A 72,089-nucleotide genomic window follows, 5' to 3' on the forward strand; every position below is an offset into this window, starting at 1 on the left:
CAGTTGTACAGTATTGACAATGATCTGTTGGCCTCATGTACAGTAGTACAGTATTGACAGTGATCTTTCGGCCTCATGTACTGTTGTACAGTATTGACAATGGGCTGTCGGCCTCATGTACAGTAGTACAGTATTGACAATGGGCTGTCGGCCTCATGTACAGTTGTACAGTATTGGCAATGGGCGGTTGGTGGATTTTAATATAACCTTAAGATCTGTCCCAGTGCATTCTGCAGGTTCTGCGCAATCTGAATATACTGTTTTGACATTATACATAGATGAATAAAATATTTGAACAATTCTATAGTTGATAATGATAATAATTATTTGCTGGAGTGAAACAGCCTGGGGTGAACGTGTTTGGGGTGAAATAACCCGTTACCCTTCTGGTTCTATACCGGATGTTCAAGATGGAATCCCTGTGACCATCTGGAGGAAACCTTTTGGGAGGATCACCAAATACTGTTTCCTATCTTCTACCAAAGAAATGTGACAGTATAAACAAAGCTGTAAGAGTTATCTCCCCTGAAGCTTTGAGGTGATTTTATGGTGCAGCCGACACTTTCAAGTACATGAGTGACATTCCTCTCCTACTTTGACTTGTTCAGCCTGTGTGTCTGTGCTTAGTTACTCTTTGTTTGAGCCTAGAGCGACATTTCAGCTTGTGTATGTGTTTGGTTTTGATGTTTTCATCTTCAAGCCGATATGTACACCTGTTACTAGTTTGTTGACCCGTGAAGGTCTGGGTTAGAATGAAGCTTCAGTCACCCATGCTTGTCGTAAGAGGCGACTAACGGGATCGGGTGGTCAGGCTCACTGGCTTGGCTGACACATGTCATCGGTTCCCAATTGCGCAGATCGATGCTCCTGCTGTTGATCACTGGATTGTCAGGTCCTGACTTGATTATTTACAGACTGCCGCCATATAGCTGGAATATTGAGTGCGGTGTAAAACTAAACTAACTCACTCACTACTAGTTTGTTTATTATGTTTCCAGGGCAGTGGGGTAGCCTAATGGTTAAAGCATCTGATTCCCCACATCGGTACATTGTGTGAAGTCCATTTCTTGTCTCCCCCGCCATGATATTGTTTGAATATTGCTAAAAGCGGCGTAAAACTAAACTCACTCACTCACAATTTTTGTTTCAGCTTTGAGAGATGTTTCAGCGTGTGTGTGTGTCAGATCTGTGGCTACAGGAGGTTGCTGCAGCAGGTAGAGGATCACAGGAAGACCAAGTACAGCACCGCAGACAGACAGCACGAAGACAAACTCATGCTGGTAACTGACTCCGTGGCTGTTTGTGCACGTGGTGTTTGTTTAGTGGTATTCCTTGAGTAATACTGTAGAGTGCATCTTCAGGTAATAAAATCATCAGGCCAAGCCGTGGATGCATCCAGGGTATAGTGGAGAGGGATCGTAACGTATACCCTGGAGATTATCGAGGATGGTCCGTGCCTGGCGCTCGGCATTAATGGGTACTACAAGGACTAGTCGGCTCGGAATCAGTATAATGTGTCTGAGTGGGATATTCATGCTTCACAGCGGCATGGTATCTCAGTGGGCTAGCACTATAAAACCAGCTTAAGTCTGGGCTAGTACAAGCAGCCGCACATACGCATACACATGCATGCACGTCGTCATATGAGCGAAATATTCTCAAGCACGACGTTAAACCCAATTTCACCTCATCTCACCTCCATCGGACCAAGTGGAAGTCAACTGTTTCAATTGTGACACAGCTGTTTCATACCATTATTTACAATTTTCCAGCTGTAATATTGCTGACACTAAGTAATTGAAACTCATTAGCATCATCCATACACCCATGGAATCTATGCTTCTTAATATTTATAGGGTGTCATCATTAAGCTAAAATATTGCTGAATATTGCATAAAACAACAATTAGTTATGTTTTCAACGGGCAGCTGTGGACATTGCTAATGCCGACCACCAAGCTTGAGTCCCGGGTCAGCAAACAGTGGACATATATCGGCTTCCAGGGGGATGATCCCGCCACCGACTTCAGGGGGATGGGGCTGCTGGGCCTGGACCAGCTTCTGTGAGTAGCAGGCTGTCTTGGGTGGTCACATCCACTGGCACTGAGTCACCAATATTGTTTAACAAATTGGAGTGTGTTCCTTAAATATTGTTCCATCTGAGGCTGTGACTGTGTTTTTCCCTCTGACCACATTTGACCAGCCTTGTGTGTATTCAGATACTTATGTGTTATGTGTGTTTTTATCGTTTTTATATTATTGTTGATTGGGCCTTGTACCAGTGAAGGTCCAGGTCAGAATATTGGTCTTCAGTAACCCATGCTTGTCGTAAGACGCAACTAACTGGATCGGGTGGTCAGGCTCGCTGGCTTGGTTGACACATGTCATCAGTTGACAATTGTGCAGATCGATGCTCCTGCTGTTGATCACTGGATTGTCTGGATTATTTGCAGATTGCCACCATATAGCTGGAATATTGCTGAGTGCGGCGTAAAAAACTAAACTCACTCATTGGTTGGGCCTTGAAAAGGCCTCAATGTTTATGGCTTATAATCTGTGTGAACCCTGAGGTGTCACGCTTATTGTCAATGAGCCAAAGTGTTGACTGCTTTCTTCTGTCCAAGGATATTTAGTTGTTCCTTATCAAACAGTGATGTGATGTAGCTGGACTGCCAAGACTTTGTACTGCAAGGGGTGATAGGAATTTTTGTATTGGGGATGTTTTCATATCTTTCTAGTTCTTTGCCTTCTGCTTGTTCATGTGCTTGATCATGTACTTTACTTGCAGGTATTTCATCAAGGAATATCCCGAAATCACACACAGTCTTCTCTCTCAATCCCACCATCCACAGTATGGGTAGGTTGTCTCCTCTGTCTGTCCCACCGATTATTTACAGACTGCTGCCATATAGCTGGAATATAGCTGACTGTGGTGTTTAACAACAAAACAAAACAAATCTCTGTAACACCATGTATAGTATGGATAGGGTATCTCTCCTTTATGTCTCATCATCCTAAGCATGGGAAAGTTGTCTCCCCTCTCTGCCCCACCCTCCTCAGTATAGATAAGTTGTCTCCTCTCTGCCCCCATCTTCTGCAGTATATGGTTAGTTGTCTCCCTCTCTGCCCCATCTTCTGCAGCATCTGTAAGGTTGTCTCCTCTCTGTACCATCTTCTGCAGTATGGGTAAGTTGTCTCCCCTCTGTACCATCTTCTGCAGCATGGTTAGGTTGTCTCCTCTCTGCCCCCATCTTCCACAGCATGGTTAAGTTGTCTCCCTCTCTGCCCCACCCTCCACAGTATGGTTAAGTTGTCTCCTCTCTGCCCCATCCTCCACAGGTTAGGTAGTCTTCCTCCTCAGTACCATCTTCTGCAGCATGGTTAGGGTTCTTCTGCAGCATGGTTAGGTTGTCTCCTCTCTGTACCATCTTCTGCAGCATGGTTAGGTTGTCTCCCCTCTCTGTACCATCTTCTGCAGCATGGTTAGGTTGTCTCCCCTCTCTGTACCATCTTCTGCAGCATGGTTAGGTTGTCTCCCCTCTCTGGACCATCTTCTGCAGCATGGTTAAGTTGTCTCCCCTCTCAGTACCATCTTCTGCAGCATGGTTAAGTTGTCTCCCCTCTCAGTACCATCTTCTGCAGCATGGTTAAGTTGTCTCCCCTCTCAGTACCATCTTCTGCAGCATGGTTAAGTTGTCTCCCCTCTCAGTACCATCTTCTGCAGCATGGTTAAGTTGTCTCCCCTCTCTGTACCATCTTCTGCAGCATGGTTAGTTGTTGTCTCAGTACCCTCTCAGTTAACCATCTTCTGCAGCATGGTTAAGTTGTCTCCCCTCTCTGTACCATCTTCTGCAGCATGGTTAGGTTGTCTCCCCTCTCTGTACCATATTCTGCAGCATGGTTAGGTTGTCTCCCCTCTCTGCCCCACCCTCCACAGTATATGTAAGTTGTCTCCTCTCTGCCCCACCCTCCACAGTATAGGTAAGTTGTCTCCCCTCTGCCCCACCCTCCACAGTATAGGTAAGTTGTCTCCCCTCTGCCCCACCCTCCACAGTATAGGTAAGTTGTCTCCTCTGCCCCACCCTCCACAGTATAGGTAAGTTGTCTCCTCTCTGCCCCACCCTCCACAGTATAGGTAAGTTGTCTCCCCTCTGCCCCACCCTCCACAGTATGTGTAAGTTGTCTCCTCTCTGCCCCACCCTCCACAGTATAGGTGAGTTGTCTCCCCACTGCCCCACGATCACAGTTTAGGTAAGTTGTCTCCTCTCTGCCCCTTCCTCCACAGTATAGGTAAGTTGTCTCCCCTCTGCCCCACCCTCCACAGTATAGGTAAGTTGTCTCCTCTCTGCCCCACCCTCCACAGTATAGGTGAGTTGTCTCCCTCTGCCCCACCCTCCACAGTATAGGTAAGTTGTCTCCCCTCTGCCCCACCCTCCACAGTATCTGTAAGTTGTCTCCTCTCTGCCCCACCCTCCACAGTATAGGTAAGTTTCTCCTCTCTGCCCCACCCTCCACAGTATCTGTAAGTTGTCTCCTCTCTGCCCCACCCTCCACAGTATAGGTAAGTTGTCTCCCCTCTTTGTCCCATCACCCAAAGTCTGAAACCTGAGTCTGAAGTCCATGTTCACCTCGTCATGGTTACTGCCACTTTAACAGTTGAAACTCTAAATGCAAGACACAATCATGTTAGTCCAGGTGCCCAGGTGTCTTTGTTCCAAATGGCTTTGCGTATCCATGGGGAGAAGGAATATTATCCCTCACCAAGCAACCAGTGAAATTTGATGAAATACATACAATGTATAACTGACGTCTACTCAACACAGCACTGAACTCAACGTCCTGCATGTAGTAACACTTGTGCTGTGTGTTCCAGCTTCTCATACGCAATACTGGGCATCAACTTCACGGGGATGTGTTATGACCTGCTTAAGTCTCGGAAACTGAGAACTCATTTCTACAACCTGACCGTGGAGGCCCCTACCATGAAACAGTTTAATGAAGTCTACTGTAAGTCTGTCTGTCTGTTAGATGGGCAGCTGTAAGTCTGTCTGTCTGTTAGATGGGCAGCTGTAAGTCTGTTGGGGGTTAGCTTTAAATTTGTTGTACTGGGCAGCTGTGTGCAGATTCAGTAGGTGTTCCTGCTCCAAGGTCTGTCTTGAGTTTCAGTTCTAGATAGAAGTAATTAATGACTCTGTGTCAGGCTGAGAAACTGACGTCAAACCAGACTGATCATTGTCTGAATAACACATACTCATCTCCCCTTTGGGGGCTCCTGTTTGATTAGAATCACTGCAAATTGACCTGAGACTGGCCTCTTGATTTGAACTTTTTTCACATTCTTCTTACAAGTTGGGCATGAGATATGAAAGAACCATAACTCAGTTAACTGATCTGTAAATCTGGATGTTCTACTCTGATTTGTTGAGAGGAATTACATGGACTCCATCCTTCGCAGGTTGCCTGTTCTTCGACTTCATCCAGTTCTGGTTCAAGGAGAAGCCCAGGGACATCATGGAATTCGGTCGGCTTCGTGACAAGTTCCAGAAGCTGATTGTCAAACAACTGAAGGACAAACATTTTGTTTTGAAGGCCAAGTTTCAGACAGCGGGGGAGGGGGGCATCATGATAGAACTCTTTATGTACCTGGAACCTTTTTCATATCTTCAGATTTACTGGAAATATTTACTTGAATTAAACATTTGATAAGAATATATTGAAGTAGATTTGGTATTTGTGAATGACCCGTTTTGTCTTTTAGGATTTGTTCCATGTTTGTGAACTAAGATATATGCCACCTTGACAAGGTGCACAACGCTGTGTATGAAGGCATGTCCCGACGGCATCTGTTGATTGTATTGAGAACATGTCATTATGTAGCCATATTGTCGGTAGTTGGCCAACAGGGTTATGTTTGTCTGGTGCTATAGTGTTCCAGTATGATTTAGAGAGTATGCCACATTTTGTCAGAGTAATTATATGAATTATGCAGAGATGATTTCTGCTTGAACTCTGCCCCGGAGTGAAGTAGAGGCAATGTATGTGCAATATACCTATGATTGATTTACTACACTGAGCTGAGTTTACCAGTAAGTGGAGAAAAGAGAGCAGTGCTGTAATACTCCTGAATATACATTGTGTTTCCATGTTACAACTCTCAAAGGTCTACAGATTTTATTATATTTCTTCATTTTCGTGATTGCTGAAAGAAAGTTTGAAGTTGTTATTATTTCAGGATTGTAGTTGTCGGGACAGTAATGATTACTTGAGTTCATACAAACTCAGAAAGATTGAAAGCCTTAAACCATGTCATATCTCCTTGTGAACCACATCTGTCTAGAAGGGAAGGTAATCTTTGTGAATATGGTCATATTGTCCTGTCTGGGAGGGGAGGTAATCCTTGTGAATATGGTCATATTGTCCTGTCTGGGAGGGGAGGTAATCCTTGTGAATATGGTCATATTGTCCTGTCTGGGATGGGAGGTAATCCTTGTGAATATGGTCATATTGTCCTGTCTGGGAGGGGAGGAAATCTATGTGAACATGTGACCTGGTCAGTTCTGAATGCCACAATGCAATATTGGTGGGAAAAGGTTAAACATATGACAACAATTTGATGGTTACATTATCAACTTCAAATGGAATGTAAAGCGGACGCATAGGAATGTTCTTGTGTTGGGAGGCAGCACATCACAGGACACCTGTCATCATCGATGTCAATTCTACGGGTGTGCGAGAATGTGATGACTTGTCCACCCTCATGTCCACCCTCATGTCCATCCATCCATCCTCCTGCTCCTTCTGACATCATTGACATTCATTGGACAACAGAACATCTTCATACTCCCTTGACCTGCTGTATTGTTAGATATGGCACCCATCGAACATGTGGCATGAAATGTAAACACCTTCCACACCTACCAGGCATTTGATCCAGCTGTGACAGACCATGGTCCGAAAAGCCTTCAAACTTTCGTGTGTCGTCAGTGAGACTCAGTGTCCAGACTGTGGCCATATACTGACCCCACACCACCTTCAGTGGTAGATGACCTTCATCGAGGATATATTCATGTCCAGACACATCAGTATATTGTTCTGGTAGAGTGATGTCACATCTCTGCTCCATCTCTCTCAGCAGCCATCTTCCACGTGAAGGTAACTTGTTTCGGGGGCCGTGTGAACTCCAAGTGCAGCTGTGTGAGTGAGTGGGTCAAGGTCAAGGAGGGCATTCCTCTTGAAGATCAGATCCAGAAGTGATCATTCCACAAGTCCTGTTGCCTGTTTAATGTGTGTGTCTATTACGTGTGCTTTTGTGAAGTTTAATGTTACTTCATGTAAACATTACCTAGGAGGTATAACACAGACTCAGGTGACAGAGTTCTTGTCTGTGTGGCCCAGTAATATGTAAACTGCTTCTCAAGGAATTTTGAAACCTTTTTTTGTCAGCAGACACAGGGCAATGAGGTTATGTGTCTGAGGTAACATCACTTTCAGCTGTGCCTGACCTTGAATGATGAACTTGAAAGTGGCAGAAGACTTCATTTTTCTCATTCCACACTGTGTTTGACATTCCCTCAACATTGCTTACTTGGCCCCAGAGTCCGCAGTATCACTCCACAGTAGACTCCATGTTGGCCCTCAAATCCGCAGTATCACTCCACAGTAGACTCCAGGTTGATTCAAAGTTTATATTGTCACCATCTGATACTGTAAGGTGTAAACATCATACAGTCTTTCAATAAAAACATTTATCGTTTACTGGTGTTATTTATTTTATGTTTCGTCAACGAATATATACAGAAAAGATTTAAAAGAAGAGTCATTGGTAAGGGAGGAAGTGGCCAGCCTGATGGCATATTTCACGCAGTGAGTGCCGAAAATGTGAAAGAGGACCACCCTCAGTTCTGACTTTATAACTCATTCTAACCTGAAATACCCGTTAGCAACAGCTTGAATAGGTCACTTTTGGAAAGATCTTCACAACTGTGACATCACTACACAACTGTGACATCACTACGCAACTGTGACATCACTACGCAACTGTTCTCTCTACACAACTGTGACATCACTACTGTGACATCACTACGCAACTGTTATCTCTACACAACTGTGACATCACTACACAACTGTTATCTCTACACAACTGTGACATCACCAGTAAGATGTGACCTCACTACACAACTGTGACATCACTACATAACTGTGACATCCCTACACATCTGTGACATCACTAAACATCTGTGACATCAGTAAGACATCACTTACACAATTTGACTGTGACATCACTACACAACTGTGTTATCTCTACACAACTGTGACACAACTGTGACATCACTACACACTGACATCACATCTCTACACAACTGTGACATCACATACATCATTATACAATGTGACATCACACATAAGCTGTGACATCCCTACACATCACCAGTAAGATGTGACCTTTGACATCTCTACAGTTACGACATCACTATACAACTCTGACATTAATACACAGCTGTGACATCACAACACAACCATTACATCACTACACAACTGTGACATCAGTAAGATTTGACCTCACTGCACAACTGTGACATCACTACATAAGTGTGACATCATTACACAGCTGTGACATCATTACACAGCTGTGACATCACTTAACAGCTGTGACATCACTTTTCAAGTATGACATCACCAGTCACCTGTGCTGTGACATCACTACACAACTGTTACATCACTACACATCTCTGACATCACTACACAGCTGTGACATCACAACACAACTGTGACATCATTACACAGCTGTGACATCACAACACAACTGTGACATCACTGCACAACTGTGATGATGTAAAGAAAGGGCTAATTCTGTACCACTTCCATAATATCATGATTACCTGGAGTTTAGGTGAAGTCGGTCACTGTCAAATGTTGACTCGTATGTGTGTCCTACAGCTTGTTCAGCTTGACCTGATCAAGTGAATACTGATGAATTGCGTGACCGTGTCACAACTGGCTGGGTCTATTATTGTGAAGGGGTGCACATTTGTCAGTTGATTGGTGTAAACGAGTGGACTGATTGCTGTGTTGAAAATCTGGAAAGCGGCTACTGGGACAGAAATATTGAAGTTGAACATGAAATAGATAAAGTGATAATTGAACTGTGTGAAGAGAGTGATATCGAGAGTGAATCGGGTTGTGAAAGTAACTTACGTTTGTTAGTTGTAAAGTTAGCCAACCAAACTAGATAGCATATGACTGTATAAACAATTAAATTAAAACATGAAATGATTGTTTTTTTCGGAAGTGTTGTTTTCCGGAACACGTTCTGTAACAAATCCATGTATGCATGCTTCGCACGAACGCAACATTGTTTTTGTAATAACATTCTCTGCTCCCCTATTTAATGAAGATAACCCGACCTGCCGTTAGTGCCATTTGACCGCCCGGGTCATGCATTTGTAGAGTAGCTCAGATCAAGCTGAACAAGCTGTAATACGCCACAAAAGGGCCAGAGTGAGTGAGTGAGAAGTAATTTCATCCACTGTCAGCAGTGTTGCAGCTACATGGCGGTTTCAGGTGTACCCATGTCGGGGATCGAACTCGGACCACCACACGCCAACCAGTGAGACACATGACGCCCGAGTAGAGGCGTGTTGCTACATGGCGGTTCCAGGTGTACCCATGTCGGGGATCGAACTCGGACCACCACACGCCAGCCAGTGAGACACATGACGCCCGAGTAGAGGCGTGTTGCTACCACCAGCCATCCAGTGAGACACATGACGCCCGAGTAGAGGCGTGTTGCAGCTACATGGCGGATCCAGGTGTACCCATGTCGGGGATCGAACTCGGACCACCACCAGCCATCCAGTGAGACACATGACGCCCGAGTAGAGGCGTGTTGCAGCTACATGGCGGTTCCAGGTGTACCCATGTCGGGGATCGAACTCGGACCACCACACGCCAGCCAGTGAGACACATGACGCCCGAGTAGAGGCGTGTTGCAGCTACATGGCGGTTCCAGGTGTACTCATGTCGGGGATCGAACTCGGACCACCACACGCCAGCCAGTGAGACACATGACGCGCGTGTAGAGGCATGTTCTGTAGTCAGTCATGGCGTAGGTCCACATGACGCGCGTGTAGAGGCATATTCTGTAGAGTCAGTCATGGCGTAGGTCCAGTCGCGTTCATTGCCTCTCAATTAGTCTGTCTCACAGTCCCTGAACCACATTATTTTCCCTACAGCCTAGCCTTCCCTGTAGTGCTAAAGCCCTAAACGAAGCAAGTCTAGATTTCCCCAGGTTCTGAATCTCTGGTCTCCCTAGGGCTCCTTTTCAATTTAAATAGGCTTGTTTGTTACTATCAAAATTATATATATTCAGAGACTAAGCCTTAGTCTACCTCTCAATGTATGAACTTCCACGTAATGTCCTCATTCAAATCTATTACTAGTTTGTATATCCTTCCATGTGGAAGATACTGCGCAATACCAGTTAGGAGAGAGCATCATCACATGACCACTCGACCAAGAGATGTTAGAGTTTTGTAATTAACTGTTTTAGTGGACAAGATTCCGACCACTGTAATGCCATGTCTCATGTCTGTGTCAGGCCATTCTTGAGCTCGCGGACGGAACAATATCATGAATATTGAAGTATGGACCTACTTGTGAAGGAAGTGACTCCTTGCAATGGGATAGGTTATACCACTCACGAAGGTGAAGGCCGGTCAATAAGCTGTCACAAGTTACAACCAGGTAGTAATACTACACTGAAAACCATTGGGTAAGTTTATACTTTGTGTAACTCTCTCTCTCTCTCTCTCTGGCTCTCTCTCTCTCTCTCCTCTCTGTCTTGTCTATCTGGCTCTTTTGTGCCTGTCTGTCTGACTAAGAGTCTGTCTGCACTGTCGCAGTTGATTTCTACCTTAACGTTGTTTACAGCTGTTGTTTAGTAATCGTTGTGAGTCATCGATCAGCGTTACTTCAAATATTGATCTGCTCTGTTACACTTGTGTGAATGTAAACATACAACACACTGGGGATACAATAGTCGCAGTGTGTTCAGTGTGCCTAGGAATAGAGATCATCTACACTGGCATTAACAGTCGCAGCGTAGGAACTCGGGATTCCCTAACGTAAGAATGTAGGTCATGCTTACTTCAAGTAATTACGTAATCCCCAACCCCACAAGCGCACGCACACGCACGCACGCACACACAAACACGAACATTCATACTCAGTCAGAACATTGATATACAACAATAACACAAATCAACACGCTACGCAACAGTGTCACAAACCAACGCTCTGCACAACAGTGTCACAAACCAACACGCTGCACAACAGTGTCACAAACCAACACTCTGCACAACAGTGTCACAAACCAACACTCTGCACATCAGTGTCACAAACCAACACTCTGCACAACGGTGTCACAAACCAACACTCTGCACAACGGTGTCACAAACCAACACTGCACAATAGTGTCACAAACCAACACTCTGCACAACAGTGTCACAAACCAACACTCTGCACAACAGTGTCACAAACCAACTCTGCACAACAGTGTCACAAACCAACACTCTGCACAACAGTTAGACTATATGACACATCTCTCCACAGAAACCATGTCACATACCAATACGCTCAGCAATATACCAACACGTAGCACAACCGTTACACGTCGTCTCCGTACTGTCAGACCCAAGCAGAAAGTGTTTCAAGTTACTTTACTGTTAGGATTTTAATTATTTGTGGGTTTCTTTACATCAGTACACATGATCTATGAAAGGTTCTATAAATTATATCATTAACTATTGTTACAATGTTCAGACAGTATACATGGACAAACACACTGGCAACCATTGTAGTTACCTCCACATAAGTACATTGTTTTACAAATTCTTCACATACCCTCCACACAGGTACCCAGCTAGGCAGACCCAGCACTCAGGGCACTGAGCGGAGGGGAGGTCGGAGATGAACACAGGTTGTATACAATTATTGATAGCATATATGCGTGAGTGTAAAGATATAAGCATCTTCTGACATAATTACTTCCCTGTTCAAAACCATGCATTCATTGAACTATAAATATACGAACCATTCAGTTTGTTGACACGGCTGGGTCAGTTGTCTCCCTTCCGATTGACTGGATTACTGACTTCCAGTCACCCATTCATATCATTTCACCACTAAGTTACAGTCTCAAAGAATCGGTTTCGTCTGATAACCGAGGCTGGTTAATCTCTGGCTTTGACATTTCATGTGTATATTTCTGTGGCAGGTACATGCCGAGCCTGTTCCTCTGCTGAGAAGAAATACAAGGAGAGGGGCGGCGACCCCAACTGCTTCGTGTTGCACGGTGAGCGAGACGTCATCACTGCGCCCAGGTCGGACAAGGAGAAGCGGAAACAGAAGAAGGTGTTACAGGACAAGCTGGAGAAGAGAGCAGCAGCCTTGAGGAACACCCGAGGAGGAGTTGTCATTGTCCACCTTCACGGTCAGCTCCAGACTGACCGATATCTTGAATACTTTGATGAGTTCATTGGCAACCCGCTCTCTGAACTTACTGAGGATGGCCGACTTTTTGTAGACACATATGTGCGTGAGTGGCTGTCCAGTCTGCCAGGATTGGAGGATTTCAGTGATTTCGTTCTCATAAACGTGCGCAAGACAGCGGGCGTTGCTACAGTGGATTTCTGCACCAAGACTTGTAACGATTTTGAAAAAAAGAATCCATCAATTTTAAACGTCTTATCGATTCTCTCGCGAACATTTTACACGAAAACCCGCAAGCCCCAAATCCGAGGTATTCCACTTTCAGAGAATATACAGAAACTGCACGAGAACAGGGCAGTAGAGCTGAAAACCTTTATAAACCCAGACGCTGAAAATGATGTTGTACTGTTTGTTGATCATGTCTGGTTCGACCTGAAACTGAGAGAAAACCTGACATCCCTGACGAAGGTGGACCACGGGGTTCATTCTACGTTGGTATTACAGAGGAGAAGAAGCAGAGTGGTTTGTACAAAACAAAAAACCCTAAAATACTTGGCTTTCGTGTCAGTTTTCCACATGAGGACATTACAGAACTCCTACAAAAGAAAATAGCAGAACATGTCACAGTTTTACAGTTGAATGGACGATTTGAAGATGCTCCTTCTGATCTGATTGAGATTGCTTTTCATGAAGTTCGTGAGAGTCACCCCCAGAAGTATGTGCTTGAGATTGCAGTGAGGCACGTTGACGGTATTGTGTTCTATGACAAGGAGGGGCCCCGAACCTACCTCATAGACCACGGGAACATCGTCAGGATGACGCGAGTAGAGTGGCTGCACAGGATCACCTGTCGCCTGCCGCCATGGATCATATAAGCAATTCTCACTGTGACTGGTAGCTATATATTACCTCAATTAACAAACACTATTATCACGCTTTTCTCCAAGTGTTTTAAGTATGTAGCAGGACTGCGTCAGTCAAACACAGACAACAGACGCTACTTTTTGTTCTTCAATGGCCGATGGTTTATTAGAGATGTGGGTAGTGAAAGCAACAACCCTGAAACAATCAGGTGTACAATATAATAAATGCAGCAATATACACATATCCTAAATACAGACATACACATATAATTCGTACATATGCTATAACATTACAAAATAGTTGCTTCAGTAAACAATTACTGTGTACAAACTGTATTTCATTTTCATCACGAACAAGAATCTCGGACGTCTAATGTACGAATGATGCAGGTAGTGGACCGGACGTCTAATGTACGAATGATGCAGGTAGTGGACCATAACTGAAATCAAAAAAGCTACTGAGCTACAAATCTACAAACCTACCAAGCCCAAAGATGTCGACCACGACTGAGAGCTCGGGGAGTCCGTATCAGTCTGACGGAGAGGTCTCCTGCTGCTTCACCAAGCATTATGACTCCACCTGTTCTGAGGACAGTGAGAAGGACACGCCAGGTGAGCTGATGGAACTGGAGGAATATTTCTCAGTGGTATTTAGTACTGTGAAGTTAGTAGTTTCCATCATGTTTTAGCTTGAACCGACAACCGGCAATATGGAGGAATGCAAGAAGCAATGAACACTGCGCCGTATATAATAATGATAAAAAGGAAGTAAAACGTCGTGTACAAGAATGAACAAACCTTGTTGTTATGTCTACAACACTTTCTGTGCATTTTGTTTACCTATTACCTAGAAGCAATAAGACGTCTGCTTTCGTTGGTGTAAACTAGTTCTAAAGTGAATGGTTAATCGACCATTGTTTAATTGGTATGGACATAATCAGTGTTCCTGATAATGATGCATTGTTGATTTGGTTCAGATTCGAGAGATGCCGAGGAGCCTGCACACTTCTGGACTGGGATGGGCATCAGTCGTTTCATCAACCAGCTCCACAACAGTGACGAACCTGAAGGTATGAGGTGGCAACATAGATAAAAGTCCACATTTGTTGGCTGTCATCAAATCAGTGTCAGTTTATTTTATGGTCGAGATGCAAATATGTGAAGTGAAAGGGGATTACACATCTAGTTCAAGATGACTGCTCTTGCATAACGACGTGCCTGTTTGTGTCCCACGCAGGACTAAAGTCGGTTTCAATAATGGGGGCGTTGCGTGAAAGGATGTTATCAAAACTGCATTGTTGTGAATGTAACTTACTACTTGAAATGTCAGTTGATTTGCCAGTATGTACATAATCTTCATTCAGTATTCAGAGAAACCGGATCCTGTATCCATGAAACAACGCCTCTGTGTTTCAGACCGACTACATGTTTATCCAGTTGGATCTGAGCAGTACCTGGAACCATTGATATTCAACAACATTAAAAGCCTAGCACGAGGTAAAGGGAGTTTTGTGTTCGTCAGTTCTGGTTTGATGAAAGATTTGAAGATGCTGCACAAGACCCGAGTCCCGCCATGCGTCATATGTGACATCTGTATCTTCACACCAGAGAAACCAGTAACTTTGCTGACATTTGTTGCCACGGACAACAGACTGAGTCAAATCTACAGCTACACTTCCTGCCTTCGCGAGGGCGATGACGTCAGCAGTGAGGAGAAGTTTGGCGTCCTTCCAGCTAGTCCACGGCGTGGTGACCCCGGACACGTGGCGGTCAAGCAGCGCATTCAGTGAGAAGATGGAGGAACTGGTGGCAGCCACCTCAAGGACAGCCATTCCACACTCCATGGACAACTGTCAGTCAGACTGCATCACTGCACTGACGCACTTCCTGAAACTGATCAAAGACAACCCAGATATAATCCTGGGGAGCAGTCCAACAGTGGCTCCGGCGGAGAATGGTGCGTTTGTAATTGTCAATGATGTTTGTATGCCAAAGTGAGTGAGTGAATTTGGTTTGACGCTGATTTGAACAGTGTATTATTCATTTAACAGTGTGTCAGCTTGTTTTCAAAGTGTAATCTGTAGTCAGTCCGGGTAAGATTAAAGAATGTGGCAAGAAACCAGGTATAGATCGGGTGACCTGGTTATTTGAGTGTTGTCGTACGTTGGTCGTTGCTTATAATATCAATCACAGGTTTGTCCGCCCAGCATTAATCAAACAAGCAAAAGCAACATCATCATCATCAGCAACAACAACAACAAAAAGCCCCAAACTGCCAAAGCCTAACGTGGCAAGCATCATCAATGGTCTTTTTTCATTTTGTCAAATCCCAGAAACACAGTTGTGATGCCCCGAGACGTTAACGTACACGACTATTCCAAGTCTGGGATTCGAAACAAATCATAATTGATCCTACAAAGTATTCGACTTAGACCAACTGGCCAGGCTTGTAACTGATCCTGTAAAACATTTAGAAACATTTACATTGTTGTAACTTGTTTGTATGCATATTGCTATATCGTGTCGCCCTATCGCTTCGTCGCGATATCGCCTAGTTTTTTCAGGGCGATGGCCCGAATCAGCCACCATACATTTGAGATCAGAAGGAGATTACACATAACTTGATATTTACTAAGAAGCCAATTTCCAAAGGCTTGTGTTTCTTCCACTTAGTAAACTTCACGCTTGCCAGTTATATAATATTTCTAGTTCTCCATAATTATATTATATATTCTTTTATACACAGCATCTTCGTGTATCAGCCCAGTCGTAACCAGGGCCTTCGAGATGACCATCGATGTCCTCCGCCAACAGCGCCATGCTGTTGTGACAGGTGGACCAGGAGAGGGCAAGACAACAGTAGCACACATGCTCTGCAGACTGTACCAACAACGAGGATACCAAACTGTTTTCTTCAAGGACTTTGAGGAAGCTGATTTGACTATTATATCTGAAGTAAAAGTGCCATTTCTGTTGGTAATTGATGATATGTTCAAAAGTGAAAATACAGTTGAACATCAGAGCTTTCTGAAAAGTTTTGAGAAGCATATTGAAGAAAATGACGTTATTCTAGTGATGGTGTGTCAATTGTACCACTTTAAGAAAGCACAGAAGTTGTTTCAGACTTACTTGCTGGGAAACTGCTCAACCATTGACATCACATCTATAAACTCAAGCGACCACAGAAATACTTGTGTTGAACGTTACCACCTCTTGCAATGTATGGGTATCAATGTTACGTCCTCGGAGCTGATAAAAATTTCAAATATCGAACCCTACACTCCTGGATTTGCCGCTGTCTGCAACGATTTTCCAAAACAGACAGTAATGGACCCAGTTGATTACTTTTCATATCCCCACAGATACCTTAGACGCCAGGTCTGCTGTCTTCTACACCAGTCGCCTTCAGCAGCAGCAGCCTTGATATTACTTCTCATTAATGGAGGAACACTTAGAAGAAACACATCGATTCGTGAAGACCTTGAAGCCGTGAAGACAGTATGCCCTGTTGAATCTGAAGAAACTATCTTTGATGAACTGCAGTATCTGTCAGGTTCATTCCTCGCCACAGACGAGAGGTGCATCACCTTCCAGAGCAGGGTTGTATATGATGCTTGTGTATTTGCTGTAGCTAAGCGCTACCCTGACGTCTTGTGGAACCGTTTCAGCATACGATATTTGTCCACAGATGACTGGCCTATATCTGAGTCAAGTACTGATATTCTGATGTCAAAGCAGAACCGACACCATTTTATTAAAGATTTAGTTGACAGATTACAGAAACGACAGTTTGAAAAGGTATCAAAAAGTCCATTTCTCTTATCAAAAGAAAATGTTGATTTTCTCATTGCTAGCATTGGGACAAACGTAGAAGAAATTCTCAACACGGTCGATGTGAGTGAGAAAGGAAACCTCCTCTACTGGACTGGCCACGCGCGGAATCTTTACATGACACAACTGCTTCTGCAACGTCCTGAGATGTCATCAGACGTTGTACGTCGTGCTCTGTCCACGTGTATTTGTTTAAAGAAAGCACATGTCTTCTCATATCTCTTGACTGTGTTAAATGATAAGTTCAAAACGTTTGGCCAAAGTGACATTAATAGTCAAGACAGCGATGGTCAAACCCTGCTCTTATCCTCTGTAAGGTCAGCTGATAACGATATGGTCAAGGTAATATTAAAGGAAGGTGCAAACCCTATGGTGCAAGATCACATGGGCAACAACTCTCTCCACGAGGCATGTAGACTTGGTAACTCTGATATCTTAAGAAGTCTAATTGCTGTCAAAGGTATTAACATTAATTTCAAAGACAGTCACTCAAGAACACCGATAATGATCGCAGCCGTGAATGGACACGAAGTGATCTTCCGGATTCTTTCAGGCATGGAGGGTTGTGACCAAACATGGGTTGATGATGACGGAAACCAGGCCCTACATTTGGCTTGTTTGTCTGGGAATATAGACATTGTTCAATGTATTGTAACCTCAGGTGACGTGGATCTCAACCGGAGAGGGCAATATGGGAAAACACCGCTTATGATTGCAACGTGTAAAGGGCATGGTGATATATTTGATGTCCTGATGAGCGCCGGTTGTGAGATAGATGTTGACATAGACATGTTTTCAGTGCCAACTGAACAAAGATTTACAAACATTAGGAACACCATATTCTCAGTGGATGAAGAGAATGATTGTTCAGCCGTCAGCAATGTTTCTGATGAAAATCATGCTCACAGGATATTGCACAAGTTAGCAAGCAATGGACACTATCAACTTCTGCAATTTCTGTTAACAAAAATACAGTCAACCTGAATTGTTCAAACTCCTTCGGAAGAACACCAGTCATGGCAGCAGCAATGGCCGGCCACCACGCCGTATACGACCTCTTTGTTAGCAAGGGTGCTCTCTGGATGTGACGGACAAGGATGGTTGCAATATTCTTCATCTAGCGTGCAAGACAGGGAGAACACTCCTTATTGAGAACCTTCTCAAGCAACGTGACATTGATATAAATTCCAAGGATAAGACTAACAAGAGTGCAGTAATGCATGCAGTTGAAGGAGGACATCTGGAAGCCTTCATGGTATTAAGAGACAAATGTGACCTTCTTTGTAAAGATGATGATGGCAACAATTTGCTACACCTCGCCTGCATTGGTGGGTGTGTAGATATTGTTGAACTTTTCATCAGCTCAGGTTCCTTTGACTTAGACTCTAGGAATCTTTACGGCAGGACTCCAGCAATGGTTGCTGCCAGTGCTGGCCATAGGGACATACATCTTGTCTTGAGGAAGCGAGGATTCGACTTCGATGCAATAGATACCAAGGGTCGTTCGTGTTTCTGCTGTGCTTGCATAGGTGGTAACATTGACATTGTTTCCGATTTGCTGCAGCACAACAGACAGTTTCTGTATCACCGCGATGCTCGAGGACGCACGCCAACTATGCAGGCTGCAGAGCACGGACACATGAAGGTGCTGGTCTTCCTGCTGGATAATGGGGGAGACATTTCAGAACAAGATGATAACGGCAACACCCTCCTCCACGTTGCTTGTTGTGCAGGTAATGAGGGGATCGTGAGAGCCTTTCTAAGTGGGAATACTGACGTCAACCAACGTGGTCATCTGGGGAGGACACCGATAATGATGGCGGCTATGAGTGGCCACAAGCGAGTGTTCAACCTCTGTCTGACACAGCCGTGTCTTTTGTCGACAAAGGATTACCATGGCAACAACTTCTTACACGCGGCATGCATCGGAGGAAATGTTCAGATTGTTCAGTGGCTTTTGTTGCAAAACCTGTTTGACATAAATTCGAGAGGTGAATCAGGAAAGACACCCATAATGATGGCTGCTGAACATGGCTGGCTAGAAGCCTTCAATCTGCTGGTCAAGGAAGGAAGTGATCCCGACATTTTGGATGAAAGAGGCAACACTATTCTTCATGTGGCATGTATAGGCGGTAATGTTGCAATAGTGAGACACCTCTTGTCGCAGTGTAGTCTTGGTGTGGACTGCAGAGGGGAGACAGGCAGAACGGCTGTCATGTGGTCAGCGATTGGTGGTCACATGGAGTTGTTGACACATCTCGTACAAACAGGAGCTGACCTGTCCCTTAAAGATGATGACAATAATAACATCTTTCATCTTGCATGTCTAGGAGGAAGCGTGGAGGTCTGTAATCTTCTTCTGAATCTAGCCGCGGATGTGTGTGACCTTGCGTCAAGAGGAAGAAATGGTAGAACACCTATAATGATGGCAGCAATCAAAGGTCATTTAAAAGTGTTCGAGCTACTTATAAGTAAAGGATGCAGTCTTTCAGAACTGGATGATAATCGTGACAGCACCCTCCATCTGGCGTGCCTGGGGGGCAATGAAGCAATTGTCCAATACCTTCTGCTGCAAGATGTAGACCTAAACAGGAAAGGACGCCATGGAAGGACCCAAGTGATGCTTGCGGCCTGGAAGGGCCATGTCCAAGTGTACTTCCTGCTTGCGAAGCAGGGGTGTCATCTTACGGGTGAAGACGCTTACGGGGACAACATCCTGCATCTCGCATGTCGGGGCGGCAGACCAGATATAGTGGAACATCTGATCTCTCGCGGATACGGAAACACCGAGAGCAGGGGCCAGTATGGAAGGACGCCCGTTATGATGGCTGCTGGGAAGGGATGCAAACAGGTCGTGGATTTACTCATCGACAACAGATGTGATCTGACTGCCGTGGATAGTAATGGAAACACTGTCCTTCACCTTGCTTGTCTCAGTGGTAAAGCCTGGTTTGTCAAATATCTCCTCTCTAAGACCACAGTGGATGCTTTACAGGAAAATGATTCCAAACTGTCCCCAGACAGCGTGGCGAGGTACTGTGGACAGAGGGAGGTGTTCAAACTGCTACAGCGGGGCTCCCGGTAAGCCTAGTGAAACATGCGCTGTAAACTGACCAGACAGCGTGGCGAGGTACTGTGGACAGAGGGAGGTGTTCAAACTGCTACAGCGGGGCTCCTGGTAAGCTTAGTGAAACATGCGCTGTAAACTGACCAGACAGCGTGGCGAGGTACTGTGGACAGAGGGAGGTGTTCAAACTGCTACAGCGGGGCTCCCGGTAAGCCTAGTGAAACATGCGCTGTAAACTGACCAGACAGCTTGGCGAGGTACTGTGGACAGAGGGAGGTGTTCAAACTGCTACAGTGGGGCTCCCAGTCGGCCTAGTCAAACATGCGCTGTAATCTGACAACATTATGTAGAAAAGAATTCAAACAAAGCCGGTTTAGGTGGTTCTATAGTGCACTGTGTAAGAACATAGTGGTAACTGGTCTGTGATTTGTCACAAATATGCTATATCCTTCTGACAGTTGGTGTTACCACTTTAGTTCGCATCATTGCAGGATGGTTTTCTTCTCTGCTTAATAAGCCCTGTCGAGCGTAATTTGAAGGTACTGTGCGTTACAACGTTCATGGGCTCTGCCACTGTGACGTCATAACTGCGACGTCAATATGCACATTTATATTGAACACAATACAATGGTGCCTTCATCTTTATTGAATAATAGTTATTATGCACTAGTATTACTTTGGTGGGAGTTAAATACCGCAGTGAGGACAACTCAAGTGATGCGAACGGGGTAATTGTTGCAAGCCAACGACGGAGTGAGTGAGTGATCATAAATACGACGATGTGTCAGCTTGATGTTGGAGGAAAACCGGAAGTGATGAGTACACTAGTTTGTCACTGAACGGGCACGGGCTAACATACTCAGGGCGAATATAAGGTACGAAATTGAGTGATTGTGGAGTAGTCAACCGTAACATGATTCGTGACAATCAATGTGTCATGCAACAGATTGGTATCGGGATATCAGAGTGTCTATACAACGAGAAGGACATACATTGACTGGAAGTCACTCATGAAAACAGTGATAGGAAGACACACATCGAAGCATGTACAGTGATTAGGAGTAGCATGGCAAACATGTACAGTGAACTGGAAGGTTATGTGTCTATGCGCCATGCATTCGGCAGGAAAACACCCTAATCCCTGTTAATTTCAGGTTTTGCGCGGTGGATCCAGATGGTCTCCATCAATTTTCTTTTCCGCCAATCACTGCTGTTGAAAAAATGTCAGTGTCACCCAAATTGATGGTATGGCTGGGATTTCTGACCACGTGTTCTGATAAGACTGGTTTCATGTCAGAATTTCTTTGCATAAACATACCGTTATCTCAATCAAAACATATCACTTAATCTCCTTGATCTCTGTACATCCTAATCTTTAATTCCATCTCACCGGCCTCCTGTACGTACTAGATATTTTGCTCGTAATCATATTCTGTCATTCGCCTGATGACGAAAGGGCAAGGAGTAGCCCAGAAACGTCGTGTTGTAAATTATAAAGAAGTTGTAAATCCATGCCATACATTGTTATGTTACTTCTACATACCCACCAAGCATCTTCTCGTCACGATATGGTTGAAACAAAGCCCATGTGAATTTTAATTGCATGTAAGTAGAGTGAAATTGGCTGTGTGTTTTAATCCCAATCTAACTATATATATCTAACTGACTGTATACCTGTGTACTGTAAACGTGTGTATGTAATCCTAATAGGACATTATCTTCATAAATGTTGAATCACATATGTTCAATAAAGACTTTGACTTGTATTCACATTTTAGATCTTTAGTATTCTTTAAATGTCACGATTACTTAATGCTGTACTATTGTATTTGCCGTTAATGTAATGACATATTTTGCTTACATGTAAACTTTTCAAACAAGGTTTAACCCTCAAAGCCATTTATAACCATTATTATATTTCTGTAGACATCCAGAGGACGTCACTGACTATGAACTAACCGTTGTAAGTACGATTGATGATTTTATGCTATGCAATGACCTATCACACTTCCTTGCTCACAGGCACTTACCTTGCAGGGTCGTTTGGGCAGGTGTGTTCTTCATATCAAGCACTGAATTGTCTCGTCCGGCTTTGATTGTTTACAGGCAGCCGTCGTGTGACAGGAGTACTGCTGAGGGCGGCGTAAGACAACAAATAAACATTGAGTTCTTGTGTGAAACTAGTTTGACCCACGGGTCCTACCGCCAGAGCAACCATGTTCGCTAACACCTGGTGTCATCACTGATTTTTATTTATCATTTCGTATAGCTTTTTATTTCTATGACTTTTGCGCCCCAGACACTGATTATTCTCCGCAGTTAACGTTTTGGCATTACAGAATATACCGTGTCACAACGTTAGTGTCACGTGTCATTATATCGCTCGCGTGTATCTCGTGCCTGTGTATTACTATACCACTCGCGTGTAACGCTACTCTCCACAGGTGCACCAAGTGTTTAGAAACACTCTGCAACATGGTGTTGATGCAACCACGATAATGATAATGTCTGTGTCAATGTCTAAAATTGAAACCTCACTTATAAAAGAACCAATGCTCACAACCCAGGAAACTCCATGGAATTATCTAGTAGCTTACAGGTTTACCGCTGGTAAGATATCAAGTAGTCTTCAGATGTATACTTTATGTATTATAAGAATAATCAACAGATCATAACAAATTGTAGAAATCTGGCACAAGTCATGGTCTCTTACCGAGGTTCCAGAAGGTCCACATGAAACAATCGAATCTGAATGTGAGGGTGAAGGTCATCTGTTCTCAATAATAGTATCTTGTATGGCCCCATGAGAGCTGCATTGCATACGGAGTTCAGGGCACTCTTGAGCAGTCTTCTCAAGACTGGATATCGTAGCGCTACTGACAGTCGTTAAGTCTATGGTAAAGCCCCATGGGAGTTGACGATCTGTTCTGTCGTAGCGCTACGATCGCTTTGAGTGAAAGGTCATCTGTTCTCAATACTAGTATCACTGAACTGTCTAGCATCGTCGCCTTATTGAACCAATCAGAGTACGAATTGTGGCCTGGGAAATGTTGATCCGGTCTTCCTTCAGTGCTTGTACCAACGGTCGGAGGCGCTGTGCCTGTTGCTGACATGATCGCAGATGTTGATCAAGAACACATACGATAAATGTTCAATGGGGTTCAGATCTGGAGCCCTTGAGGGTCATGACGCAGTATTTGGATGTTGTAGTTCCTCAAGAAGGCAGTTTTCCGACTTTCCATATGAGGTTGGGCGTTGTCGTGTTGAAAAATGACGCATGGCTGAAGAATTTTATCAGTGTAACGTTGTGCCGTTATACAATATGGCCCTTTACGTGTACTGAGACTATTCTATAGTTCTGGGAGATGGTGGCACCGATCAATACACTCTCGCAACCAAATCTGTTCACTTCCTATATGCAGTTTCCAGAATATAACGTCCCCTGTGACGGCTCTTTAACACGACGTCTTCCGTCTGTGAAGCTTAACACACGTCACCTTCGAGAACCAAACCTGTCTCCATCGCTGTGTTTGGCCATACTCAGTGTCTTTGACACCACTGATGTCACATCCGAAGAAGCTGATCAGTCAGAATGACCCCTCGAACTGGTCGTCTCGGGCGAAAACGTGCGGTGCGTAGTTCCTCACTGTCTGGGCTGAACTCCTTCGCAACCCTCGTATTGTTCTAGCTGTGGAGGTGGCCCTAGACGTCATACAGATCCTGAAACAAACATACCAAATGCAACCGATGCAAATCAAGAAGATCTGGTAAGTCTAGATGTCTGAAAATGAGGAAAGCCACGACCACTGGCCTCCACGGTTTATTTTATTTTAGTAACATAATATCGGAGAAACCATCTGATTTCTGTAACAACATGTCTTGTATTTATGAGACTAGATGTAAGTCTAAGGTGGCCGTGGTGAGACGATCACATCAGGTGTCCTTGTGACGACTTGTAACCGGTTTGAACCTCATTAGTTCATCGGATATGATAACATGTGTCTTGTAATGGTGATAACAGGTGTCTTGTAACGGAGATAACAGGTGTCTTGTAACGGTGATATCAGGTGTCTTGTAATGGTAATAACAGTTGTCTTGTAATGGTGATAACAGTTTTGTAATGGTGTCTTGTAATGGTGATAACAGTGTCGTCTTGTAATGGTGATATCAGGTGTCTTGTAACGGTGATATCTTGTAACGGTGATAACAGGTGTCTTGTAATGGTGATAACAGTCGTCTTGTAATGGTGATAACAGTTGTCTTGTAATGGCGATAACAGGTGTCTTGTAATGGTGATATCAGTTGTCTTGTAATGGTGATAACAGTTGTCTTGTAATGGTGATAACAGTTGTCTTGTAATGTTGATAACAGTTGTAACGGTGATAACAGTTGTCTTGTAATGGTGATAACAGGTGTCTTGTAATGGTGATAACAGTTGTCTTGTAATCCTTGTAATGGTGATAACAGGTGTCTTGTAATGGTGATAACAGGTATCTTGTAATGGTGGTAACGGGTGTCGTCTAATGGTGATAACAGTTGTCTTGTAATGGTGATAACATGTGTCTTGTAATGGTGATAACAGGTGTCTTGTAACGGTGATAAGAGTTGTCTTGTAATGGTGATAACAGTTGTTTTGTAACGGTGATAACAGTTGTCTTGTAATGGTGATAACAGTTGTAACGGAGATAACAGGTGTCTTGTAATGGTGATAACAGGTGTCTTGTAATGGTGATAACAGTTGTCTTGTAATGGTGATAACAGTTGTCTTGTAATGGTGATAACAGGTGTCTTGTAATGGTGATAACAGGTGTCTTGTAATGGTGATAACAGTTGTCTTGTAATGGTGATAACAGTTAACTTGTAATGGTGATAACAGTTGTCTTGTAATGCTGATAACAGTTGTAACGGAGATAACAGGTGTCTTGTAATGGTGATAACAGGTGTCTTGTAATGGTGATAACAGTTGTCTTGTAACGGTGATAACAGTTGTCTTGTAACGGTGATAACAGTTGTCTTGTAATGGTGATAACAGGTGTCTTGTAATGGTGATAACAGTTGTCTTGTAATGGTGATAACAGTTGTCTTGTAATGTTGATAACAGTTGTAACGGAGATAACAGGTGTCTTGTAATGGTGATAACAGGTGTCTTGTAATGGTGATAACAGGTGTCTTGTAATGGTGATAACAGTTGTCTTGTAATGGCGATAACAGTTAACTTGTAATGGTGATAACAGTTGTCTTGTAATGTTGATAACAGTTGTAACGGAGATAACAGGTGTCTTGTAATGGTGATAACAGGTGTCTTGTAATGGTGATAACAGTTGTCTTGTAACGGTGATAACAGTTGTCTTGTAACGGTGATAACAGTTGTCTTGTAACGGTGATAACAGTTGTCTTGTAATGGTGATAACAGGTATCTTGTAATGGTGATAACAGTTGTCTTGTAACGGTGATAACAGTTGTCTTGTAATGGTGATAACAGGTGTCTTGTAACGGTGATAACAGTTGTCTTGTAATGGTGATAACAGTTGTCTTGTAATGGTGATAACAGGTGTCTTGTAATGGTGATAACAGGTGTCTTGTAACGGTGATAACAGTTGTCTTGTAACGGTGATAACAGTTGTCTTGTAACGGTGATAACAGTTGTCTTGTAATGGTGATAACAGGTGTCTTGTAATGGTGATAACAGTTGTCTTGTAACGGTGATAGCAGTTGTCTTGTAATGGTGATAACAGGTGTCTTGTAATGGTGATAACAGTTGTCTTGTAATGATGATAACAGTTGTCTTGTAACGGTGATAACAGTTGTCTTGTAATGGTGATATCAGTTGTCTTGTAACGGTGATAACAGTTGTCTTGTAATGGTGATAACAGGTATCTTGTAATGGTGATAACAGGTATCTTGTAAGGGTGATAACAGTTGTATTGTAACGGTGATAACAGTTGTCTTGTAATGGTACTGTGATAACAGGTATCTTGTAATGGTGATAACAGTTATCTTGTAAGGGTGATAACAGTTGTATTGTAACGGTGATAACAGTTGTCTTGTAATGGTGATAACAGGTGTCTTGTAATGGTGATAACTGGTGTCTTGTAACGGTGATAACAGTTGTCTTGTAATTGTGATAACAGCTATCTTGTAATGGTGATAACAGGTGTCTTGTAATGGTGATAACAGGTGTCATGTACGGTGATAACAGGTGTCTTGCAATGGTGATAACAGGTATCTAAGGCCGGGTGGGACAACTTGGGAATGGCCAGCGAGTCCTAACTTGACACATAGAAGGAAGCGAGCTACAAAGACATATTTTATATCATTGGAAAGATCTCGAGGAGATGAACCCAAAAAGTCCATGTGCCAGTGCGCGCACGTGTTCATAAGCTCACAAATGGGCTCTGAAAATGCATTTCTGCAGAAATTACTGGCAGAATTAATTTTTTCCGCAGAAATTTCTGGCAGATGTTTTTTTACCGCAGAAATTTCTGGCAGAATTGTGCAGAAATTTCTGGCAGAATTTTTTATTTCACTACCAGAATTATCTTAATTGAAAAATATTAGACACCATTTTAGGATAATTCAATATGGACTTTATTTAAATGATGTTACTTTCTCCTGTAAACAACTTCAAGTTGGAGGGGATAATGGTTCCCAGAAGTAGATCGCCGCACAAATCTTACAAGGCATATTTTAACATCTTATCAAGACGAAATGAAAATAAAAATAATATGGTGATTTTTTTATACATCTTTTATTCACGTTCTGTATAACATGAGTTTCACTGGACGAAGTTACAGTCATTTCATGTTAGACATGAGCCCTGTTGCCAAATGTTTCAGAGATAGATCCTCTCGGAGAAATATGTGTCCTATATATATATATAAATATTTGTCAGGGTTGAGATTGCGATCTGATGGGAGATTCTACCAGTAGAGACTTCGCAGTCTTTACCAGTATCCTACTAGTAGAGATTGAAATCGGATCCTACCTGTCAGATCCGATTCTACCAGTACAATTTCCAATTCAACTGGTAGAAACCCTGATTGTTCTGTAGGCAAACAACACTTTATTTGCTGAACAATAATATTCATTTGTTATGCATGTTATTTTAATATGTGAAAAATGTAAAGAAATTCAAATAATTCCATATCAATGTATCTCACTTTAATACAAATTGCATTAATTGATAATGTCCTAATCATGACCATTTTGTTGATACAAACTATGGTTTCACATATGAAAAAATCATATGTAGGATCAGAATGGAGCTTCCACTGGTAGAGATTGCAATTGCATAGGTTATTCTATATAATAAGTTTCTACCAGTACAGACTCCGCTTGCAATCTCTACCCTGGCATATATATCATCTCTCTATATATACATTGTATATAGTTTAGGTGAATTAATTCATGTATTCAAATCATTGAACGCTTATTATTAGCATATATTCTGAACAACATGAAAAACCCTCAGTCTTTTCCTATAAATATAAATGCATTCAATATGTTTGGACACATACTAGATACATAATAACAATATTTGATCATTTACATATTCCTAGAAATGCCTCCATCAACACGCTCAACATGACCAGCGTACCGAACTGAGATGATAAACAATACCTAAGCGACAATGTATCACTGTTCAAAGTGACAATACCCGAGAAAATCTAATTGTTTTCACACCTGATAATTTGTTGTTTATGGGGCTGTCCCTACAAGCGGCCACCGTCCCGGTTCGGTTGTCCCTGGTGGCCACAGCAATTAACAATTGCGTAATCCAGAGAGCGGCCACTCAGGGGAAAACACCAAAACAATGTCGGGTGGTGCCGCATGGACAATACACGTCTTTTGGGTTCTATCCAGTAGGTTTTATCGGTTCAGTTAAACACCAGATGATGATATTTTGTTGATTGTAGGAAGACATTAACAGAGAACTTTGTAATGAAACATACATTGGGTCCGCACAATTAAATTTCACAAGATATAACTTTATAAATATTCTCTTTCATGTATTCAAAATACTTTTTTTTCTAAACGATGCATAGTTTGATAGTTTATGCATGTATATTGTGGTATTACACAAATATGATATTAAGCAGCATGCGCAAACATATTTAAGTCATATGTCTGCACCCCCAAGTACTTACAATGTCGTATCGGAAATATTCATTGTCCTGCAGCAACAACAGGTGTGCATTGTCTGCCGATTTCAAATAACAATATCAACCGGCATACCATGCAGATTTTATGTGGTACAGGAAAAGGTAGGCAACGGCTCAGTGTCCAAGCAAACATATGTTGCTGGGTAATCTACGATAAGGGTTACTATAATTCATTGCAAATGACAAAACTCTATTAGAGAGGGGGTAATCATAATTATCAAAAGGAGCAGGTGCCCACTCTTTGCACAGATCAGACTTTACAGGGAATAAGTAAAACAACATGTAGGCGTGCATCAAAGGGATTAACAGCAACAACTATAGGATAGGGTAATAAAGCAGTGACAACAGGGGGAAGTCAAATGTCCAAGAGGTAGAAAATATACATGGCTGGAATGCTCTGCTAAGTTGTTGCTATCAGTTCATTGTATGCAGATGGGATGAGATATCCTTCATCTCTGTTGATGGAGGGCTTGTGTCCGCGGATTTGAACTGCTTAATCCATGTTGATGTATATATAAGTCTGCTACAGCACCTCAGTCTCGCTTGACAACGGTATAATAATCTATACTGAAACGCCGCATCCTATATAATATAGACGTTGTCATCCATGAAGCGAAAATGTGTTGAAGGAATGATATGAATGTAAGTCACTAACGTGAGGCTCTAAAATCATATGGTGGTGTGCAAATCATATGCGTTTAATTCGTGATTGGTATATTTTCTCATGATATCATTGTATGAATAATCGTTTCCTTTCACACTCGTATTACAACACAAATCATAAAATAGATAAGATCTATATATTATGATCTCGGTAGCAACAGCATGGAGCGTGTTGTTCAGTGACAAAACAATGTGAAAATTCATCGAGGAGATACTTTGTCCTTAACCACCTCAGCATATATACTATACTTCACAGCAATGACGATTTATCTCCTTTAGACAATGAAAACCTTATAAAATCCGTTCAGAATTACATAACTGAAACTAATCGCTTTACGGAATTCAAGTAACAACCTATAAACATAAAATGCACTTGGTGTCTTGTTCTTTATTTTATTTTCTTTATTTTCGTTTGTTTTGATTCATTCATTAATGTCCTAATGTCTGCTCCATAGAATTAAGTCAAGATAATAACGAACTATATGCGGAGAAGCATTGACATAGGCCATATGGCCTGTTTGCTAATCCTATTTTCATTTTGTTATGTCGTGTATTATGAAAAATGTAAACATTAATGGAAATTTTAAAAAATACTGTAATCACAATACTGTATAAATCTCGAACAACCTCTGCGTTTTGCAGGTATATATCGTAGCTCTTTCCAAACGTATTCATCAAGTTTCATTCACCATTTTATCCAAGAAAATTTTGACACCTTTTCGATAGAACGTAGACATTATAGTTTGTTGGACCACTGACTTCAAAATACTGACTTTATGCATTTCATTTGTGCAATGGTACATTATGTTTAGCACTATCTATGTGCACAAACCAGCCGTTTCAACACATTACCTGAAGAGATATTTTCATAAGCAAGTTTTGCTCTTTTACTGATCCAATGTATAGGTTGTTTATTGCAACGGCAGTGTTAGATAAACAAGAGATGTGGATGAATGAATCATTAGGACTGGTATATTTTCAAACAATTTAACACGATATTTTGTAGGAATCCTGGGTGACTAACATCATTTCAAAAAAATCAGTGGTGACTCGACATTCACAATTGTCTCTAATTTCCGAGGAATGCGACAGCAAAATTTCTAATAAAAACATACGGTCTTTTTGATAGCAACTTCTTGTTAATTGCATAGAGCAACGTTTCTGTGTAGGTTCTCACACCATGTTCAAGCTAACGGTGACAAAAACCAAGTGATTAGAATGATCGAATGCTGTGACAAACATCGTGTACTTGAATAACAAGGGGTAGATAATTGGACGAGGCCAGGTGGGAAGTAAGAACAATAAATAGCACAGCCATGAAGCCGATAAGCAGGACGGATTAAGTTGTAAAAACAGTCATAAAAAAACGGGTGCTGATTGAAGTCTATAGCTTGGTCAGCTCTTCGTAGGCTATGGTATGTAGTACCCTTCGTCAGTCACTACATTCACAGCGCTCGTCACACGTTGCTTTATGCAAAGAACAAGAAGTTGCTATTAAGAAGCCGCATGCTAGAATGCCAATGAAACATACAATCATAATTGCTGTTCATGACGTTGTTGTATAATTTGTATATATATATACAACCTACTTTATCTGACCTCGTACACCTGAAACATAGTGTATCGAATAGGTCCAACACAGAACTGAACCAAAACATCTAATGTCATGATGATATGAATTGCTTAAATTCCTCAAACCGGTCTTTGAGGTAATAACAGAAGTGTATATAGTTTTAGTTTCCTGATCATGAATCAGTTATTGTCATTCTGATGCAAATACCCCAAACCCAACAAGATCAGATCCAGATCAGTTGATCACACTGATTGCTAATTACCTAGAATAAACAAGAAGTGGCCCACACGCAGGTGTCTCATAAATTATCTGATACAGGTGAAAGGACGGTCAAATACACACTCTCCCAAATAATTAGCCATTACGAGTATTTACTTCTGGGAACCATTTCCCCTCCCACTTGAAGTTGTTTACAGGAGAAAACAACATCATTTGAAGAAAGTCCATATTGAATTATCCAAAGATGGTGTCTAATCATTTTCAATTAAGACATTTCTGGTAGTGAAATGAAAATTTCTGCCAGAAATTTCTGCGGGAAAAAAAAATTCTGCCAGAAATTTCTGCGGTAAAAAAAAAATCTGCCAGAAATTTCTGCGGAAAAAATTAATTCTGCCAGTAATTTCTGCAGAAATGCATTTTCAGAGCCCATTTGTGAGCTTATGAACACGTGAGCGCACTGGCACATGGACTTTTGGGTTCATCTCCTCGAGATCTTCCAATGATATAAATTATGTCTTTGTAGCTCGCTTCCTTCTGTGTGTCAAGTTAGGACTCGCTGGCCATTCCTAAGTTGTCCCACCCGGAGTTATCACATACCTTCAAGAACAAGAGTGCCGATGATGTGGACAACGGTGATTGCCTTACTATGAATGACACTAGAGACCCAGGGTAAGACAAACCTGCATCTCGATGTAACAGCGATCTCTGAAAATTCTCACTTTTTCCTCCACTATCAAAGAATCTTAGTCACTTGCTCACCTTGTCACTGAGCAGCTTTCAGCCAAGAATAGAATAGAAGGGGCGTCTAAAGGCGTCTTATCTTGTTTTGTTTTGTTTTTCCTGAGAAGATCGATTCCAGCTGTTTAAATCAATCCCTACTTAAGGCAGTTAACATATCATTTCGTACAACCCTGACCATTATAGACGACTACCTACACGGGTTCTAATCGTTCCCATCCTTCCAGCAACAGCCGGGACCATCCTTCCAGCAACAGCCGGGACCATCCTACAGCCCAGACGAGGGTTGACCTTACTCAGTCACCTTGGGTGGCAAAGAGAAGTGTCTTGGTCGCCTGGTGCCATATGTATAAGTAATACCAAGCAATATATGTCTGTGTGGTAGGTCATCAGTGTAAGTGTCCGATCCATCAACTCGTTAAGAGTGAGTGTGGTTTCATGACCCTCTTCGGTGAACCCCCAATGATGTGGTGCTGATACCCCAATAATGATAAATAGCAATTCTAACTTATGTCACATCGACTGACACAAACAGTGTGAAATAACCACAGGTGAAAGGGGAAAGGTGTGGTGAAAAAGGGAAGGTGTGGCGACGGAGAGGGAAGATGTGGCGACGGAGAGGGAAGATGTGGTGAAGGAGATTGAAGATGTGGTGCAGGTGCTCCCCTCTTCGCCATGTTATGCTGTATCCGTAAAGACACTCAAATCAAACGTTTCCTATGTTGCATGACATGTGTATTATCCTCAGCACTCTGGACACTTACACACCTTCTCCAAGATGTTCTTCCTCGTGAGGACTGAGAACAGACGCAGGCAGGACCTGTACTAGGACAATGAGGAGGTTGATGACGCCTTCAAGGCTTCATATACAGATGTGAGAAGCAGAAAAGCCTGAACATGTGTGATGATCCGTCCACACGTTGTCCCAGATGTGCTATCTGGAATAATAACATCCTATTCTAGTTTTTAGAACGGCTGATTGTATCCATTGTATCCTTTGCAGAACCGCAAAACAAGCTCTGTTGAAGCATAAGAAAAAAACTAACTCTCATTTACAGGTGTAACTTGGATGGTATGATTGACTTAAGCAATGTTGTGTAATACATTTCCCGTATCGCGGCCATGTATGCCTTTAGCTGAACGGGTTTTTGACCTTGACTATGAACTGGTGGGAACCTTGTGTCTGTGCAGATGACGGTGTTCTGGACAGCACTCTGAAACACCTTGTCCAACCAGGACACACGAACAGTGATAGGCAGCTTTTCAGGGCCGAGGTCGACGACTTGTTTAATACACTGGATTAATAAAACAAACACCTAAAACAAACGACCTTTTTGAATATAGCACTTGAAGGAAACAGTGAGCGAGTAATTTCACATGCAATGCGAAATGGTTGCTTTCTTAGGCTCTGATGTGATATGACAGAAACACACTCCTTTACACTGTCTCCATATCACCATCCTCTAAGCATGGTATAAAACATTCTGTTCAGTAGAATATTGAAGTCATGTTGTAAACATCTATAGTGTAATGTCAGATCTTTGTTGTCCTACTAATCATTATTGTGTTACTTGTGGGTCCCCAGTGTTACAACCATACAGTTAACGGGGAATCAGTCCCAAAGATTAACACTAGATGTGAAACCAGCAGATAACTAGAAATGTCTTGTAATTAACAACTGTCTTCTTCAAATGACTAAGTTCACAAATCAAAACAAATATATCACTATAGCAGTACAGCATGGTGTGGTAGTACAAAGTTAGAAGTCTAAATATAGCGCAAAAGGCTTAACACTGCCTCATAACAATTGTACTGATACATCTTCACTGTCACACTCTAATCATATTCACACATGGGGTGGTGGGATAGCCTAGTGGTTAAAGCGTTCGCTCGTCGCGCCGAAGACCCGGGTTCCATTCCTTACATGGGTCCATTGTGTGAAACCCATGGCCCCCAGCCGTGATATTGCTGGAATATTGCTAAAAGCATACTCACTCACTCATACTCTCATATCATTAGCATACAGTTCGCTGCTTTGTCATATCGCCAGTGATATGATCAACGTAAGACTGCTTTTCCCATGGATTGACATGTTGTAGGCAATGGTTTCTTAAATAGATTACGTTGAAGTGAGTGAGGCGTCTGACTTTGTGTGCTGGCGATTAGGTGCCTGACTCTGTGGGTGTGGGTTCGAATCCCGGATGGGACTCAACCCAGAAAGTACTAGAATCTGTACTTTACCCAGAAAGTGTAATCCCAAATATAACATATGTCACAGTGAGGATATAAGATTGAAATATTAAGGTGAAGGTATCCGCCTCTGATGTGTACTATGGCCTGGTTGGTCTGTTTGAGACTGTTTCAGTAAGCGCTACCAGACTGTACAATACTACATCCTTTCTCTGAACGGGCGAGCTATTTCATTTACAGCATACATGTTAAGTGAACCATTTCGTGATACTTTCAAATGGTCGGCACTCCCCTTACTGAGTTGCGACCACAGATAACCACGTGTTACATGACGTCACAATCCTTCACCATCAGCGTGTTCCGGGTATCCAGGACAATGCACTGATACTGGCCAGAAATGTGAGGAGTCCACAGACAGATACACGCTATTGTATAACAGGCAACTCTTGTCGTATGTCAGCTCACAGATGGTGGCTTTTCATGATTTCACAATATCATTTTCCACTTCGTATATGCCATAATACATTTTATAGATTACCCATTTGAGGTAGCATAGATACAATCAGTATAATGACTATAACAGCTTGTAAAGAGGATGTAAAGGTTTTACAACTTATGTTCATCTCGGTTAAATGTTGGGTTTTTTTACTTATAAACGCATAATAAGACGTGTTATTGCCCGATCCGTTGTGTTTTGGGTTACTTCATTACCACCACAGGCGTAGTGATAAAAATGCATGCACTTACCTATATGCATGAAAATATATTTGTTCTATTAACATTTTTATTCTATTTAATACTTTCGATTAACAATTTAATGTTATATTAACCGAGGAGCAAAGGAAACAGTACATGACTTCATCATATGCTTGATTATCAAGTGACAATATAGATATTATATATGAACTGTACTGGTACTGTATTTAATTTAAACCTTTTAAAATTATAAATCCAATTCGCATGATACACAACTAGTAGTGGATAGCTCAGACATCTCTGTTTGAAAATCAATAAACTTGTTTTTTTCGGCACAAACTTACAATATTTCAATCAGTGTAGGGTCATATGATTGGAAATTCATTTCACAGTCATCATTTACTCTTATGCATAATTGACCATTCACAGATTACTTTATAAACTGTTGGAAGGATGATCAATAATAGGCATAATCAAATTTAACAACAGTTCTTTCAATTTTCATAAACAAAACAAAACAACAACAGCAAAAAAATATAATCGCTCTTGTCCCTATGATTATTCATTTCCGTTGAAGCGTGGTGTAGTGTGTTGTAGTGTGATGTAGTGTGTTGTAGTGTGATGTAGTGTGCTGTAGTGTGGTGTAGTGTATTGTTGTGTGATGTAGTGTGTTGTAGTGTGATGTAGTGTGTTGTAGTGTGTTGTAGTGTGGTGTAGTGCGTTGCAGTGTGGTGTAGTGTGGTGTAGTGTGTTGTAATGTGGTGTAGTGCGTTGTAGTGTGGTGTAGAGCGTTGTAGTGTAGTGTAGTGCGTTGTAGTGTGTTGTAGTGTATTGTTGTGTGATGTAGTGTGTATTAGTGTGGTGTAGTGTATTGTTGTGTGATGTAGTGTGTTGTAGAGTGATGTAGTGTGTTGTAGTGTGGTGTAGTGTGTTGTAGTGTAAGGTGTGGTGTAGTGTGGTGTAGTGTATTGTTGTGTGATGTAGTGTGTTGTAGTGATGTAGTGTGTTGTAGTGTATTGTTGTGTGATGTAGTGTGTTGTAGTGTGTTGTAGTGTGATGTAGTGTATTGTTGTGTGATGTAGTATGTTGTAGTGTGTTGTAGTGTGTTGTAGTGTGGTGTAGTGCGTTGTAGTGCGTTGTAATGTGGTGTAGTGTGATGTAGTGCGTTGTAGTGTGGTGGAGTGTGTTGTAGTGTGCTTTAGTGTGGTGTGGTGTGATGTAGTGTGATGTAGTGTCTTGTAGTGAGTTGTGTCGTGTAGTGTGATATAATGTGTTGTATTGTGTTGTAGTGTGTGTAATGTGGTGTAGTGTGATGTAGTGTGAGTGTAGTGTGGTGGTGTGTGGTGTAGTGTGTGGTGTAGTGTGGTGTAGTGTGTTGTATTGTGATGTAGTGCATTGTAGTGTGGTGTAGTGTGTGTGGTGTAGTGTGTTGTAGTGTGATGTAGTGCGTTGTAGTGTGGTGTAGTTTGTTGTAGTGTGATGTAGTGTGGTGTAGTGTGATGTAGTGTGTTGTAGTGTGATGTAGTGTGATGTAGTGTGGTGTAGTGTGGTGTAGTGTGATGTAGTGTGATGTAGTGTGTTGTAGTGTGGTGTAGTGTGATGTAGTGTGTAGTGTAGTGTGATGTAGTGTTGTAGTGTGAGTGTGCGTTGTAGTGTAGTGTTGTAGTGTAGTGTGGTGTAGTGTGGTGTAGTGTGATGTAGTGTGGTGTAGTGTGATGTAGTGTGTTGTAGTGTGGTGTAGTGCGTTGTAGTGTGAGTGTAGTGTGGTGTAGTGTGATGTAGTGTGTTGTAGTGTGATGTAGTGTGATGTAGTGTGATGTAGTGCGTTGTAGTGTGGTGTATTGTAGTGTGTTGTAGTGTGGTGTAGTGTGGTGTAGTGTATTGTTGTGTGATGTAGTGTGTTGTAGTGTGATGTAGTGTGGTGTAGTGTGTTGTAGTGTGATGTAGTGTGTTGTAGTGTGATGTAGTGTGTTGTAGTGTGGTGTAGTGTGATGTAGTGTGTTGTAGAGTGGTGTAGAGATCAGTAACGGGTATATTAGCGTTATCAAATACACTGGTCAAAGTCAGGATAATCATGAATATAATACTATGAAATTGGTATCCTCTTTGTCCCTCATCCCAGATCAACATGTCCGTGTAGAAACAGATCCTTTGATAAACTTGTCCTGCTGTTGCCTTGTGCTGTAACTGTAGACGTCAGTGGAGATAGAGAGATCATAGTGCCGTATATAACAGCTCACAGAAGGCTGTGTTGCTGAACAGACCGGACGCATACTGCGGTAAGTACAACCTTCTGGTCTTTACACTCTCACGAGAACACATTGGTTTGTACGTACTATACAGGATTAAATTGTGCCTACATTTGAGCGATGGAGTGAGTCAAATTTAGTCAGTACTTTATATCCTCATTAGAATAAGGTATATATAATATTAAAGCATATAAAACCTGTCGTGACGGACAGTTTGGTTTTAAATCAAGGATAAGAAAGTGAAAGACTATTTTCTGTCTTTACAACAGAAAGAATGTTCATTGGTCGCCAGCAGCTACAGGGCTATACTACATCAACTTCCGGCACCTGACTACAGCTTAAACACTACCAAATGCTGTGTGGCTATATCAAATATATGTAGAAAAAAACCATATTACCTTATATGAGTTAGGTAAAGACCCACTCTGTTTCAGATATAGTAGGTCGTGTCTGCTTAATGTGGGAGGGAAACCCGAAGTGACGCAGGTCGTTTACTACCTCACAGAAACCCACGAGCAGGGGTATGACGGTGATGAATCTAGAAACGTGATTGTGGCAACCCGAGTATCTTTTATGATATACACATTCTATTGGGTATAATGTTACTTTAAAGCTCACTTTAATCGGCATATTTATTACAGTCACGTCAGATAAATTTTGTAGCATAATTTGATATTTTCTATTTCAGATCAGAATGTTGTATGTGCTTGCGATAAGTTTCTGTGTAGTTCCTCTCTGGGCAGGGAATATGGGTAAGTCAGATCAGAATAGTGTACCTGCAATCTGTGTGTAGTTCCTCTCTGGGCAAGGGGATATAGGTAAGTCAGATCAGAAGAGTGTACCTGTAATCTGTGTGTAGTTCCTCCCTGGGCAGGGAATATAGGTAAGTCAGATCAGAAGAGTGTACCTGTAATCTGTGTGTAGTTCCTCTCTGGGCAAGGGGATATAGGTAAGTCAGATCAGAAGAGTTTACCTGTAATCTGTGTGTAGTTCCTCTCTGGGCAAGGGGATATAGGTAAGTCAGATCAGAAGAGTGTACCTGTAATCTGTGTGTAGTTCCTCTCTGGGCAAGGGAATATTGGTAAGTCAGATCAGAATAGTGTACCTGTAATCTGTGTGTAGTTCCTCTCTGGGCAGGGAATATAGGTAGAGATCAGATCAGAAGAGTGTACCTGTAATCTGTGTGTAGTTCCTCTCTGGGCAGTGGAATATAGGTGAAAGTCAGATCAGAATAGTGTACCTGTAATCTGTGTGTAGTTCCTCTCTGGGCAAGGGGGAATATAGGTAAGTCAGATCAGAAGAGTGTACCTGTAATCTGTGTGTAGTTCCCTCTGGGCGGGGATATGGGAAAGTCAGATCAGAAGTACTAAGTGTACCTGTAATCTGTGTGTGGTTCCTCTCTGGGCAGGGGAATATAGGGAAAGTCAGATCAGAATAGTGTACCTGTAATCTGTGTGTGTGTTCACTCTCTGGGCAGGAATATAGGTAAGTCAGATCAGAAGAGTGTACCTGTAATCTGAGTGTAGTTCCTGTCTGGGCAAGGGTATATAGGAAAGTCAGATCAGAAGAGTGTACCTGTAATCTGTGTGTAGTTCCTCTCTGGGCAAGGGAATATAGGTCAGTCAGATCAGAATAGTGTACCTGTAATCTGTGTGTAGTTCCTCTCTGGGCAGGGAATATAGGTAAGTCAGATCAGAATAGTGTACCTGTAATCTGTGTGTAGTCCATCTCTGGGCAGGGAATATAGGTGAGTCAGATCAGAATAGTGTACCTGTAATCTGTGTGTAGTTCCTCTCTGGGCAGGGAATATAGGTAAGTCAGATCAGAATAGTGTACCTGTAATCTGTGTGTAGTTCCTCTCTGGGCAAGGGAATATAGGTAAGTCAGATCAGAAGAGTGTACCTGTAATCTGTGTGTAGTTCCTCTCTGGGCAAGGGGATATAGGTAAGTCAGATCAGAAAAGTGTACCTGTAATCTGTGTGTAGTTCCTCTCTGGGCAGAACCTTCTGGTCTTTACACTCTCACGAGAACACATTGGTTTGTACGTACTATACAGGATTAAATTGTGCCTACATTTGAGTGATGGAGTGCGTCAAATTTAGTCAGTACTTTATATCCTCATTAGAATAAGGTATATATAATATTAAAGCATATAAAACCTGTCGTGACGGACAGTTTGGTTTTAAATCAAGGATAAGAAAGTGAAAGACTATTTTCTGTCTTTACAACAGAAAGAATGTTCATTGGTCGCCAGCAGCTACAGGGCTATACTACATCAACTTCCGGGACCTGACTACAGCTGAAACACTACCAAATGCTGTGTGGCTATATCACATATATGTAGAAAAGAAACATATTAACATATATGAGTTAGGTAAAGACCCACTCTGTTTCAGATATAGTAGGTCGTGTCTGCTTTATGTGGGAGGAAAACCCGAAGTGACGCAGGTCTCGGCCGTTTACTACCTCACAGAAACCCAGGAGCAGGGGTATGACGGTGATGAATCCAGAAACGTGATTGTGGCAACCCGAGTATCTTTTATGACATACACATTCTACTGGTTATAATGATACTTTAAAGCTTACTTTAATCGGCATATTTATTACGGTCAAGCCAGAGAACTTTGTAGCATAATGTGATATTTTCTATTTCAGATCAGAATGTTGTATGTGCTTGCGATAAGTCTCTGTGTAGTCCCTCTCTGGGCAGTGAATATAGGTAAGTCAGATCAGAATATTATACTTGTAATCTGTGTGTAGTCCCTCTCTGGGCAGTGAATACAGGTAAGTGAGATCAGAATATTGTACCTGTAATCTGTGTGTAGTCCCTCTCTGGGCAGTGAATACAGGTAAGTCAGATCAGAATAGTGTACCTGTAATCTGTGTGTAGTCCCTCTTTGGGCAGTGAATACAGCTAAGTCAGATCAGAATAGTGTACCGGTAATCTGTGTGTAGTCCCTCTCTGGGCAGTGAATACAGGTAAGTCAGATCAGAATAGTGTACCTGTAATCTGTGTGTAGTCCCTCTTTGGGCAGTGAATACAGCTAAGTCAGATCAGAATAGTGTACCGGTAATCTGTGTGTAGTCCCTCTCTGGGCAGTGAATACAGGTAAGTCAGATCAGAATAGTGTACCTGTAACCCGTGTGTAGTCAGATGTGTGCAGTCAGACTTTCAATGTCGACTGCTGTGTAGAATTGCAGAGATTCCGCTGCCCCCAAATAAAAATCAGGCGTTATGAAACTATTTTTCTTTTCCACCACCACCAGTTGTAAAGACATTTACCAATATATGTTTAACTCAATCGAGAAAAATGACGAACATACTGTCATTTAAATGATAATCAATGTTGTGTCTTAGTTGTTTTGAGTTTGCTATTGCGTGTTCAGTGCCCCCGGCGCGGTTTGCTCCGCCCGTGAAGAAACCCGGGTTTGGAAACAAGGCCAAGCCAGTCATCCAGCCCTTCTTCGCTCCCGTCTCCATCAGCGGCAATCAGTAGTGAGTACACCACCTTCATTACATGTATACATGTTACCTGCAGTACATACTGACACACCTGTCCTTGGTTACACCATATGTGTACCTACATATATAGAGGACATAACACAATGGAAACTTCAGGAAGCTAGGTGAGGACACAAACACACGCATACGCACACACGCACACACGCATACACACTGTCACAACCTACACGAAGCATGCTGAAGTCTAATGTCGGTCTTTATGGGGTTTACCAGAGTACTGGTGTGGATGTTTAGTTTCGTTATACATTGAAATGTGGCGATTGTCAAATTTAACCCAGATACAGGACTGTAAGGTAGCCATGAAGCCATACTTGGTGTCGTCGTGACTACCCAGCCACACTCACTCCCCCATTTCGCTCAGTTAGATAGTTACTCACTCACTGTAGGAGTCAAGTTGATGATCCTGTGTTTGCGTCATGCTTGTCCTTGTCTCCCACACAGCCGGCTGTCCAACATCATCCTCATCTCCAAGATGGCCTTCTTCACAAAGTTCGACCTTAACAATAACTTCGTCTTAACTGATGACGAGATTAAAGCCGCTTTCACCAAATATGACGCCAATGGTGAGTGAACCAGCCTTGTAGGTTGTTTCCATGGCGACTTAGCAGCTCAATATGTCACCGAGAACCTGTTCTAATATGTATTGATAGCTGACATTAATCATTAATTGAATCAAACCCAGATATGCATATTCTCAGAAACTCGGTTTCGCCGTTACATCAAACCATGATCACAGCAACTGAGCCGGTTACCAATTTCGGTCAAGGAGGTACAGTGAGAGGCATATAATAGACAGATGCAGTCAGGGGATACAAGTGTAGAGTGGTCCAATAAGAGAGTACACCTGTAGAGTGGTCCACACTAGGGGATACAAATGTAGAATGGTCCAGTCAGGGGGTACACCTGTAACCGGTCCAATCAGGATGTACATTGTGGACTGGACCAGTCAGGGTGTAGACTGTAGACTGGACTAATCAGGGTGTACACTGTAGACTGCACTCATCAGGGTGTAGACTGTAGACTGGACCAATCAGGGTGTAGACTGTAGACTGGACTAATCAGGGTGTACACTGTAGACTGGACCCATCAGGGTGTACACTGTAGCCTGGACTAATCAGGGTGTACACAGTAGACTGGACCCATCAGGGTGTACACTGTAGACTGGACCAATCAGGGTGTACACTGTAGACTGGACTAATCAGGGTGTACATTGTAGACTGGACCCATCAGGGTGTACACTGTAGACAAGACCAATCAGGGTGTAGACTGTGGACTGGGCCAATCAGGGTGTACACTGTAGACTGGACCAATCAGGGTGTACACTGTAGACTGGACCAACCAGGGTGTACACAGTAGACTGGACCAAGCAGGGTGTACACTGTAGACTAGACCAATCAGGGTGTACACAGTAGACTGGACCAAGCAGAGTGTACACCGTAGACCGGACCAATCAGGGTGTAGACTGTGGACTGGGCCAATAAGGGTGTAGACTGTAGACTAGACCAATCAGGGTGTACACTGTAGACTGGACCAATCAGGGTGTAGACTGTAGACTGGACCAATCAGGGTGTAGACTGTAGACTGGACTAATCAGGGTGTACACTGTAGACTGGACCCATCAGGGTGTACACTGTAGCCTGGACTAATCAGGGTGTACACAGTAGACTGGACCCATCAGGGTGTACACTGTAGACTGGACCAATCAGGGTGTACACTGTAGACTGGACTAATCAGGGTGTACATTGTAGACTGGACCCATCAGGGTGTACACTGTAGACAAGACCAATCAGGGTGTAGACTGTGGACTGGGCCAATCAGGGTGTACACTGTAGACTGGACCAATCAGGGTGTACACTGTAGACTGGACCAACCAGGGTGTACACAGTAGACTGGACCAAGCAGGGTGTACACTGTAGACTAGACCAATCAGGGTGTACACAGTAGACTGGACCAAGCAGAGTGTACACCGTAGACCGGACCAATCAGGGTGTAGACTGTGGACTGGGCCAATAAGGGTGTAGACTGTAGACTAGACCAATCAGGGTGTACACTGTAGACTGGACCAATCAGGGTGTAGACTGTAGACTGGACCAATCATGGTGTACACTGTAGACTGGACCAATCATGGTGTACACTGTAGACTGGGCCAATCAGGGTGTAGACTGTAGACTGGACCAATCAGGGTGTAGACTGTGGACTGGACCAATCGGGGTGTACACTGTAGACTGTTAGGCAGTCCTTATTTCAATTCGAGGCCCGTTTAGTATATAATCTAGGTTTCAACATGTGTCTAGTATTCCCGCCATGCAGGGTATCTGACTTCTAAGCCGCTTATTCAGAAATGGGAAGACAAGTAAAGTGCAGGTTGTGTTTTCAGTAAAAATGGAAGCCTTGCTTTTTGGTACCTAGCGTACATTCACTAGTCATACTGCCACCTGATTTTCAAGGTCGTCTTTACAGTGGATCCACGGTGACGTCACTGTAACAGGGGACAGAGTCCCGGACAACATGGTACATCTCCTATAAATGACACTTATATATGATCAGGTGATGGTGTTCTGGGACGATGACGAAATGAGCACCCTCAATCTGGACACCCTGAAGGCTGCTGCCGACGCCGACAGTGATGGCGAGGTTACTCGAGACGAATTCAATGACGTCTTCACCAAAATGGACATCAATGGTAAGCTCCTCAATATTGCCTTTAATGCCGCGGCGAGTGTTATCAGTGAAACCCGTGGATGTGTACTGAAAATGTCGAGGCTGCGGAAATTACTATACACATGGCTGATTGTATTGTGTTTATTTCATTTGGATCAATCTGAATGTTGTATCATGTCTGCAATGTCAATAGAAACCAGGAAATTGCTCATAGCCATGTTTGAATCATATGCAAGTGGTTCTTGGCTACTTGAAATTTGGCCAATTTCTGTCGATTATTTGACCTGTGTTCTTACCACAACCCGTAAACAGCCACCATGATACAACAGAACAAATATAATTGCTCAATGTTTTCTAATCAACGAAGCACAGTACCACTATCTGCCGCATGGCCTGAAATGTTACCACGGATTGAATGTGAGTGAAGTTACCACTGTCTGTGAAACATATGACTATTGACTGTATGCTAGTGATGTTACCATTGACTGTATGCTGCTGATGTTACGACGGACTGCATGCTGGTGATGTTACCATTGACTGTATCCTCGTGATGTTACCATTGACTGTATGCTGGTGATGTTACCATTGGCTGTATGCTAGAGATGTTACGACGGACTGCATGCTGGTGATGTTACCATTGGCTGTATGCTAGAGATGTTACGACGGACTGCATGCTGGTGATGTTACCATTGACTGTATGCTAGTGATGTTACCATTGACTGTATGCTGGTGATATTACTATGGACTGTATGCTGGTGATGTTACCATTGACTGTATGCTGGTGATGTTACCATTGACTGTATGCTGGTGATGTTACCATTGACTGTATGCTGGTGATATTACTATGGACTATATGCTGGTGATGTTACCATAGACTGTATGCTGGTGATGTTACCATTGACTGTATCTGGTGATGTTACCATTGACTGTATGCTAGAGATGTTACGACGGACTGCATGCTGGTGATGTTACCATTGACTGTATGCTAGTGATGTTACCATTGACTGTATGCTGGTGATATTACTATGGACTATGCTGGTGATGTTACCATTGACTGTATGCTGGTGATGTTACCATTGACTGTATGCTGGTGATATTACTATGGACTATATGCTGGTGATGTTACCATTGACTGTATGCTGGTGATGTTACCATTGACTGTATCTGGTGATGTTACCATTGACTGTATGCTGGTGATGTTACCATTGACTGTATGCTAGTGATGTTACCATTGACTGTATGCTAGTGATGTTACCATTGACTATATGCTGGTGATATTACTATGGACTGTATGCTGGTGATGTTACCATTGACTGTATGCTGGTGATGTTACCATTGACTGTATCCTCGTGATGTTACCATTGACTGTATGCTGGTGATGTTACCATTGACTGTATCTGGTGATGTTACCATTGACTGTATGCTAGTGATGTTACCATTGACTGTATGCTAGTGATGTTACCATTGACTGTATGCTGGTGATGTTACCATTGACTGTATTCTGGTGATGTTACGACGGGCTGTATGCTGGTGATGTTACCATTGACTGTATCTGGTGATGTTACCATTGACTGTATGCTGGTGATGTTACCATTGACTGTATGGTAGTGATGTTACCATTGACTCTTTGCTAGTGAAGTTACCATTGACTGTATGCTGGTGATGTTACCATTGACTGTATACTAGTGATGTTACCATTGACTGTATACTAGTGATGTTACCATTGACTGTATGCTAGTGATGTTACCATTGACTGTATGCTAGTGATGTTACCATTGACTGTATACTAGTGATGTTACCATTGACTGTATGCTAGTGATGTTACCATTGACTGTATACTAGTGATGTTACCATTGACTGTATGCTAGTGATGTTACCATAGACTGTATGCTGGTGATGTTACCATTGACTGTATGCTAGTGATGTTACCATTGACTGTATGCTAGTGATGTTACCATTGGCTGTATGCTAGTGATGTTACCATTGGCTGTATACTAGTGATGTTACCATTGACTGTATGCTAGTGATGTTACCATTGACTGTATGCTAGTGATGTTACCATTGACTGTATGCTGGTGATGTTACCATTGACTGTATTCCGGTGATGTTACGACGGGCTGTATGCTGGTGATGTTACCATTGACTGTATCTGGTGATGTTACCATTGACTGTATGCTGGTGATGTTACCATTGACTGTATGGTTATGATGTTACCATTGACTCTTTGCTAGTGATGTTACCATAGACTGTATGCTGGTGATGTTACCATTGACTGTATGCTGGTGATGTTACCATTGACTGTATACTAGTGATGTTACCATTGACTGTATCCTGGTGATGTTACCATTGACTGTATACTAGTGATGTTACCATTGACTGTATCCTGGTGATGTTACCATTGACTGTATGCTAGTGATGTTACCATTGACTGTATGCTGGTGATGTTACCATTGACTGTATGCTGGTGATGTTACCATTGACTGATGTTACCATTGACTGTATGCTGGTGATGTTATGTACCATTGACTGCTGGTGATGTTACCATTGACTGTATCCTGGTGATGTTACCATTGACTGTATCCTGTGATGTTACCATTGACTGTATGCTGGTGATGTTACCATTGACTGATATCCTGTATGTGGTGATGTTACCATTGACTGTATGCTAGTGATGTTACCATTGACTGTATCCTGGTGATGTTACCATTGACTGTATGCTGGTGATGTTACCATTGACTGTATCCTGGTGATGTTACCATTGACTGTATCCTGGTGATGTTACCATTGACTATATGCTGGTGATGTTACCATTGACTGTATACTGGTGATGTTACCATAGACTGTATGCTGGTGATAATAACCATTGACTGTATGCTGGTGATGTTACCATTGACTGTATGCTGGTGATGTTACCATTGACTGTATGCTAGTGATGTTACCATTGACTGTATGCTGGTGATGTTACCATTGACTGTATGCTGGTGATGTTACCATTGACTGTATGCTGGTGATGTTACCATTGACTGTATGCTGGTGATGTTACCATTGACTGTATCCTGGTGATGTTACCATTGACTGTATGCCAGGTGATGTTACCATTGACTGTATTGACATGCCAGTATACCACTGACTGGTGATGTTACCATTGACTGTATGCTGGTGATGTTACCATATGACCTGTACTGCTAGTGATAGTTACCATTGACTGTATGCTGGTGATGTTACCATAGACTGTATCCTGGTGATGTTACCATTGACTGTATGCTAGTGATGTTACCATTGACTGTATCCTGGTGATGTTACCATTGACTGTATGCTGGTGATGTTACCATTGACTGTATGCTGGTGATGTTACCATTGACTGTATGTATACCCCTGGTGATGTTACCATTGACTGTATGCTGGTGATGTTACCATTGACTGTATCCTGGTGATGTTACCATTGACTGTATCCAGGTGATGTTATGATGTTACCATTGACTGTATGGTGATGTTACCATTGACTGTATACTGGTGATGTTACCATTGACTGTAGACATTGACTGTATGCCGGGTGATGTTACCATTGACTGTGATAATACCATTGACTGTATGACTGCAGAGATGTTACCATAGACTGTATCCTGGTGATGTTACCATTGACTGTATGCTAGTGATGTTACCATTGACTGTATCCTGGTGATGTTACCATTGACTGTATGCTAGTGATGTTACCATTGACTGTATGCTGGTGATGTTACCATTGACTGTATCCTGGTGATGTTACCATTGACTGTATACCATTGACTGTAGGTGATGTTACCATTGACTATATGCTGGTGATGTTACCATTGACTGTATACTGGTGATGTTACCATTGACTGTATGCTGGTGATATGTTACCATTGACTGTATGCTGGTGATGTTACCATTGACTGTATGCTAGTGATGTTACCATTGACTGTATGCTGGTGATGTTACCATTGACTGTATGCTGGTGATGTTACCATTGACTGTATGCTAGTGATGTTACCATTGACTGTATGCTCGTGATGTTACCATTGACTGTATGCTGGTGATGTTACCATTGACTGTATGCTGGTGATGTTACCATTGACTGTATACTCGTGATGTTACCATTGACTGTATGCTAGTGATGTTACCATTGACTGTATGCTGGTAATGTTACCATTGACTGTATGCTAGTGATGTTACCATTGACTGTATACTCGTGATGTTACCATTGACTGTATGCTGGTGATGTTACCATTGACTGTATACTCGTGATGTTACCATTGACTGTGATGCTAGTGATGTTACCATTGACTGTATAGATGCTGTATGCTGGTAATGTTACCATTGACTGTATGCTAGTGATGTTACCACTGACTGTATGCTGGTGATGTTACCATTGACTGTATGCTAGTGATGTTACCATTGACTGTATGCTGGTGATGTTACCATTGACTGTATGGTAGTGATGTTACCATTGACTGTATACTCGTGATGTTACCATTGACTGTATACTCGTGATGTTACCATTGACTGTATGCTAGTGATGTTACCATAGGCTGTATGCTGGTAATGTTACCATTGACTGTATGCTAGTGATGTTACCACTGACTGTATGGTAGTGATGTTACCATTGACTGTATGCTAGTGATGTTACCATTGACTGTATGTGAATGATGTTACTACTGTCATTCAGCCAGTGTTTACCTCGTTCTTGTTGATGCTCTAGGTGCCGTTGTACAACGCGATCTTAACGCCTTAACATAGACTTAAGGTAGTCTTAGCGCTCAGGTTGTTTCGTACAACAGCTCCCTGACCTTACTTTTCAGGTAACGACAGCCTGTATGTCGGCGAGGTGTATGCCTACCTCAAACACAGTGAGTACCCGACTTCTCTTCCCCATGTAGTTACTGCAGGTCTAACGTATAGTAGAGGCAGGTCTAACGTATAGTAGAGGCAGGTCTAACGTATAGTAGAGGCAGGTCTAACGTATAGTAGAGGCAGGTCTAACGTATAGTAGAGGCAAGTCTCACGTATAGTAGAGGTAAGTCTGACGTATAGTAGAGGCAAGTCTAACGTATAGTAGAGGCAAGTCTAACGTATAGTAGAGGCAGGTCTAACGTATAGTAGAGGCAGGTCTAACGTATAGTAGAGGCAGGTCTAACGTATAGTAGAGGCAGGTCTAACGTATAGTAGAGGCAAAGTGAGGCATCCATCATTTCAAGAAGGTCTAAAGTCTGTGAACAAGTCACAACAATTAAAGACACTACACGGAGCTAATCATTCTCTCTTGAACTGTTGTACACGATGAGGTCGAATATTCCATTTATATTTCTCTGGTAAAGGTTATTTTTAATTACCTCGGTTTAATAATTTCACAAATATACACAGCAGATATTCTACAATTCCGACATACATAGTTCAGTCATTCTGTTCGAACATCATCCGCGCAGTTCTCAAACAACTTTGTTAAAACCGATGTGAAGTAACAGTGAAAGTGGGGTCTGGGAAAATGTTTGAGTTCCTTCTCTTCAGCATGTGTTTGTTTGATTCCAGACAACTTCATTTAATCTTCCCCGATGAACATCACGGTATCTGCGACGAGTTTGGCAGTCATCCGTTCTCCGACAGGACAGTGACTTCACGTGTCCATTATCCAGCACCGTGTACTACCAGTGGTAATACATACGCTATAAGTGTCCACTGTCTTGTTGTCAATATCCAGCACCGTGTACTACCAGTGGTAATACATACGCTATAAGTGTCCACTGTCTTGTTGTCAATATCCAGTACCGTGTACTACCAGTGGTAATACATACGCTATAAGTGTCCACTGTCTTGTTAATCAATATCCTTGTTGTCAATATCCAGCACCACCGTGGTAATACATACGCTATAAGTGTCCACTGTCTTGTGGTATATACATAGTGCTATAAGTGTCCACTGTGTCTTGTCAATATCCAGCACCGTGTACTACCAGTGGTAATACATACGCTATAAGTGTCCACTGTCTTGTTGTCAATATCCAGCACCGTGTACTCCCAGTGGTAATACATACGCTATAAGTGTCCACTGTCTTGTTGTCAATATCCAGCACCGTGTACTACCAGTGGTAATACATACGCTATAAGTGTCCACTGTCTTGTTGTCAATATCCAGCACCGTGTACTCCCTGTGGTAATACATACGCTATAAGTGTCCACTGTCTTGTTGTCAATATCCAGCACCGTGTACTACGCTATAAGTGTCCAGTGGTAATACATACGCTATAAGTGTCCACTGTCTTGTTGTCAATATCCAGCACCGTGTACTCCCAGTGGTAATACATACGCTATAAGTGTCCACTGTCTTGTTGTCAATATCCAGCACTGTGTACTCCCAGTGGTAATACATACGCTATAAGTGTCCACTGTCTTGTTGTCAATATCAGCAGCACCAGTGGTGTACATACGCCCAGTCTTGTTGTCAATATACACTGTGTACTCCCAGTGGTAATACATACGCTATAAGTGTCCACTGTCTTGTTGTCAATATCCAGCACCGTGTACTCCCTGTGGTAATACATACGCTATAAGTGTCCACTGTCTTGTTGTCAATATCCAGTACCGTGTACTACCAGTGGTAATACATATGCTATAAGTGTCCACTGTCTTGTTGTCAATATCCAGCACTGTGTACTCCCAGTGGTAATACATACGCTATAAGTGTCCACTGTCTTGTTGTCAATATCCAGTACCGTGTACTCCCAGTGGTAATACATACGCTATAAGTGTCCACTGTCGTGTTGTCAATATCCAGCACCGTGTACTCCCAGTGGTAATACATACGCTATAAGTGTCCACTGTCTTGTTGTCAATATCCAGTACCGTGTACTCCCAGTGGTAATACATACGCTATAAGTGTCCACTGTCTTGTTGTCAATATCCAGCACCGTGTACTCCCAGTGGTAATACATACGCTATAAGTGTCCACTGTCGTGTTGTCAATATCCAGCACCGTGTACTCCCAGTGGTAATACATACGCTATAAGTGTCCACTGTCTTGTTGTCAATATCCAGCACCGTGTACTCCCTGTGGTAATACATACGCTATAAGTGTCCACTGTCTTGTTGTCAATATCCAGCATCGTGTACTACCAGTGGTAATACATACGCTATAAGTGTCCACTGTCTTGTTGTCAATATCCAGCACCGTGTACTCCCAGTGGTAATACATACGCTATAAGTGTCCACTGTCTTGTTGTCAATATCCAGCACCGTGTACTCCCAGTGGTAATACATACGCTATAAGTGTCCACTGTCTTGTTGTCAATATCTAGCACCGTGTACTCCCAGTGGTAATACATACGCTATAAGTGTCCACTGTCGTGTTGTCAATATCCAGCACCGTGTACTCCCAGTGGTAATACATACGCTATAAGTTTGGCGTGTTGATTTTGGGTTTTTGTTGAACGCCACAGTCACAATATTACAGCCAATTGACGTCGAGATAATTGTGTGTGGACCAGACAATACAGTCTCACCCATGTTGACCACAAGATCTATGTCCGCACCCCTGAGGACATATTATCCCCTGGAGCCGCAGCAGGGGTCGAGTATGCATCAGATGTTTCAGATCTTCCCGAACCTCATCAGCAACACACTGAGCTGCTTTGATCTAAAAAATGCAGCACTAAAATTTCTTGAATGGTTGAACTTACTGGAGAAATGACTCGTGGATTGTACTCTCAAAGCTGCAGTTCGTAGTTGTATGGCAGGCATAAACTTGCAGCACTAACGGTACTAACGGTGCACCCCTTCACAATAATAGACCCAACCAGTTGTGACACGGTCACGCAATTCATTAGTATTCACTTGAGCAGGTCAAGCTGAACAAGCTGTAGCAGCACTGACCATCAACGGTATTTCAGGTAATGAGCGACGGGACCAATTATATTGGTAAGCATCTGTCTAAAACGACAGTAATGTTACCACAGTATCACAAGTGAATGCTAACATCTTCAACACTACAAACTTGTAAATCAATACATTTCATTTTTTTACAATACCAGCTCTAGACCACAAGGAAAATAAGCACGGCCACCTTACTTGGGACCATACGAACTTACAGTACTACAGCGAACCGCATGAAACCCTACAAGGATTTAAACCATCACTTCAGTCGAAAATAGCTGTAGACAATGTTAGTATTTAACTAATCATTGCCCAAATATGAGACGAACTGAAAAGTCTTTAGACAGTCTGTGATACTGTGAAGACTTACGGTCGTCAACAGAGACAGCGATATTTTCACGATATTTCAACCCCTTTTAATGACACTGCTTTAATGTGTGGCGGCGAGAATCAAAGTTCATGAAAGGTCAAAAGCAGGAGAGTAACCAGACTTCAATATCCTGGTCCTGCATTTCCTGATCTTCAGGCTGCAATTGCGTTACACAATTTACGTAATGGAAACTAGGCTAGCTATTCTCGAAACGTTCGTAGCCCTACGAATTTCTTAAGCCCATTCTTAGCACATTGGCTACGATCAAGCCTAAAAATTCTTGGGGCTACGAACGTTTCGAGAATAAGGGCTGTGGAAGCCGATTAGTGCCACAGTCTTATTTTCTTACCATCTCCGTAGACGATACTTTACTGATGACACTCATTTTACGTATATGGTATTATAAGGTGTCATCTGGTTTTGAATTACCGACTTCTCAACTGTATTTTCTCGAGGAATCAACAATAATTCCCGGCCTGCTTTTATGTAGCCTCTGGCTTAATAATAACCCGTTTGTCGGACTTTCAGTCTCGACGTGTCTCGATTGAGGTACTATGACAACATTGAAAGAAACTAACTCTTTATTTAAGTGTGTCAAAGTTGTCATAAACAATTATTTTTGTGTTTAACGCTGATACTGTGAAATGAATGAATTTATGAAAATGGCCTGCTGATAAAGAGGGGGGCTTCTATAGACTGCCAGCGAAGCTATTGGTAGCATTCAATAGGTGCATTCACCAATCTCCAAACGTTTGACAAATGTTCACTGACGTTTAACTGTTCTAGTCACTGTCACTGCACATGATTGTCCCAAGCTGCACGTGTATAATGTCCTTACATGGTAAACGTACATGTGACTAACATCGTACAATCAAATCATTGAATTTCTACTGAATTTTCCATGAAATAAAAATAAAACAACATTCTCATTATCTTTTATGCGTTTCTCTTTTTGGAAGAATATATTATCATTATTGGTAAAGAATACAGTACTTGTCGTTAGACTGAATGATTGATGCCATATGATGAGCATCCTACATTAGACATTTATTGGGCCATTTAGATATAAAACGCTTAACGGTAATGACTGGGGCTTGTTTAATTTACGCTTGGGTTTATCGTTCAATCTATGCTTGGTTTTAGTATTCATTGTATGCTTGGATTTCGTGTTGAATTTATGCTCGGGTTTAGTGTTCATTCTATGCTTGGGTATAGTGCTACATATATGCTTGGGTTTAGTGACCTGCTCAGGACCGATTCATCCAGGTGTTTCATCTACGTCACCGATTTGCTACAGCAACGGACACTGCAGGACAGGGGTCTGGTCTTCGAAGAATTTCCGACCAAACCATCAAAAATAGTCTGAGAGAAGTGGGAATTCGAGCATATCGACCAAATGTTGGATCTGTCCTGACACGACTTCACCGACAACGACGTGTCCAATGGTGTAACAGGGTACAGGCACTGAACCTGGGTAACTGGAGACGTGTTTGATTCAGCGATGAATCGCGTTTCCTCCTGCAAGGACAGCATGGGAGACAACGTGTCTATCGACGTCGACACGAACGTTCCACAGGTGGACAGTTTTGGTGGAGACTGCGTCATGGTGGGGGGAACTATGCCCTACACGGGTAGATCAGAGCTAATGGCTGTTCAAGGCAATCCTACAGGAAATCGCTACTAGACCAAATCCTGCCACCACACCTTCTCCCACTTTTTAACCACCAGAGGGAGCTGTTTCAACACGACAACGCTCAACCCCACACAGCTCGTGTACAAGGTTCATATCTCGCCCTTGCAAACATCAATGTCCCTGGCTTTCCAAATCACCTGATCCGAACCCGATCGAGCATCTATGGGATGAACTTGATCGACGCGTCCGTATGCGTCACCATCGTCATCAGACACTTGCAGAACTTGCCAACGCGTTGCAGAAGGAGTGACGAAGAATTCCCCAAGCAAAAATCCGACGATTTGTGCAATCCCTTCCAAGGCGGTGTTGGCTTATTTACACTTACAGCTTGTTCAGCTTGACCTGATCAAGTGAATACTAATGAATTGCGTGACCGTGTCACAACTGGTTGGGTCTATTATTGTGAAGGGGTGCACCTTTCTCAGATGATTGGTGTAAACGAGTGGACTGATTGCTGTGCCCATGTTAAAAATTTGGAAAGCGACTACTGGGACAGAAATATTGCAGTTGAACATGAAATAGAAAAAGTGATAATTGAACTCGGCGTAGCAAGTGATAGCGAGAGTGAATCGGATCGTGAAAGTAACTGACGTCTGTAAGTTGTAAAGTTAGCAAACCAAACTAGGTAGCATATGACTGTATAAACAATTCAATTAAAACATGACATGATTGTTGTTTTCAGAAGTGTTGTTTTCCAGGACAAGTTCTGTAACGAATCTATGTATGCTTATCACGAACGCAACATTAATAACATCCTCTGCATCCCTATTTAATGACGATAACCCGATCTGCCGTTTGTGCCATTTGACCTCCCGGGTCATGCATATGTATAGTAGCTCAGGTTAATCTGAACCAGCTATAAATACGTTTAATACATTTCCTTATTACTTTTTGAAAGCGTTTATAAACTGATTATTTCGCATTGTTTAACATATTATCTCTGTCAAGAAACAAGCGTTGTAAACAATAACATTGCAATGTCGCTGTAAGCTGTCTCGACACATGGCTGCAAGTTTAAGAATACTTCTTTAAAGGAACCACTAAGACCAGTCAATATCGCCATTAATGCATGTCTCAAAATTCTCAAGTCAATAAGGAGCAATTAACGTATTATCGGTTTGGACACCTTTGATAGCATTTATAATGAGTTGATTACAACATGCAGACACATGGGCCCTTCACAAATGGGTGGATAGGAATGAAACATAAACACACTGTTGCCTGGCTGTCATCTCGTCACATGCAGGTTAAAAAACGTGTGGAACAGTCATAACCCAGTGAATGTTGCAAGACACAACGTTGGATGTTGCAAGACAGAACGTTGGATGGTGTATGGCAGAACGTTGGATGTTGTATGGCAGAACGTTGGATCTTGCAACATCCTACGTTCTGTCATACAACATCCAACGTTCTGCCATACAACATCCAACGTTCTGCCATACAACATCCAACGTTCTGCCATACAACATCCAATGTTCTGTCATACAACATCCATCAATTCGCTCGCATGTATTCGTGTGTAAAGTATTTTTTCATTTTTAAGAGCGAGGCTATATCATGCTCTGAAGCTACCCCTAAGTTCATGTCGTCTACGTAAACCTTAGTTCCTGAAACTCGCGGTCGTACTGCCCAGTCCGTCGACTTACATGAACATGCATCATACATGTCAACTGTTACGTCCCATCCAAAGTTGTCTTGCAGCATCCAACGTTCTGTTTTGCAACATCCAACGTTCTGTCATACGAAATCCCAACGTTCTGTCATACAGCATCCAACGTTGCGTCTTGCAGCAACCAACTTCGTGTCTTGCAACATCCAAAGCTCTGTCATACAACATCCAACGTTCTGTCATACAACATCCAACGTTCTGTCATACAACATCCAACGTGGTAGTACGACCGCGAGTTTCAGGAACTAAGGTTTACGTAGACGACATGAACCTAGGGGAAGCTTCAGACCATGATATAGCCTCGCTCTTAAAAATATAAAAAAACTTTACACACGAATACGTGCGCGTGTGTGCGTGTGCGTATGCGTATGCGTATGCGTGTCCTCTTAGCTTGCTTCCTGAAGTTTCTGTTGTGAACTGTCCTCTGTTCGATGGGTCAGACTGTTCTGGGATGTTCCGAAAGCTCCCGAAACTTCAAGACGGCCTTGACTCTCAGTCAAAATATGGTAACACACCACACCCTTCTATTGAATCTCAAAACTGCTCCACAGTGTACTTGGCACTTGTGGTTGGAGTGTTTTACAACTTGATTCTAATATACTAATCACTACGTCTCTGAATATATATGATTTTGATAGAAATATTCATTTAAATCGAAACGGAGAATGACCACAAGAACATCTAGACTTGCTCCATTCAGGATTTTCTCATTGCGGCAAGGGTTGGATGGAAGGGAAAACAGTGTGGTTCAGGGACTGAGACAGACGACAACATTTGCCGCTTTCAAAAGTATTTTCACATGGAACAAAACAAGATGCTGAAAATAGCTGCATGTCTTAATGAGGCGATTATTCTGCAGTAAAATAACGAAAAGGTCTGCCGTTTGATTTAAATATAACATGCAGGAGTATCATTTACCAAGTGTGACGTAGCTCCTGCATCTGGTGCCTGGGGATGTGAACGTGTACTCCGACAGTCTCTACTGGGAGGCAGAGTCGCCGCCTGGAATGGAAGCCCTCCTCATAACCGTCAGTATGCTGGGTCTTCGCTTGACCATACTCCAGGCTCTTCTCCACGTTGTTGACGGTAAGGTGTTCTTCGCTTGACCATACTCCAGGCTCTTATCTACGTTGTTGATGGTAAGGTGTTCTTCGCTTGTCCATACTCCAGGCTCTTATCTACATTGTTGATGGTAAGGTTTTCTTCGCTTGACCATACTCCAGGCTCTTCTCCACGTTGTTGATGGTAAGGTGTTCTTCGCTTGTCCATACTCCAGGCTCTTATCTACATTGTTGATGGTAATGTTTTCTTCGCTTGACCATACTCCAGGCCCTTATCTACGTTGTTGACGGTAAGGTGTTCTTCCCTTGGCCATACTCCAGCCTCTTATCTACGTTGTTGATGGTAAGGTTTTCTTCACTTGACCATACTCCAGGCTCTTATCTACATTGTTGATGGTAAGGTTTTCTTCGCTTGACCATACTCCAGGCTCTTATCTACATTGTTGATGGTAAGGTTTTCTTCGCTTGACCATACTCCAGGCTCTTATCTACATTGTTGATGGTAGGGTTTTCTTCGCTTGTCCATACTCCAGGCTCTTATCTACATTGTTGATGGTAAGGTGTTCTTCCCTTGGCCATACTCCAGCCTCTTATCTACGTTGTTGATGGTAAGGTGTTCTTCACTTGTCCATACTCCAGGCTCTTATCTACATTGTTGATGGTAAGGTGTTCTTCCCTTGGCCATACTCCAGCCTCTTATCTACGTTGTTGATGGTAAGGTGTTCTTCACTTGTCCATACTACAGGTTCTTATCTACATTGTTGATGGTAAGGTTTCCTTCGCTTGACCATACTCCAGGCTCTTCTCCACGTTGTTGACGGTAAGGTGTTCTTCGCTTGTCCATACTCCAGGCCCTTATCTACAAGGTTTTCTTCGCTTGACCATAGTCCAGGCTCTCCTCCACGTTGTTGATGGTAAGGTGTTCTTCGCTTGTCCATACTCCAGGCCCTTATCTACAATGTTGATGGTAATTTTTTCTTCGCTTGACGATACTCCAGGCTCTTATCTACATTGTTGATGGTAAGGTTTTCTTCGTTTGACCATACTCCAGGCCCTTATCTACGTTGTTGATGGTAAGGTTTTCTTCGCTTGTCCATACTCCAGGCTCTTATCTTCATTGTTGATGGTAAGGTTTTCTTCGCTTGACCATACTCCAGGCTCTTATCTACATTGTTGATGGTAGGGTTTTCTTCGCTTGTCCATACTCCAGGCTCTTATCTACATTGTTGATGGTAAGGTGTTCTTCCCTTGGCCATACTCCAGCCTCTTATCTACGTTGTTGATGGTAAGGTGTTCTTCACTTGTCCATACTCCAGGCTCTTATCTACATTGTTGATGGTAAGGTGTTCTTCCCTTGGCCATACTCCAACCTCTTATCTACGTTGTTGATGGTAAGGTGTTCTTCACTTGTCCATACTACAGGTTCTTATCTACATTGTTGATGGTAAGGTTTCCTTCGCTTGACCATACTCCAGGCTCTTCTCCACGTTGTTGACGGTAAGGTGTTCTTCGCTTGTCCATACTCCAGGCCCTTATCTACAAGGTTTTCTTCGCTTGACCATAGTCCAGGCTCTCCTCCACGTTGTTGATGGTAAGGTGTTCTTCGCTTGTCCATACTCCAGGCCCTTATCTACAATGTTGATGGTAATTTTTTCTTCGCTTGACGATACTCCAGGCTCTTATCTACATTGTTGATGGTAAGGTTTCCTTCGTTTGACCATACTCCAGGCTCTTATCTACGTTGTTGATGGTAAGGTTTTCTTCGCTTGTCCATACTCCAGGCCCTTATCTACAAGGTTTTCTTCGCTTGGCCATAGTCCAGGCTCTCCTCCACGTTGTTGACGGTAAGGTTTTCTTCGCTTGGCCATAGTCCAGGCTCTTATCTACATTGTTGACGGTAAGGTTTTCTTCACTTGACCATACTCCAGGCTCTTATGTACATTGTTGATGGTAAGGTTTTCTTCACTTGACCATACTCCAGGCTCTTCTCCACGTTGTTGACGGTAAGGTGTTCTTCGCTTGTCCATACTCCAGGCTCCTATCTACGTTGTTGACGGTAAGGTGTTCTTCGCTTGTCCATACTCGAGGCCCTTATCTACAAGGTGTTCTTCACTTGACCATAGTCCAGGCTCTCCTCCACGTTGTTGACGGTAAGGTGTTCTTCGCTTGTCCATACTCCAGGCCCTTATCTACAAGGTTTTCTTTACTTGACCATACTCCAGGCTCTTATCTACATTGTTGACGGTAAGGGGTTCTTCACTTGACCATTATCCAGGCTCTTATCTACATTGTTGATGGTAAGGTTTTCTTCGCTTGACCATACTCCAGGCTCTTATCTACATTGTTGATGGTAAGGTTTTCTTCGCTTGACCATACTCCAGGCTCTTATCTACATTGTTGACGGTAAGGTGTTCTTCACTTGACCATACTCCAGGCTCCTATCTACATTGTTGACGGTAAGGTGTTCTTCGCTTGTCCATACTCGAGGCCCTTATCTACAAGGTTTTCTTCGCTTGACCATAGTCCAGGCTCTCCTCCACGTTGTTGATGGTAAGGTGTTCTTCGTTTGTGCATACTCCAGGCCCTTATCTACATTGCTGATAATAATTTTTTCTTCGCTTGACGATACTCCAGGCTCTTATCTACATTGTTGATGGTAAGGTTTTCTTCGCTTGACCATACTCCAGGCCCTTATCTACATTGTTGATGGTAAGGTTTTCTTCGCTTGACCATACTCCAGGCTCTTATCTACATTGTTGATGGTAAGGTTTTCTTCGCTTGTCCATACTCCAGGCTCTTATCTACATTGTTGACGGTAAGGTGTTCTTCGCTTTCCATACTCCAGTCCCTTATCTACAAGGTTTTCTTCGCTTGACCATACTCCAGGCTCTTATCTACATTGTTGACGGTAAGGTGTTCTTCACTTGACCATACTCCAGGCTCTTATCTACATTGTTGACGGTAAGGTTTTCTTCGCTTGACCATACTCCAGGCTCTTCTCCACATTGTTGACGGTAAGGTGTTCTTTGCTTGACCATACTCCAGGCCCTTATCTACATAGTTGATGGTAAGGTGTTCTTTGCTTGTCCATACTCCAGGCTCTCCTCCATGTTGTTGGCGGTAAGGTGTCCATCGGTTGTCCATACTCCAGGGCCTCATCTACCCTGTTGATGGAAATGTGTTCTTCGCTTGGTCATACTCCAGGGCCTTATCTACGTTGATGACTGTAAGGTGTTTTTCGCTTGTTCATAATCTAGGACGTCATCTACTTTGTTTATGGTGAGGTGATCTTCGCTTTTTCATACTCCATGACCTCATCTACGCTGTTGACGGTAAGGTGTTGTTGGATGAGTAATTTGTACAAGAATAAATCCAGGAGAAACATGTGACATTATTAGGTGTTCCCGTGAGTAAAGATGTCTTGACATAGTTTCGTGGACGTACACAGATCCGCTTGGCCTGCAATCCCAAACTGTCAAACTTGACACCTTATCTAGACTGTCTGGTTTTGTCACGTGGATCAATCAGAATCTGTTCATTTTGACTAAGATTTGTGAAAGAAGAAAAGTGGAATATATACAAGGATGATGTGTGGTTTTGTGGGTGAAATAGATAGTTTTCAGAAATTGTCAAATGGTGACATCTTAGTATACTCGTCACAAAAAGTTAAGCAACACACATTTTTAGTCTCATTACATTTTCACTTATTGAAATTGCAAATCATGGAAGGATGCAATACAAAGGTGAACCATCTGTACACACGATTAACGATATGAAATGAAATGGTATTGAGCAATAATAGACTTACAAATCCTCAAAAGCATGTACCCGTGAAACAGTCGTGCAAAATGTGCTGCATTGATGGAGCAAAATGTTAACATTAAGGTTCAAGTCAGTTTTGGACAGTGAAGCAGTGTTCAGTAACGCGTATGACCATCATGAGCACAAATGCAAGCTTCTACACGTCTTTGCATTGACCAAGTGAGCCTTTAAAGTAGCTTGTGTGGAATGTTCTGCCATTCTCCCTGTAACCCCTGCTCAAGGTCATCCAGAGTCTGGGGTGAACATAGAGACCGTAAACAGGACTTCCAATAATGTCCCAAGCATGTTCAGTGGGTTTAAGATCAGGTGACCTTGCAGGCCAGTCCATATGTGTGATGTTGTTGGTCTAAACAACGTCGTTAACAACTATTTCTCAAGCATTATCATCCATGGACGGGCACACCATCCATAAAAATGAAGTTAGGACCCGCTTGTTGTACCAGAGGAATGATTACAGGTAGGTTTACACCGATCAGGGTGCATATGTGAAGAGTGGAGAACATTCATGCCATACATTTTGCATGTTGTTTCTGAAGGTGGTTGTGTCCAGGTGATGTTGTCAACGTTATCAGATAAATCAATTTGACAGTCACTAAAGGTTATTCTTTGAATATTTACCTTATAGTAATATGTCGGCAGAAATCGCTGTCGAGATTGATAAAGATATTACACTGAAAATACGTGCTGGTTTATTTTTTGTGAGGAGTATATATGTGCAGATTATGTGAAGCAAGATGTGAAGTTTGAACATATTCTACAAATGTTGTTGGTAAAGATCAGTCACAGGGACTGATTTGAGTCTAGGATTATGTTGATCATAAGGAGCTTGATTTTTCTTCTTGGCATCACAAGCGGCATTATAGTTTTGTGTTGTTATGGAAACCTCTTGCATCTTAGATACTGCAGTTCAAAATGTCACGAATCTACAGTGAGTGAGTTAGTGAGGTTTCATACTGCCTTTACCAATCACCATAAATGTATCAATGTGGGAAATCGAACCCGGACCATCAGTTTAATGAGAGAACGCTTTAAACAGTGAGTGAGTGAGGTTTCACACCGTCTTTACCATATCACCATAAATGTATCAATGTGGGAAATCGAACCCGGACCATCGGTTTAACGAGAGAACGCTACATGCATTTCCAACCCTCAAAACGCCACGTTTCACTAATGGGTGACGGTTGACTCCGTACAAACTTTAACACACAAGGACATACCCAGAAAGAAGCAGTGTAACTGCTTATAGTGTGTAATGTTTCTGTCTATGTATCTGGGACCAAAGTAAGTGAGGCAGTCCACCAGTTCCATTGTCTGATAACAACCTTATTAACTTTCGATAATGTCTAGATGTACTTTAAACCACTGAGAACACATGCATTTTCGCTTTGCAGGAGCTTACTACAGATTGCTTGACAAGAAAGGGACTTACGTCCAGGGCCGACAATTCTGCCAGGTCAACTGCCTTGACCTTGCCAAGGTGACCTCAAAGCAGGACTTGGAAGAGATAAACGCGTACTTCAGCAAGACAGAGTAAGTAGGAACCCTCCTGAATCCTGTAAATCCAACTTTCGACATTTAGAAGAAAAAAGATCACAAACTAAACGTCGCTCTCTGAAATACATTTTCAAAATATGTTTTAAAAAAACACGTTAAAAAGACCCCTTCAAGTTCCATAGTCATAAAAACAACATAAAGTCGATTTTGCTACTATATCGGGAGCTTGTTTATGATTGATTATCAAATAGTAACGCCACGAGTAATAATGAAAAGTAAGTTTAATCTGCGGTACCGGTTCACCTGTCACCAACACATGCACAGCCAAGTCAACTATTCCAAATCAGTGTGACCAGTTATTTCTGCGCTGTGTGTTCAATGATGAAATTATCATCAAGAGGCAGTTTTCCAAAGCCAAGACCAATTTCATTCATTCAGTCTTTCATTCTGGAATAACAAGCACCAAACAATTCTGAATCATGTTTTTAGGCCACCCTCTTAATCAAGTTGTGAAGAAGAGGACGGGTTCTGGGACCCTGTATCGATCGTCAACTGACCGTTCGGACACAGATATGTTGTCTTTAGACTAAACGCCTAAATAATCTTAATTTGTTCAGATTCGTCGCGAATAGTGTTGAGTTAATCAGATAACGTTCCTGTCGCAGTATGGGTCACTGATCCGCTCTACATTGGACTATGGCTTCGTTGTTTATGGTTGAGCCTGTTAGACTGAATTGGAAGACAAACAGATTCAATGAGTAATCACGGCTTCAGGCTGTTTTTGGTGCATTTGAACACCTCTCCAACTGACAGTCTGTGTGCTGAAGCCGGTGAGCCTTCTTCTCAAGCAGTCCTGCAACAAATAATAGCATTAATACCCTACTCTACATTCTAACCCACTGAACCTGCTTAACACTTTATTTTCAAATTTCCTCATGACAAATCTCTTTTTTCATATGAAATCCATCACGAGGAATTGGGACTCGAAAAACAATTTTCAAATTTCCTGCGCAATAATCGCACAGGTGGTAATTGACATATGAGAGCCATTTTTTGTTCCCGAGTCATTCAGAGATTTACGGAAACTGTTGATGTTTAGCCAAGAGATCCCAGGCGTTTGTTCAAAGCAGAGGGTAGTGCTTATGCGAGGGTCAGTGGTCAAATATGAAATGCTGTTTGACAAATTGAATACAATGAGCAGAAAGGTAAAAGAATTACCTACAAGCTCGATACAATTTTTGTGTGAAAAAGTTACGTTCGATTGAACCGTACGTCAAAATAGTCGGACTGTCAGGTTTTCGATCAGGTTTTTAGCATCGGGAGTGTCACCCCTTGTGCTTTTTATGCCATGAGTGTAGCAGTAGCATTTTATAAAATCTTTGTTTTTTCAAAGATTTCGTTCAAATGTTAAATATATAGATGTTAATTATAGCATATAAAAAACAATATATGATTCGAACCCCTGTGACCATGACCCCCAAAGCTGCTCGTCAATGTCTCGGCATGGACTGAATAGGGCTTTGGATTCAACCTTGTAGACTTCTGGCCCATTCGTCTTGCAATGCCTGCAACAGTTGGGGCGCCGGCTGACGTTCACGTAGGCGTCGGCTGAGGTCATCCTACAAATTGTCGATGAGGTTGAGGTCGGGCGATTTGGAAGGCCATGGAATCACTGTAATGTTTCCATTCTGAAGACACTGAACAGTGGCATGTGCTGTGTGAGGCCTGGCATTATGTTCATGGAACAACTCCCTCTGTACCGAATAGCAGTTACATTACCCCGAAGGCGCACAAAGCTAGATTTATGTGTGTAGGATAAGGTCTTCTGGCTCGAAGTCCAGCTCCTCATAAACAGTTATGTTTTAGTTTGCACCGACGTCCTCTTCAAACCAGATACTGCACTTACAGCTACAGTTGCTGTGACAGTTCTATTCCTCAAATGACGTACTTGGATGCATTCCGAGGTCTACCACTTCGAGGCCGAGGTGTAGAATTGATTGGTTGACTTGGCTGACTTGGGTTAGTGTTTTGATAACACTTAGTCCAGATGAGCCATAGTCTGTATCAACAAAATTTGGTGTATTTTGATGTGTTACAGGGGACGCCTTGCATTTTTGGGCGCGCACTACAATGGCACATCCTTTAACTGGGCGGACGGAGAGCCGATGCTCGTGACGAACTGGGCCACCAACCACCCCAAACATCCCGACACAAAACAGTGTGTGGCCATCAGTAAGAGAACACTCACCTGGTTCACATGGGACTGTGGAAAATCTCTCTTCTTGCTGTGTGGACAAAAGGGTGATCATGATTTATAATGGTTCAAAGATTAGAGACAAATATAAATTGTGAATCCCGAGGACTTATTTCAGTATTTTGGAAAATTGGGCATTCAAATTCATCCGTTGCAACACCGAAAATATCAGTGTTGCCCAAATGAGCTTAATGACCTTACACTTTTTTAGGCTGACTCTGCACATTGGTAGCGATGTTCGAGCATAGATGCAGGACATGTATGGATGTTGGGGGTCATGAAGTCTCAGGATACAAACTCAACTGTATCGGCGCCAAAATACAAATACAACTCTCTGGGAATAAAGTAGACTCAGCATACCGATGCAACTACCCGGGAATAAAGTAGCTCCAACTTAAAAATGGAGAGGTGGAAATATCTTAAATTTTCAAGGGGTAAAATATCAGCCAACCTTGCATCTATACAGTAACAGCAGTGTGGCGCTACAGGTGATGAATGTCTGTCTACCTGTCTGTCTACCTGTCTCTTTATGTCATAGTGTTCCAGATCCTTCAACTTTCCTCATATATATAAAGGTATAACATACACACCATATTTTTTATATATCTCTAATCAGTGCATGTCTGTCTGTCTAAGAGCTTCAGTGCAAAGTGACGATCTACTCAATGACGACATGGACACCGGGGAGAAGCATGTCAGCCACACCGACGCATTCCATGGGGCAAATCTCCCTCAGCGAATGCGCAAGAAAATATCTGCAACTGAAGACCTGCCATCACTTCTTAACTTCATGCCAGCTGTACAGCAACAAATTGAGCAACAGGACCATGAACACCGTAACCATGGAGATCCGGAAGAGGAATTAGCCGCTTGGTTCCCCTACACGACGTCTTTTTTATCCTCAGAACGAGTTGAGAGATATGGATGTCATACTTCAGTTATGTCATTTCCGAAAGTTGCAAATTACAAAAATTTGAAATATATTTGTCCAAACTAAAGTCATTGCCATATATGTACAACTTTTATTGATCAACTGTTAAAACAGCCCAAAGTAAAGTATGACAAAGTATTTTAATAATCTTGTTTGATTTCTAAAAATGTGTGTTTGGAAGAACAACGCCGACAGCACTTTGACATCACAGGATGCATTGTCCGCCATCAACACTAGATACGGAGCACACGTTAAGTTGAAGCAATGCATAATCCGGACAACGCCAGATTTGCACTGTTTGGGTTGTGCAACATGCCTATGCCTTCCAAACATAACCATGTCCCAACCTTCATCCAGCTTATTAAATCTGGGGATGGAGAAGTCCGCAGTCCCTCATACCCTTGAATTTGAATTTTAAGTCACATCGGTAATATTTCATCCATATCGTGACCACAGCAAGTTAAACATTAATAATAATTTAATTCAGAATCGATGAGATGACATAATAATAACTTCACCATCAAATACATTTATTTATAACCAGTACGGGTCCATAAAACGATATCACGATGCGTAACACTGTATAACAAAGACGTCTCTAGATCGCTGGCAGCATCAGCATGTTAGAACTTGTAGTGAAGCAACTGATTCAATATTCTTGGAGTTTGAGTGAAAAGAAGCACTGTCAAAAACAGCGAAAAACAAGGGTGCTGAAACACAACAGCACCATGTTTTATTCAAACACAGTTGCTTCACTGCAAGTTCCAACATATTGATTAAAGTGCCCATTAAGCACACAAATAGTTGTATTTACGTTAGAGTATAAATGACCTCACCACTTTAAGTTTATTTATGACTGTCAAATTTTAGGGTGTTCCCATACATTTTGTTTGTAGTATATATTTGTAATAAATATACGGGATACATCGTTCAGAGGGGGGTCTATCTAAATCATATCACAAAACCTGTTCAGGTTTCCTTATGCACCAAGGAATTCTATTTGAAATAACTGACAAAACCTAACAGCATTAGTCACATCAATACGGTGTACAGACGTATTCCTGTCAGTTCTAGTCATTTGACATTCTTAAAGGAGCATGATATGCGACTCCTGATACAAGACATACACATTCCATCCTCATATAGAATACCAACCTATCTTACAACACAGAGGGTTGGGTTAGCAACAGAACCGTAGTGAGATTTATCTTGCTACTCTTTGCTAAAACTGGAAAATAACTGTACAATGCAACACATGTTTTAAAGCTTCTATAGGATATTACGCTTGATGAATTTGCTAAAGATGAAAGCTAATTTTAGCAACACCAGAACGGTGCAATAATACATGGCTCCATGGAAACTAATAAAACTGACGTGTTTAGGGGGGAAATTCCAAATTTGATGCATTCGTGACAAAAATGATGTCCAATGCAATTCTCTATTTTGACTTGTACCATACGTTCCCGAAATATTTCAGGTAAACAAATGACTAGACTTAGCATATGTTTACGACGGGTGCCAGCGGTGGGGCAGGATACCCTCACCTTTTCGTGAACACCTGGTGTCATCACTATTTCATAGTGATTCATAAACACATGCTCTGTCATCGTATCGCATGGTGACAATCACTGGATTTGTTTACAAACAACATCGTACAGCTGTAATACTGCTGAAACAAATATATACTCATGATATTGTCACAACTGTACACTCGTCCAACAAATCCAAATCTCAACAATGATCCTTCGGCTGGGGTGTCACTTTTTCCACCAGCCACCATTACTTTTCTTACCCCGGTATTCTCTCAAAGTTTTCATAACTTTCAAACATCACTCAGCATGAGTAACAAATTGTCACGTGGTACGAGATTTTGTCACCATACAGTGCAATCATTATATAACGTGTTATAACACGATGACGGTGCCAATATACAAGTTGGGCGTGTTACAATTGTTTGAAAATTGAAATTCGCAAATGTTTATAAAAAATCCTGAAGGTCATCTACAAATGAGTGGTGCACAAGTGTGGGGTTCCACGAAGTTCCGTGCTTGGACCATTACTATTCATCTTATACACTAAGGAGTTAGTTGACAGGCACCTGATCAGTCGTCAGTGCTGTGCAGATGACACCCAGCTCTGTGATGTTTTCAGACCGGCACCATCAGAGGTCACTGCTGGATTGTTGCGATTGTGCGGATGCTGGGGTGCCATTAAGTCATGGATGTTTGAAAACACACAGCTTAGATAGTCTATTTGTTGGTCCAAAGGTTCTTAGAGTGCAATGTGGTCCTGTCATTTAAGTTCAGTGACACGCCATTCCAATGTCAGTAGATGTACGTAATATTGATGCTGCCCTGGATCCGGAGTTGCCTCAACAATGTAATACCCGTGAAGGTCCGGGTTAGAATATTCATCTTCAGTAACCCATATTTGTCGTAAGAGGCGACTATCGGGATCGGGTGGTCACGCTCGCTGACTTGGTTGACACATGTCATCGGTTCCCATTAGCGCAGATCGATGCTCATTCTGTTGATCACTGTATTTTCTGGCCCAGACTCGATTATTTACAGACCGCCGCCATACAGCTGGAATATTGATGAGTGCGGTGTAAAACTAAGCTCACTCACTCACTCATTTACTAACGTGTATCAGTAAACCTGGCTGCTGACGTCAGATTCCACGGGGCTACTAACCGATGGCGTCGTAAAACTAAACTCACTCACTCAACAATGTAAAGAATCAGGCCAATAATCTAGTTACAACCTGTTTCCTCTGTCATTGCTGAAAGTATTAAATCTGTTCTCCCTGAATTGATCAATATTGATTAAACTGGTTTAATTTCATGTGTGGCAGATTATTTTATTGACAAACTTTGACTTGGGCAAAAAACGGTTTAATATTCTGTATAATGATGCTAAATCTTGTTTAGTTTATCAATGTCTCCTTGGTTTTCTGCTGACCGTGGTTGCAGGCAATAAGATCCGCTGTCCCAGTATGTGTTAAAATTCCGGCTGGATGTGAAAAAAGATCAAAATACCAAGAGGCGAAGAGTGTCCTCTTAGTAGAATTGCTATTACCAAGGCTTTACTCATTTCAAATTGGAATTATCTGTATCTGACACTGCCTGGCCCTCATTTCCTGAAGGAGTTGACTGAATGTTACATAACTTTCTTTGGTTTCGGAAACCATATAAGATTAAGAGGACTGTTATGTGTAAAACTTTGGAAAGGGGTGGTCTTGATATGGTCGAAGCTGTTTTCCTGTGTAAATTCATCAAAGCTTACTTGGATAAGATTCTTAGACATCACAAATGAACCTTAATGGAAAACATTGCATTTGTTTACTTCTTTTGCTGACTATAAAAGTATTTGTCAGGCATATTTCACCATGCTTCTCCAGCTGAGGCATTAACAAAAACGATAATGTTTTGCGGTTGCACGCTGTCATTGCCTTTGATAAGTTCTTAGAGAAAATACAACCTGAATCATTTGATTACATCACCATTGGTAAAGAGATTGTCTTTTATTCCACGTGGTATAATAGAGGTGCCAGCGAAGTACTAGAAAACTACCCATCACTGGAGCAACTCCAATAGACTTTTGAACTTGATGTCAGCTTCCTTCATTATCAAAGGTTAGTTTTGGCTGTAAAGAAATACCGGGATAAGTTGAAAGTAGGTTCATCCACGTCTTTTGCTATACTGGTTGATGATCCTGTTATCAGGAAACTGCTATCAGTGTGCAAAGTGTAATTATTATATTTTGAATGCATGTGACACTTACCTTAGATGTACACATGATGACGTCATGTTCACCTACACATGACTAACGCTTGCAGGAACTGGTCATGTTTGAACGAACACGCTGTGAATGGAATCATCATCTTCTAAATCCAAATACAGTCAAACAACTTGTATGACAGTTGACATGTATTGTACATGTCCATGTAAGCTGACGGACTGGGCAGTACGACCGCCAGTTTCAATAAAGCAGCAACTGAGCTTCAAGTGAGGGGTAGCTTCAGACCATGATATAGCCTCGCTCTTGAAAATAAATAAATAAATAAATTTAGAGAAGATATTTAATCCGAACGTAAACCGTCATCAAACTGTTATCATTTGTTTTTTTCTGGTAACGTTCGTCTTAACGTAGGGGGCAGACACATCAATAGAACAGCGCGCCAGTTAGCCCTGTGCGAGGATTCTTAACTTAGGTCACCGACACCGTCGTTTGTTTTCTGCCTTAAATTAATCGTAATTATCCTTAGAAAGTATTGAATTTGGCATCTTAGAAAAGAAATACAGTTCGCTCTACCACCATGTATAGTGTAATAAAGCACACTTTCGCCCTGAACTATTATAACGTTAAAGCACTCGGACGCAAGCGTCCTCGTACTTTATTACACTATACATGGTGGCAGAGCGAACTGTATTTCTTAAATATTAACTAGTAATTATAGATTTACCCTTGTAAATTGTTCTAATTACATCAAAGAAGCTCTTGCTTATAGAAAAGTGAAACAACATTAGCCATTTAATTTACTTTGTACAGTTGCTCCTATTCTACTCTTTTTTGCATGTATTGTACATGGGCCGATGGCCTACAAACCGAAATAAAATAACATAAACACAGTTTTCCGTGGCCTACATGTTCGTCTCTCCAGTTCAGAAAACAGTTTGCACGTGCATTACATGTTTTGTTCGTGCATTACATGTTTTGTTCGTACACATTTCACAATACGTTGTTTCGAGAGTAGTACTGTGCGAGTTGATGATTCAGTAATATGGCTCGCAACCAGTAATCTGAGGCCACAAAATGGCAAATTGTAGGCATGAGAGAAGGTGGCATGTCCTCGCGACACATTACAAGACGCGTTAACGTCTGTCATCATCAAGTTGCTGAAAAAACACCGCAGGACAGGTAAAGTCAAGGTTGCCGTTGGTTGAGGAGACCGATTTGATGGATGAAAGACGGCTGCTACGAATGGCACATCAGGAACCATTTTGGTCTTCAAATCAATTCCGTCAATGGTGGCATCAAACGACGGGAGCGAATGTTTCACTCCAGTCAACGCTGAATGCAGAGAAGTATGGCCATGACATCATCCAGAACACTCTGCTTCCTTTTCTGCATGCCAATCCTCATGTTGCGCAGATCTACCAGCACGCCCTCATCGTGCTCATCATTACCGACCCTAAGAGGCAGTATAACATTGAATCCCTCGATTGGCCAAGTGTAAGTCCAGATCTTAATCCGATCGAACACGTTGGTAGGCATATTTCCGCCAGGAACAAGCCCGTGGCCAACATTCGAGACGCATGGAACAATGTGCCCCTGCTTTTTTTCGCAAACTCATGCTATCGATGAGGAGACGCTGTCAGGAGGTGATTCAGGCTAATGGCGCATACACGCACTACTGATGACCCAGTTATTGTTTCAAATGTCAATTTTAGTGGATTCCATTTCAAGATGCTCTATTGTTCCACAAAACATTACACAGTCGGCAAGATGAAGGCATTTTTTTATAAAAGTGTGAATACCTTTTGGTATGTACATTTTTGGTGAATTTACCACTTATCTCTCCAATGGAATAAATGATCTTGATGTCATAAACATACTGTGTTGTATCGCTGCAGTTACTTTCCAGGTAGTGTAGAATGTTTTCGCATACCATTTTTGAAGGTCACGTTTCATTTTGCGTACCCAATATGCAACTAAAAGCTTTCGTAGCTTCAAATTTTAGGTGCTGCTTCAAATTTTACCATCAGTATATATGATTTTGATAGAAACAATTACAGTGCACCCTGGATATAATGCCATATTTTTGCCAGAACGGATTTCCTGCCTATATAATACCCAGGGCCCTTATTCTCGAAACGTTCGTAGCCCTAAGAATTCTTAACTTTGATCGTAGCCAATGTGTTAAGAATGGGCTTAAGAAGTTCGTAGGGCTTACGAAGTTTCGCGAATAGCTAGCCTGGTTCTTATGCCAAACTGGATATAGTGCCAATGGTTTTTTGGTTATAATGTCAGTTACACTGGCTCCATATAGTATACATATCTTAATTGAATCTTTGAAGGGCATTTAGAAGTGGAATGCATAAGAAAAGCAAGATTCATGGATGTCAAAAACATTATTGTGAAAAACACGACGATTCGAAGCGTGTGCCGTACTGATTCGCTGATGAAGGAGCAAGTATACACTCCAAACGTCGTGTTATTCACAATAACAAAGCTTGCTTTTGTTATGTAATTTTAATTGGTTAATGGACATTACAGGAGACATGAGCTCAACCATCATGTTGAGTCCTACAATGTACCTGTTTATAATCCCACCCAGGATATAAGGCCATGTTTTCTCCTGGACAAGCGTGGGCATTATAACCAGGGTATACTATATATCCATTCTAATTGAAACGGAGAATGACCACAAGAACATCTAGACTTGCTTTATTCAGGGCTTCCTCATTGCGGCAAGGGTTGGATGGAAAGGAAAACAGTGTGGTTCAGGGACTGAGGCAGACGACAACATTTGCCGCTTTCAAAAGTATTCTCACATGGAACAAAACAAGATGCTGAAAATAACTGCATCTCGTAATGAGACGATTATTCTGCAGTTAAGTAAAGAAAAGGTCTTCCGTATGATTTAAATATAACATGTAGGAGTATCATTTACCAACTGTGACGTAGCTCCAGCATCTGGTGCCTGGGGCATGTGAACGTGTACTCCGACAGTCTCTACTGGGAGGCAGAGTCGCCGCCTGGAATGGAAGCCCTCCTCATCACCGTCAGTATGCTGGGTCTTCGCTTATCCATACTCCAGGCTCTCCTCCACGTTGTTGACGGTAAGGCCAACTTGGTGTGAGATGAGTAATTTGAATACGAATAAATCCACCAGAAACATGTGACAATACCAAGTGTTCCCGTAAGTAAAGAAATCCTAACATAGCTGCTCAACACAGACGTTCACAGCTCTGTATGGCCTGAAATCCTAAAGTGTTATAGATCCACGATAATAATGATGTCAAGCAACACGAAGGCTTATGTATGTATTTGAGCTTAAAGAGTTAGATAGTTCACCGAAATTATCAATAGATCGTGACACCTTGGCCTGTGCAGATTACGTGAAGCAAGAATTGGCGTTTGAACATATTTCACAAGTGTGCTTCTTAAAGATCAGTCGAATCGACTGATTTGAATCTTGGATTATGTGAGTCACAATCTCCAGTTGTTAGCATACTGTACACACTTAATATGTAAACTAACATTGAGTGAGTGGATGAAAATGATTGTCACATCGCCTTTATATCACCATAAATGTATCAATTTAGGAAATTAAAACCGGACCATCGGTTTAACGAGAGAACGCTTTAAACAGTAAGTGAGTGAGTGAGGTTTCACACCGTCTTTACCATATCACCATTAATGTATCAATGTCGGAAATCGAACCCGTACCATCGGTTTAACGAGAGGACGCTTTAAACACTAGACTATTCTGCCGCCTCTTAACTAATATCACACATATTTCCAACCCTCTAAAACACCACGGTTCATTAACGGTTGACTCGTACAAACCTTACCTCACAAGCGACGTACCCAGAAAGATGCAGTGTGACTGCTTATAGTGTGTAATGTTTCTGTCCATGTATCTGGGACCAAATACAGCAGGCACCCTAATGCATCAGTCTAGTCTGATTACAACCTTATAACTTAACTAATATATAAATATATACATACATTGTATATAATCTCATGTTCGCATTTCCTTGTAATCTCCACACTTGGAGGAAATAAAGATGATGATGATGATGAAACCACTGGTTACACATGTATTTTCTCTTTGCAGGAGCTAACTACAGATTGTTTCACAAGAAAGGGACTTACGTCCAGGGCCGACAATTCTGCCAGGCCAACTGCCTTGACCTTGCCAAGGTGACCTCAAAGCAGGACTTGGAAGAGATGAACGCGTACTTCAGCAAGACAGAGTAAG

The 72,089-nt window shown here is 42.2% G+C and overlaps 4 protein-coding genes and 1 long non-coding RNA gene across 11 annotated transcripts in view; all 5 read left to right on the forward strand.

Moving 5' to 3' along the window:
- Window positions 1-7,752, forward strand: part of LOC124271830 (ELMO domain-containing protein 2-like) — a 23,264-nt gene extending 15,512 nt beyond the window's left edge. Inside the window, exons 4-9 of one of the 2 annotated variants that reach the window (XR_006897152.1) lie at window positions 1,151-1,280; window positions 1,929-2,062; window positions 2,788-2,856; window positions 4,873-5,006; window positions 5,455-6,434; window positions 6,525-7,752. Coding sequence is in view for 1 of the 2 variants with exons in the window: in XM_046706982.1 (XP_046562938.1) it covers window positions 1,151-1,280; window positions 1,929-2,062; window positions 2,788-2,856; window positions 4,873-5,006; window positions 5,455-5,702 (715 nt within the window). In the remaining variant the exon portion in view is untranslated. Of the gene's footprint in view, window positions 1-1,150; window positions 1,281-1,928; window positions 2,063-2,787; window positions 2,857-4,872; window positions 5,007-5,454 lie in introns of both variants that reach the window. The other variant, XM_046706982.1, reaches the window with a different exon arrangement.
- Window positions 3,282-4,482, forward strand: LOC124271831. Its single transcript, XR_006897153.1, has 3 exons — window positions 3,282-3,338; window positions 3,937-4,212; window positions 4,290-4,482. It is a non-coding gene; the product is annotated as an uncharacterized LOC124271831 (long non-coding RNA).
- Window positions 7,753-10,688: 2,936 nt separating the features above from the next.
- LOC124271828 lies at window positions 10,689-15,141 on the forward strand. Its single transcript, XM_046706978.1, has 5 exons — window positions 10,689-10,770; window positions 11,912-11,976; window positions 12,274-13,963; window positions 14,329-14,421; window positions 14,768-15,141. Exons 3-5 carry the CDS (start codon window positions 13,846-13,848, stop codon window positions 15,139-15,141), a joined length of 585 nt encoding a protein of 194 aa, XP_046562934.1. The 5' UTR covers window positions 10,689-10,770; window positions 11,912-11,976; window positions 12,274-13,845.
- A 3,020-nt stretch (window positions 15,142-18,161) lies between these two features.
- LOC124271829 (ankyrin repeat domain-containing protein 17-like) lies at window positions 18,162-22,021 on the forward strand. 3 transcript variants are annotated; one of them, XM_046706979.1, is made up of 2 exons: window positions 18,162-20,428; window positions 20,526-22,021. In XM_046706979.1, the coding sequence occupies exon 1, from the start codon at window positions 18,399-18,401 to the stop codon at window positions 20,265-20,267; it is 1,869 nt and encodes a 622-aa protein (XP_046562935.1). In that variant the 5' UTR covers window positions 18,162-18,398; the 3' UTR covers window positions 20,268-20,428; window positions 20,526-22,021. The 3 variants fall into 3 exon arrangements, with proteins under 3 accessions (XP_046562935.1, XP_046562937.1, XP_046562936.1); XM_046706981.1 differs by having other exon boundaries at window positions 18,162-20,331; XM_046706980.1 differs by having other exon boundaries at window positions 18,162-20,215; window positions 20,410-22,021.
- Window positions 22,022-36,705: 14,684 nt separating this feature from the next.
- LOC124271827 lies at window positions 36,706-48,615 on the forward strand. 4 transcript variants are annotated; one of them, XM_046706976.1, is made up of 7 exons: window positions 36,706-36,769; window positions 39,395-39,458; window positions 40,127-40,235; window positions 40,704-40,825; window positions 42,810-42,945; window positions 47,744-47,791; window positions 48,471-48,615. In XM_046706976.1, exons 4-7 carry the CDS (start codon window positions 40,784-40,786, stop codon window positions 48,482-48,484), a joined length of 240 nt encoding a protein of 79 aa, XP_046562932.1. In that variant the 5' UTR covers window positions 36,706-36,769; window positions 39,395-39,458; window positions 40,127-40,235; window positions 40,704-40,783; the 3' UTR covers window positions 48,485-48,615. The 4 variants fall into 4 exon arrangements, with proteins under 4 accessions (XP_046562932.1, XP_046562929.1, XP_046562930.1 ...); XM_046706973.1 differs by lacking the exon at window positions 36,706-36,769 and adding an exon at window positions 37,235-37,268; XM_046706974.1 differs by lacking the exon at window positions 36,706-36,769 and adding an exon at window positions 39,155-39,236.
- The last annotated feature ends 23,474 nt before the right edge of the window (window positions 48,616-72,089 follow it).

This window comes from Haliotis rubra, unplaced genomic scaffold (assembly GCF_003918875.1).
Source record: "Haliotis rubra isolate DU_JTF1 unplaced genomic scaffold, ASM391887v1 Scf1639, whole genome shotgun sequence".
Lineage (NCBI taxonomy): Eukaryota > Metazoa > Mollusca > Gastropoda > Lepetellida > Haliotidae > Haliotis > Haliotis rubra.

Coding starts and splice junctions, on each gene's coding strand:
- LOC124271828 (XM_046706978.1), top strand. CDS start 13,846: ATGTCGACCACGACTGAGAGCTCGGGGAGTCCGTATCAGTCTGACGGA. Junction 13,964..14,328: donor CAGTGAGAAGGACACGCCAG/GTGAGCTGATGG, acceptor GATTTGGTTCAG/ATTCGAGAGATGCCGAGGAG. Junction 14,422..14,767: donor CAACAGTGACGAACCTGAAG/GTATGAGGTGGC, acceptor TCTGTGTTTCAG/ACCGACTACATGTTTATCCA.
- LOC124271829 (XM_046706979.1), top strand. CDS start 18,399: ATGCATGCAGTTGAAGGAGGACATCTGGAAGCCTTCATGGTATTAAGA.
- LOC124271827 (XM_046706973.1), top strand. Junction 40,236..40,703: donor TCCATCAGCGGCAATCAGTA/GTGAGTACACCA, acceptor TCTCCCACACAG/CCGGCTGTCCAACATCATCC. Junction 40,826..42,809: donor CACCAAATATGACGCCAATG/GTGAGTGAACCA, acceptor ATATATGATCAG/GTGATGGTGTTCTGGGACGA.